The sequence below is a fragment of the Xenopus laevis genome, chromosome 4S, assembly GCF_017654675.1.
Source record: "Xenopus laevis strain J_2021 chromosome 4S, Xenopus_laevis_v10.1, whole genome shotgun sequence".
NCBI classification, from domain to species: Eukaryota; Metazoa; Chordata; class Amphibia; order Anura; family Pipidae; genus Xenopus; species Xenopus laevis.
The window spans coordinates 6857954-6929202 of NC_054378.1; the positions used below are offsets into that span (position 1 = coordinate 6857954).

General features: G+C 41.8%; 4 protein-coding genes and 1 long non-coding RNA gene across 10 annotated transcripts in view; 2 read left to right on the plus strand and 3 right to left on the minus strand.

The window, feature by feature from the left end:
- The first annotated feature begins 692 nt into the window (after positions 1-692).
- On the plus strand, positions 693-22108 carry incenp.S (inner centromere protein S homeolog). 2 transcript variants are annotated; one of them, NM_001137571.1, is given in 19 exon segments: positions 764-850; positions 6641-6785; positions 8583-8693; positions 9953-10722; positions 11922-11970; positions 12051-12087; positions 13048-13177; positions 14026-14065; positions 14151-14265; positions 14354-14500; positions 16455-16460; positions 17403-17512; positions 18013-18133; positions 18266-18388; positions 18476-18630; positions 19633-19744; positions 19929-20078; positions 21457-21613; positions 21705-22108. In NM_001137571.1, coding segments are annotated over 18 exon segments (2679 nt in total). In that variant the 5' UTR covers positions 764-850; positions 6641-6648; the 3' UTR covers positions 21914-22108.
- Positions 22109-24241: 2133 nt separating this feature from the next.
- Positions 24242-33965, minus strand: sdhaf2.S (succinate dehydrogenase complex assembly factor 2 S homeolog). The gene is made up of 4 exons (XM_018260115.2): positions 33808-33965; positions 27645-27829; positions 25566-25675; positions 24242-24465 (listed from the first exon to the last, which is right to left on the minus strand). The coding sequence occupies exons 1-4, from the start codon at positions 33841-33843 to the stop codon at positions 24335-24337; spliced, it is 462 nt and encodes a 153-aa protein (XP_018115604.1). The 5' UTR covers positions 33844-33965; the 3' UTR covers positions 24242-24334.
- Positions 33966-33970: 5 nt separating this feature from the next.
- cpsf7.S (cleavage and polyadenylation specific factor 7 S homeolog) lies at positions 33971-55006 on the plus strand. 4 transcript variants are annotated; one of them, XM_018259783.2, is made up of 9 exons: positions 33971-34216; positions 44438-44656; positions 46127-46230; positions 46318-46463; positions 47987-48428; positions 50200-50315; positions 50439-50586; positions 52663-52842; positions 53896-55006. In XM_018259783.2, exons 1-8 carry the CDS (start codon positions 34130-34132, stop codon positions 52793-52795), a joined length of 1395 nt encoding a protein of 464 aa, XP_018115272.1. In that variant the 5' UTR covers positions 33971-34129; the 3' UTR covers positions 52796-52842; positions 53896-55006.
- Positions 55007-56722: 1716 nt separating this feature from the next.
- On the minus strand, positions 56723-59733 carry LOC121393167. Its single transcript, XR_005960786.1, has 2 exons — positions 59529-59733; positions 56723-56987 (listed from the first exon to the last, which is right to left on the minus strand). It is a non-coding gene; the product is annotated as an uncharacterized LOC121393167 (long non-coding RNA).
- A 7924-nt stretch (positions 59734-67657) lies between these two features.
- Positions 67658-71249, minus strand: part of LOC121393168 (interferon-induced transmembrane protein 5-like) — a 7833-nt gene continuing 4241 nt past the window's right edge. Inside the window, exons 1-3 of one of the 2 annotated variants that reach the window (XM_041560883.1) lie at positions 70446-71249; positions 70026-70222; positions 67658-68060 (exon numbers count right to left, since the gene is read on the minus strand). The exon at positions 70446-71249 is cut by the window's right edge and continues 269 nt beyond it. In XM_041560883.1, the coding sequence (XP_041416817.1) occupies positions 67845-68060; positions 70026-70214 (405 nt within the window). In that variant the 5' untranslated portion in view covers positions 70215-70222; positions 70446-71249 and the 3' untranslated portion in view covers positions 67658-67844. The remainder of the gene's footprint in view (positions 68061-70025; positions 70223-70445) is intronic. The other variant, XM_041560884.1, reaches the window with a different exon arrangement.

Genomic DNA, 71249 nt, shown 5'->3' on the forward strand with positions numbered 1-71249 from the left:
TTTTGCAGTGATCTCACTGGTTTGTCTGGGGTTAATGGAGTGCTCACTGGTTATTTTTGCAGTGATCACACTGGTTTGTCTGGGGTTAATGGAGTGCTCACTGGTTATTTTTGCAGTGATCTCCCTGGTTTGTCTGGGGTTAATGGAGTGCTCACTGGTTATTTTTGCAGTGATCTCACTGGCACTAGGTGCAGCACTTAACTTTGTTCCTCATTCTCAATAGAGGGTCGGTAAAGACTCACTTGTGTTGGATCTGTAACCCCCGCAGATGTGATGGTTCCTTTTTACGCAGTTGAATTTTGAAAGCAATTACTTTTATTATTACTTTCCCTTTAGCCTGCGGAGCTGACAATCTAAGGTCCTCATAGGGTCGCTTTTATAAAAAGCCTGTGTCTTTTAGAACAAGAAGCTTTGTCAGTCCCTTTTATACACAGAAGCCTCTGCACATTTAAACCCCTAATTAAAGCAATTACAGAAGCTTCTTTTAAATATAATAAAATTTGTGTTGGGGGGCTGAAAACTTCACCCCAAAAGCCCCATTTATTACTAATCCGCCTCTGTTTATTAACCAGAATTCACAATTGCACTAGTCCTCCACTACCATAGAGAGACTTCCCTTCCTCGGGCAGCCCCGCCCCTTAAGGTGTCAAGCTAACCAATCAATGAGCGATTCCGGATTCGCAATCCCCTCCTACTGACATCACAGCCTCTCAGCTACGGCCGTTTGGTTTTTGAAACATTTGAAGCCTTTGAGCGGGAGAGGAAGGAAGTGTCTTGTTTTGACGGGGTGGGAAAATCATAATAACAGCGGCGGGTCACAAAGCAGCGCGCGTTACGGGACTCGGAATCGGTAAGTGTCAACTGTATCCGTGCGCGTGGGACGCTTCTCGTAGGCTGCTGTGAGCTGAGGGCCGGGATGAGCCTGATCTCCGCTGTTAGTGATTCCTAAGTGCCGGCTGCTGCTGCTGCTGTGACGTACAACCCTTTAAACTCACAAGCTTCGCGGCTGGACTGGTTTGTTCCTCGTCAGCACCAGTTGTTCTCTCCTGTATTCAATATAAACCTCCTATTTGCTACAAATAATTACACACGATCCCAGGCTTCTCTCCTCCTTACCTGCTGCTCATACCATTTGTCCTAAACTGGGGGAAACTGCCTGTAGTGGTTTCCTCCCCATTGTTGCTGTATATGACCTGGTTTAAATGGCTGGTGCTGTCCCCCCTCCTTTTGGTTTAAATGGCTGGTGCTGTCCCCCTCCTTTTGGTTTAAATGGCCGGTGCTGCCCCCCCTCTTTTGGTTTAAATGGCCGGTGCTGTCCCCCTCCTTTTGGTTTAAATGGCCGGTGCTGTCCCCCCTACTTTTGGTTTAAATGGCCGGTGCTGCCCCCCTCTTTTGGTTTAAATGGCCGGTGCTGTCCCCCTCCTTTTGGTTTAAATGGCCGGTGCTGTCCCCCCTCCTTTTGGTTTAAATGGCCGGTGCTGTCCCCCCTACTTTTGGTTTAAATGACCGGTGCTGCCCCCCCCTCTTTTGGTTTAAATGGCCGGTGCTGTCCCCCTCCTTTTGGTTTAAATGGCCGGTGCTGTCCCCCCTCCTTTTGGTTTAAATGGCCGGTGCTGTCCCCCCTCCTTTTGGTTTAAATGGCCGGTGCTGTCCCCCCTACTTTTGGTTTAAATGGCCGGTGCTGTCCCCCCCTCCTTTTGGTTTAAATGGCCGGTGCTGTCCCCCCCTCCTTTTGGTTTAAATGGCCGGTGCTGTCCCCCCTCCTTTTGGTTTAAATGGCCGGTGCTGTCCCCCCTCCTTTTGGTTTAAATGGCCGGTGCTGTCCCCCTCCTTTTGGTTTAAATGGCCGGTGCTGTCCCCCTCCTTTTGGTTTAAAAGGCCGGTGCAGTCCCCCCTCCTTTTGGTTTAAATGGCCGGTGCAGTCCCCCCTCCTTTTGGTTTAAATGGCCGGTGCTGTCCCCCCTCCTTTTGGTTTAAATGGCCGGTGCTGTCCCCCCTCCTTTTGGTTTAAATGGCCGGTGCTGTCCCCCCTCCTTTTGGTTTAAATGGCCGGTGCTGTCCCCCCTCCTTTTGGTTTAAAAGGCCGGTGCAGTCCCCCCTCCTTTTGGTTTAAAAGGCCGGTGCTGTCCCCCCTCCTTTTGGATTAAATTAGGGATGCACCCAATCCACTATTTTGGATTTGCCCGAATTCCTTCGGGCGAATACAGAACCGAATCCTAATTTGCATATGCAAAAGGTGGGAAGGGGAAAACATTTTTTACTTCCTTGTTTTGTGACAAAAAGTCACGCAAATGCAAATTAGAATTTGGATTAAGTTCGGCCGGGCAGGAGGATTTATCCAAATCCTGCCGAAAAAGGCCGAATCCTTGATTCGGTACATCCCTAGTTTAAATGGCTGGGGCTGCCCCAGTAACTTATTTGCCATCTATTTGCCTAGATCAGGAGTCCTCCACCTCCATCTGTGAGCCACATTCAAATGTCAAAAGTATCGAGGAGCCGCATGAGAAAATTAACTGTGACTTTTGTTTTTATGCCTCCAAAACTCGCCTATATGTGTATCTATAGGATCCGTTATACGGAATGATTGGGACTTGTTTTTTTGTACCTTATGTCTACTAAACATTAAACAATAGGAATCTTTTGCCATCAATATGGATTTATTCACTTCATTACCATCAAGTACAATATATTCTCTTATAAAGAGAAAAAATCTTTTTTTTTTTTAAAAAAAACAAACAAATTATGGACCCGTTGCAGGTGGCCTTCCTATAATTGAACTTTCTGGATATCTGGTTTACGTAATTGCTCTAATTTTCTTTAAATATCACTGACATTCATCATTTCTGTCAGTCTTTGCTTCGGTGGAGCTTACAATCTAAGGCAGTGATCCCCAACCAGTAGCTCGTGAGTAACATGTTACTCTCCAACCCCTTGGATGTTGCTCCCAGTGGCCTCAAAGCAGGAGCTTATTTTTGAATTCCAGGCTTGGAGGCAAGTTTTAGTTGCATAAAAACCAGGTGTATTGTCAAACAGAGTCTCAATGTCCCCCCCTCCTTTTGGTTTAAATGGCCGGTGCTGTCCCCCCCTCCTTTTGGTTTAAATGGCCGGTGCTGTCCCCCCCTCCTTTTGGTTTAAATGGCCGGTGCTGTCCCCCCCTCCTTTTGGTTTAAATGGCCGGTGCTGTCCCCCCCTCCTTTTGGTTTAAATGGCCGGTGCTGTCCCCCCTCCTTTTGGTTTAAATGGCCGGTGCTGTCCCCCTCCTTTTGGTTTAAATGGCCGGTGCTGTCCCCCTCCTTTTGGTTTAAAAGGCCGGTGCAGTCCCCCCTCCTTTTGGTTTAAATGGCCGGTGCAGTCCCCCCTCCTTTTGGTTTAAATGGCCGGTGCTGTCCCCCCTCCTTTTGGTTTAAATGGCCGGTGCTGTCCCCCCTCCTTTTGGTTTAAATGGCCGGTGCTGTCCCCCCTCCTTTTGGTTTAAATGGCCGGTGCTGTCCCCCCTCCTTTTGGTTTAAAAGGCCGGTGCAGTCCCCCCTCCTTTTGGTTTAAAAGGCCGGTGCAGTCCCCCCTCCTTTTGGTTTAAAAGGCCGGTGCAGTCCCCCCTCCTTTTGGTTTAAAAGGCCGGTGCTGTCCCCCCTCCTTTTGGATTAAATTAGGGATGCACCCAATCCACTATTTTGGATTTGCCCCGAATTCCTTCGGGCGAATACAGAACCGAATCCTAATTTGCATATGCAAAAGGTGGGAAGGGGAAAACATTTTTTACTTCCTTGTTTTGTGACAAAAAGTCACGCAAATGCAAATTAGAATTTGGATTAAGTTCGGCCGGGCAGGAGGATTTATCCAAATCCTGCCGAAAAAGGCCGAATCCTTGATTCGGTACATCCCTAGTTTAAATGGCTGGGGCTGCCCCAGTAACTTATTTGCCATCTATTTGCCTAGATCAGGAGTCCTCCACCTCCATCTGTGAGCCACATTCAAATGTCAAAAGTATCGAGGAGCCGCATGAGAAAATTAACTGTGACTTTTGTTTTTATGCCTCCAAAACTCGCCTATATGTGTATCTATAGGATCCGTTATACGGAATGATTGGGACTTGTTTTTTTGTACCTTATGTCTACTAAACATTAAACAATAGGAATCTTTTGCCATCAATATGGATTTATTCACTTCATTACCATCAAGTACAATATATTCTCTTATAAAGAGAAAAAATCTTTTTTTTTTTTAAAAAAAACAAACAAATTATGGACCCGTTGCAGGTGGCCTTCCTATAATTGAACTTTCTGGATATCTGGTTTACGTAATTGCTCTAATTTTCTTTAAATATCACTGACATTCATCATTTCTGTCAGTCTTTGCTTCGGTGGAGCTTACAATCTAAGGCAGTGATCCCCAACCAGTAGCTCGTGAGTAACATGTTACTCTCCAACCCCTTGGATGTTGCTCCCAGTGGCCTCAAAGCAGGAGCTTATTTTTGAATTCCAGGCTTGGAGGCAAGTTTTAGTTGCATAAAAACCAGGTGTATTGTCAAACAGAGTCTCAATGTCCCCCCCTCCTTTTGGTTTAAATGGCCGGTGCTGTCCCCCCTCCTTTTGGTTTAAATGGCCGGTGCTGTCCCCCCCTCCTTTTGGTTTAAATGGCCGGTGCTGTCCCCCCCTCCTTTTGGTTTAAATGGCCGGTGCTGTCCCCCCCTCCTTTTGGTTTAAATGGCCGGTGCTGTCCCCCCTCCTTTTGGTTTAAATGGCCGGTGCTGTCCCCCTCCTTTTGGTTTAAATGGCCGGTGCTGTCCCCCTCCTTTTGGTTTAAAAGGCCGGTGCAGTCCCCCCTCCTTTTGGTTTAAATGGCCGGTGCAGTCCCCCCTCCTTTTGGTTTAAATGGCCGGTGCTGTCCCCCTCCTTTTGGTTTAAATGGCCGGTGCTGTCCCCCCTCCTTTTGGTTTAAATGGCCGGTGCTGTCCCCCCTCCTTTTGGTTTAAATGGCCGGTGCTGTCCCCCCTCCTTTTGGTTTAAAAGGCCGGTGCAGTCCCCCCCTCCTTTTGGTTTAAAAGGCCGGTGCAGTCCCCCCTCCTTTTGGTTTAAAAGGCCGGTGCAGTCCCCCTCCTTTTGGTTTAAAAGGCCGGTGCTGTCCCCCCTCCTTTTGGATTAAATTAGGGATGCACCCAATCCACTATTTTGGATTTGCCCGAATTCCTTCGGGCGAATACAGAACCGAATCCTAATTTGCATATGCAAAAGGTGGGAAGGGGAAAACATTTTTTACTTCCTTGTTTTGTGACAAAAAGTCACGCAAATGCAAATTAGAATTTGGATTAAGTTCGGCCGGGCAGGAGGATTTATCCAAATCCTGCCGAAAAAGGCCGAATCCTTGATTCGGTACATCCCTAGTTTAAATGGCTGGGGCTGCCCCAGTAACTTATTTGCCATCTATTTGCCTAGATCAGGAGTCCTCCACCTCCATCTGTGAGCCACATTCAAATGTCAAAAGTATCGAGGAGCCGCATGAGAAAATTAACTGTGACTTTTGTTTTTATGCCTCCAAAACTCGCCTATATGTGTATCTATAGGATCCGTTATACGGAATGATTGGGACTTGTTTTTTTGTACCTTATGTCTACTAAACATTAAACAATAGGAATCTTTTGCCATCAATATGGATTTATTCACTTCATTACCATCAAGTACAATATATTCTCTTATAAAGAGAAAAAATCTTTTTTTTTTTTAAAAAAAACAAACAAATTATGGACCCGTTGCAGGTGACCTTCCTATAATTGAACTTTCTGGATATCTGGTTTACGTAATTGCTCTAATTTTCTTTAAATATCACTGACATTCATCATTTCTGTCAGTCTTTGCTTCGGTGGAGCTTACAATCTAAGGCAGTGATCCCCAACCAGTAGCTCGTGAGTAACATGTTGCTCTCCGACCCCTTGGATGTTGCTCCCAGTGGCCTCAAAGCAGGAGCTTATTTTTGAATTCCAGGCTTGGAGGCAAGTTTTAGTTGCATAAAAACCAGGTGTACTGTCACACAGAGCCTCAATGTAGGTTGACAATCCACATAGGGGCTACTAAATGGCCAATCACAGCCCTTATTTGGCACCCCAAGAACATTTCTCATGCTAGTGTTGCTCCCCAACTCCTTTTACTTCTCAATGTTGCTCACGGGTTCTAAAGGTTGGGGATCCCTGATCTAAGGTCTTTGTAATGTATTGTCGGCAATATAGGTTTGCTTATGCTATTGTCTGCCTTTTAGCAATGTACAGTCATTATATTATCATCGTGTGATATATATTTTCGGCATGTATATCTTTAGTTTTTATCTTATTGGTTGGCTGCCAAAGGGTTATGTGACTGATGCTGGAAGCATCTCTGGACGCTGTTTTTTGTCCGCTCGTGTAGAATTCTGACCGCTAACGAGGAGTGTCACTGGCAATGCGTTTCCTAATTCTGTTTACAAGAAGTGGCCGCTGGCAGAAACTAGGGCATGTTTTTATTCCAGGCTCCTAAATTATGTGATGTGATTGAATACATTTTGTTATGTTTGACCCCCTGAGCATAAGTTGTAAGTTGATTTTGTAAAAAGCTTCTTGTTTGTCAACATTGCATTTTTATTTGCTATTATTGAACCCTTCTTTATTTCCCAGGCTCCACCATGAACGATGCAGAGTGCCTGTCCCACCTGTTGCAGGTGTGCTCCCGCAAGACCGAGGAGTTTGTTCGGACTCTCGACACCAAGCACATGGTTTGGCTTCTGGAGATTGAAGAGGAGGCAAGAAAGATGTTCAGCAGGTGAGTTTTGGATGAACTATAACAAAAAACCAACTATAGTTAAAGGGGTCGTTCACCTTCAAACAACTAGTTGGTTTCAGATAGAGCATCAGAAATAACACATTTTTCCAATGACTTTCTATTTTCTACGTGTGACCGTTTTTCTAATATTGAAGTGTAAAGTGTCATTTTTCACTTTCTAAAGCAGCTCTGGGAGGGGGGGTCGCCGACCCTGTGAACTGTTCTAAATTGATACATCTAATTGATACATTTCTTATCTTTGTCCCTGCTGAGCAGAATCTCTGAGTTTCATTACAGGCAGAATTGATACAATGGTTGCTAATATTCCAGAGATGCTGCTGACAAATGTATCAACTGATTGTATCAAAACTAAATATTGCAAAATTGTCAAAGTTTAGAGTCCGCACCTGAATTACTGAGCTGCCAGAGACAGGAACATTACAATTTAAAGGGGAACTCTGGCTTCCAAACCAAAGAGGCCACATAACACAGAAACCTCTAATATACCCATCACAGTTACCTGTTTCTTCAAAAAGTCTGAATAAATGGCATTTTCTATGCTGAAATCCAGCTGTTTAACAGTTCTTCTCTTTCTGCATCATTTGAAATCCTGGCAGGGAAGGTGGGACTAAACACTGATGTTACAAATTGTAACAACTACTCCCCAGCTTACAGACAGCATGCAGGAACTACATAACCCACAATGCATTGCACTATGATGTTCTGTTCCTTATTGAAATCACATGTGCAGGGAATTGTGGGGTTTGGAGCATGCAGGCTGAGGACAGATGGCTGTTGATACAAAGTAACAGTAGTCAGACAACTCAGCAAAGTAGTCAGACAGATCAGCAGGGGGCTAGGCTTAGGGTAGAGTCCTGCACGTAACCAGTTTCTTAAACTGAACCCGCATACTTACCCACTACCCGACTCGCAAGTACCTAATCTGCAACCTGCTGACCATCAAGAAACAGGAAGTGCTGTCATTGTAAACCGGACGTGACATCATTAGAAGTTGGTGTGATCATAAAAAAAATGGAGTAAAACTCGCTATTGACAAGACCCTCAACCCGGAGAAACGATGACCCGTGTCTATACCCGCTCCCAAAACTTTTGCCCGCAAGGTACCCGACCGCTGCAGGACTCTAGCTTAGGGAACTGTCAGAAACCATGATTCTGCATATTTTTAAATTGATGTATATTGCAAAGTTGCTTGAAATTATGTTTACTTTTCAAAAAACAAAAAAAAAAACCAGAAGAAATAAATAATGGAAAGTAAATAAAAAAAAGTCCATTTTTGGGGAACAATCTGAAAACGACTGAACTGATAAGAGTGTTAGTGGACGGTGAACAACCCCTTTAATTCTAGGATGCACCGAATCCACTATTTTGGATTCGGCCGAATCCTTGGTGAAAGATTCGGCCAAATATTGAACCTAATCCAAAGCCTAATTTGCATATGAAAATCAGTGAGGGGGAGGGAGAGAGCAGCGCGCTTTTACTTCCTTGTTTTGTGATGAATCTACTAGAAAATCGTGCAATTATTAAATAAACCCACTAGGCTGGTTTGCCTTCTCGCCGACTAGAATCTAAATCACTGGCGGGATGGCACTCTGAATGCTTAATTTTCCAAAGTCGCCCGAAGTTTCCTCGTGTTCTAGCTGGCGGGAAGGCAGTTCGGGGAGATTAGGCACCCTGAAGAAGAGGCGATTTGTTGCCGGACAACTAATCTCCCCAAATATCCACGTGTGTCTCTTTTGATCCTTGATCCTAGTATCGCCATTCTTCTTTCTCCCTTAGTGACTTCAATGCTGAACCTGAGCTGATGCCAAAGACTCCATCTCAAAAGAGGCGCAGGAAGAAAAGGACCTCGATTCTACCAGATGAGAATCGGGATCCCAGTGGGCGCAGGTTCGAGTTCATTGCTTAAAGGATTTGCTTTCTGTTGTAATGGATGTGTGGGAATTAAAATGGTTCTAATGTGATACTGATACTTACTTAAATGTTGCCAGCATTAAATCAGAACATGGGCAGACTTACTACAAAATATCCTTATCTCAATTTAAACCAACTGATTTTGGGAGTTGCAGTTCTGCTACTGCTATATTAACATGCATTGACATTTGCTTTTAAATAAGAAACAAGGTCAGATTTTCTGTAGATGCCAGCAATGTTTGCCTGCCCATCTTAAAGGAAAACTATACCCCCCAAAATGAACACTTAAGTAACAGATTTATATCAAATTAAGTGGCATATTAAAGAATCTTATCAAACTGGAATATATATTTAAATAAATATTGCCATTTTACATCTCTTTCCTTAAACCACCATTTTCGTGATGGTCTGTGTGCTGCCTCAGAGATCACCTGACCAGAAATACTGCAGCTCTAACTGTAACAGGAAGAGATCACCTGACCAGAAATACTGCAGCTCTAACTGTAACAGGAAGAAGTGTGGAAGCAAAAAATAGAACTCTCTCTGTTAATTGGCTCATGTAGCCTAACATGTATGGTTTGTTTATGTGCACAGTGAATCGTAGGATCCCAGGGGGCGGCCCTTGTTTTTAAAATGGCTATTTTCTATTAAGGATTACCCAATATCACATACTACTAAAAAAGTATATTATTATGAAAAGCGTTTATTTACGTGAAGCAGGGTTTTACATATGAGGTGTTTTATGCAATATCTTTTTATAGAGACCTACATTGTTCGGGGGGAGGTATAGTTTTCCTTTAAAGGATCAGTAACATCATTTTTTTTAATTAAAAAAATTCATTAGTGTAGAACGAAAAAAAAGACATATTAAACTTTAAAATTGCAAAGCCTTTATTAAGAAATAACTTACCGAAACTCTGCTTGCACTCCTCTTCAGAAAAGGCGACAGGGCGACAATCTATCATGCAGTGTTCAATTTCTCCTCCCTGGCTATCTCCTATAAGGAAAGCAGGGAGGAGAAATCAAGCGCCGCACGATTGATCGCCGGATCGCCTTTTTTGAAGAGAAGCACAAGCGGAGTTTCAGTAAGTTATTTCTAAATAAAGACTTGGTGATTTTAAAGTTTAATATGTCTTTGTGGGTTTTTTTTCGTTCTATACTAATGAATTTTGTAATAAAAAAAAAAATCTATGTTACTGATCCTTTAATGAATCTTGCCTTTTGACTTGACACAGGATATCTCGTAGACGAAGCAGTGCCAATTGGAGCAGTTCTGTACGCAGGCTTTCGGTCAGAAATCAGAATAAAGTAAATGACGATTCTATCCAGGAAAATCCAGCACAACCAAAACGGATGACCCGGGCTAGGGCCCAAGCTAGCATTATGTGCCCGCCTGCAGTAGAGCAGGCTTTGCCTGAGTCGCCATCACAGCTCTGTCAAAAAAGTGTCCAGGTTAAGATCAGTGAACACGAGCGCAGAAGTGCAGAGCAGAAGCTCAGAGAGTCGGATATAGAAGATTCGGAGATGAAGACTGATGTACAACCCATCCCAGAGATTACAAAGGATCATATCTCAGAAATCATGAACGCTGCAGGACCACCGCCAATTCCTGACATTCCAGCAGTCCCTGTTACTCCTGAAAACAAAAGCAGAGCTGCAGGCAAACTTAAGATTTCTGGCAGCTCCACGCCAATACAGACTGCTGCAGTGGTGGACCTGACCTGTGAGTCTCCACGACCTGCTAACGAGCTGGTAAACGAGCAACCACTGAACCTCTCGAATGAAAGTGCAACGCCTACAGGATCAAAATCCGACCGTCGTTCAGTGCGTCGTAGCCTGGTGGTCAGAAAATCAAGCAGCCGCCGAGCCTCGCTTGTCAGTCAGTTCTCTCTAGTCAGTAAGCGGGAAAGCATGACTCGTGAAGCTGTGCGTAAATCCATACGGCAATCCATTTCAAAGAAGAAAGCCACAATGGAGACCTCTTCTACATCAAGCCAGAGGAGCTGTAAGTCTAAATGAAAATTTAATATAAGCTTCAGCATACTGAAATAAGAAGCTTTCTAAATACAATCTGTTAAAAGTTTCTGAAATAATCAAGTTTATCTTCACTATTCCTCTGTTTCTCTTTATTCTGTCTTCATGTGGCAGTTGGGTGTCAGATATTCATTGACAGTTAGATCCATTATATCTTAAGGGGGGGCTCCTTTTGCCTAGAAGATTTATCACCACACATCGTGTCTCTCTACGTACAGAATTTGTGCAAAAGGCAGTTTTGTTTCTACCGGAATCCGTTATTTGAGTGAGCTCTAAAACATCTGATCGGAAAGGAGCCCCCCTATAAGATATATTGGATCTAACTGTCAATGAATATCTGACACACAACTGCTGCATGAAGAGAGAATGAAGAGAAACAGATGCTGAGAGAGGAATAGTGAAGATAAACTTGATTATTTCAGAAACAATGCAGAATATTTAATTGATTGTATTTAGAAAGTTTATATCATGCTAAATAAACCATGATGGGTGCTTTTTTCCTCAATATTTTGTTGGAAATTCTATATTAAAGGATAAGTATTAAGGGATACATGTACTTCTAATATGAATGAATGAATTTTGTTACAACAGCGCCACCTGCTGGTCAGTTTCTGACCAGTCTTACCACCAAGTAGTCAAGGAAGTTGTCAGGAGAAAGAAAGAGGCTGCTCTGATGTTCTTCTGCTTAGGAATAAAATTAGGAACCTTTCTCACATCTTTCCTAAGCAGAAGAACATCAGCCTCTTTCTTTCTCCTGACAAATTCCTTGACTACTTGGTGGTCAGACTGTTGGGAAACTGACCAGCAGGTGGCGCTGTTGTAACAAAATTCATTCATATTAACAGCCCATGTATCCCTTAATATCTTGAAATGAAAATTAAATAATGAATGTACATTACAAAAGTGCCCCCTCATCAATTTACATTCACTTATTTTAAAGGTTTACTTATCCTTTAAGATGTGTTCTAGGCTAGTTTGATTTTATTCATCTTTACTCCAATATGTATGTATATGAGCTTATTGTGTTAGCTTTGCTTATTCCTCTATTTTCGCACCCCAATGACCTTCTAACCTTAAATCTGTACTGAGGGTTGTAAGTAAGAGGGTTGTAACTTGTGTTATATTAACTAAAGAGATGCCTGTTATCTTTCTGCTGCTTGTTTTCTGCAGGTCACAGCTCTATTGAAATGGTTGATGATGAGATCACTATCAAAATCAGGTAAGGAACACGTGATAAATCTCAAGTCGGTTTCATACAGCAAGAATCCTGGTATTTATTTCTATTCACTTCTCTTGCAGACCTGAAACTGCCCCAAGTGAGACGGTATCAGAAGAAGTAAGTACAGATATCAAGTAGTGCTTAAAGGCATGTAAAGGCAAAAAATATCCCATTTTTACTTTCTTTAATGAAACAGAAACCTATCTCCAATATACATTAATTAAAAAATGTCTACCGTTTTTATAAAAAACTTGACAGTATGCAGTGAAATTCCCCCTTCATTTACTGCTGTGGATAGGAATTGTCAGACGGTCCCTAACTGCTCTGCAGGGAAACAATCATACTTATGAACAGCAGGGGGAGCCCCAGTCTTACTTCCCAGCCCTGCAGAACTCAAGCAGCTTTGTTTGTTTCCCTGTAGAGCAGTTGGCGACTGTGTAGAGATTTTTATTGGATTTTATTTTTGCCTTTACATCCCCTTTACTGTTTCCAACTCCAGCTGCAGGGACAAAGATCATGGAGCCAGATTTAAACAGATAAACTGGGATTCTATTTGGAGGATTATTTTGCTGCAGCCAATGGTTCTGCAGAGTTGGAGAAAGTTTATATTAAACAATACAAAAACTATAAAATCCACATTAGATCACATGACAACACAGGACCCAGTGCAGTCTGTATATTCTGATTATTAATCAGTCTTGCTGTATTGGCTTCTGGCAGATATTATTTGACTTGTGCTGTTTTGATCATTTTCGACAATCCCTAAGCAGCCCAGACCACACTGAGCATGTGCACAGTCTTGGTCTTGCAAAGATGTATAACAAAGTTACAAGATGGTGACCCCCTGTGGCCAACTTTGAAAGCATAAATCATTTGTTTGATTAGGCTTGTGGTGCAGTAAGTTCATGTTTATGTTTAGTATACAAAATACAGCATTTCTAGCCTTATTTTATTTTAGACTTTAGTTCCCCATACCCAGCCACAATATGGATGATGCCACTCCTTTACTAGAAATCGTTCCAGTAATGAGCTGTTTACTTGTACATCAAAGGATTTACCTTAAACTTTTTTCATTAGGCTCCTGCAGCAGAAAGCCCTAGGAGCTCCCTTCGATCACGTGCCTTTAAAAAAATTGCTATAAGTAACTTGTCTGAGTCTGAAGAGCCTCCAAGAAGAGTGACGAGGCAGATGGTGGCAGTGGATGCAGGTGAGGTTGGAAAAGGTTTTCTTCTGTCTGCTTGCTGTGAAGAAGGCATGAGCGTATGGCAGTCTATGTTCATATACCATTTTATGTACATTTATTTAATGTAATGAATTCCTAAGTAAAGTAGAGAATCGGATACTTAAAGGGGGAACTATTGTGAAAATGAAAATGTAAAATGTTTCCTCATACTGAAATAAGAAACTTTCTAAATACAATCAATTAAAAATTCTGCATTGTTTCTGAAATAATCAAGTTTATCTTCACTATCCCTCTCTCAGCATCTGTTTCTCTTCATTCTGTCTTCATGCGGCAGTTGGGTGTCAGATTCACTGACAGTTAGATCCAATATATCTTATAGGGGGGCTCCTTTCCTAGCAGATGTATTAGAGCTCACTCAAATAGCTATTGCAGTACAAACAAAATCTAACAAACTGCCTTTTGCACAAATTCTGCATGTAGAGGGACATGATGTCTGGTGAATTTAATAGTGATCTCTCATACATCTGCTTGGCAAAAGGAGCCCCCCCTATAAGATATATTGGATCTAACTGTCAATTAGTATCTGACAACCAACTTCTGCATGAAGAGATAAAGGAAAGTTAGTGAAAAAAGTCTTAATTTCTGGGGAACAATCTGAAAACAACTGAACTGAAAAAAGTTTTTGGAAGGTCAACTGTGAAACTGTACCGGCATAAGTAGTGGAGTTAAGTGGCAGTTATGGGTACTTTGCAATTGCGTTACCATTATTAAAAACTACTGTTTTACTCTTTATCCAGAACTTTTGTAAAATGTAAGGCCTTTGAGAGAGGGTTTTCTAACTCTGTCCCACTAATCACGTTATACTTTTACAGAACCCACACCAGAGACTGCTGACGATGCTCAGAATAATAGGTAGGTTCTCACCACATCGGCTACTCTTATCTTTATTACTGGGCACATATGTATTCTACTAATACTTTAATTCTATCCTTAATAGAAGAAAGAGTTACAAGCGAGCAGTGGATGAATTGTCCGATGATGAGAGGCCATCTGAAGGAGAGTGTTCACCTCCCAGAAAGAAGACCCCATCCCCTCCATGTCCCCCAAGCAAGGTACTGTCCTAGTGATTATACTGAAACGTATGTTCCACTGGCTAAATCAGATGTCTAGTAAATCCAACAATTTTGTTTTTTATTGCAGATTGTAAAGCCCCCTCCACACATGAAATCTTTTCTGCACACAGTGCAAAAGAACCAGTTTCTTATGATGACACCAGGCTCTATAGGAAAAAACATAACGCTGAAATCCTTCATCAAACGCAATACACCCCTCAAACCTGACCCCAAGGTAAGAGAATGGAGCCCACTTGTGTGCCGTAAACGGAGCAATGGAGTGCAAAGCCCTCTGGAATTATGGGAAAAAATTCAATGTGTGTGTATGAGAGCATGTAAGGTAGTAGTTTCCACATAGATAGTGGAGGTTCGGGGCTTGGAGCAGTGGAATGCCTCTTAAAGGAAAACTAAAGCCTAACTAAAGATTTAGCTAGAAATGTTGTACATGATGTTTTGTGCTTCTGTACCAGCCCAAGACAACCACAGCCCTTTAGCAGTAAAGATCTGTGTCTCCAAAGATGCCCCAGTAGCTCCCCATCTTCTTTTCTGCTGACTCACTGCACATGCTCTGTGCTGCTGTCACTTACTGAGCTTAGGGAGCCACTCACAATATACAGTACACATAGAATAGAAATGTCACAATATAAGGCTGATTAGTAATTAATACAGATAATTACTAAATGGCAGCACAGAAACCAGTGCAATTAGCATCAGAATTTCAGCAAACCTGTAGCATCAGCTTATATTACAGCCAGGGAAGCTCGTTTTCTGCTGGATAATTAGTGACGAGCCCTAAGCTTAGCTTCTCAACAGCCAATCAGAGCCCACTGAGCATGTGAGTGTCACAGACACTTTCCAAGATGGTGACCCCCTGTGACAAGTTTGAAGTCCTGGATCATTGCTGCTATTGACAAGCTGAAACTTTAGCCTCGTGCAATAAGTTCACTATATAAAATATGGATTTTTAGCCACATTCATTTTTAGCGTTTAGTTCTCCTTTAAAGGGGAACTATCGCAAAAATGAATATAAGCTTCAGCATACTGAAATAAGAAGTTTTCCAAATATAATGAATTAATAATTCTGTACTGTTTCTGAAACTATCAAGTTTATCTTCACTATTCCTCTCTCAGCATCTGTTTCTCTTCATTCTCTCTTCATGCAGCAGTTGGGTGTCAGATATTCATTGACAGTTAGATCCAATATATCTTATGGGGGGGCTCCTTTTGCCTAGAACAGTGATCCCCAACCAGTAGCTCGTGAGTAACATGTTGCTCTCCAACCCCTTGGATGTTGCTCCCAGTGGCCTCAAAGCAGGTGCTTATTTTTGAATTCCAGGCTTGGAAGTAAGTTTTAATTGCATAAAACCAAGTATAGTGCCAAGTAGAGCCTCCAGTAAGCTGCCAGTCCACATAGGGGCTACCAAATGGCCAACCACAGCCCTTATTTGGCACCCCAAGGGACTTTTTCATGCTTGTGTTGCTCCCCCAACTCTTTTTACATTTGAATGTGGCTCACTGGTAAAAAAAAAAAAAAAGTTGGTTGGCCTAGAAGATGTATTCGAGCTCAATCTGTTAAAATCACCAGACATCATGTGTCTCTCTACTTGCAGAATTGTTCTTTTTTGTTAGATTTTGTTTGTACTGGGATCAGTTATTTGAGTGAGCTCTAACACATCTGCTAGGAAAGGAGCCCCCTATAAGATATATTGGATCTAACTGTCAGTGAATATCTGACACCCAACTGCTGCATGAAGAGAGAATGAAGAGAAACAGATGCTGAGAGAGCGATAGTGATGATAAACTTTTCAGAAATAATGCAGAATATTTAATTGATTGTATTTAGAAAACGTCTTAATTCACTATACTGAAGCTGATATTAAATTTTCATTTTTGCGACCGTTCCCCTTTAAGGAGAGATTCAGATGCACCTGAAACCCAATTTGATATTTCGATTTTAAAGATCTAATACTTTTCAAGTGATGAGTTTTAGCATTGCCCCAGCATAGTTTACCCCCTGTGTTATACGGGCACCTTTCAACAAGAGGTTATAGTCGCCCTAGAACTGTGCTGAGAATTCTGATCTAAATTCTTTGGCCTAAAACTTTTTTTGTTGTTAAAGTATATGGAGTGTTTTAAGCAGCTTGTATTATATTTAGTATTTTTTTTTCTCTTTTCTTTCCTAATTGAAGTCTGAAGTAAGTAATTTCTGATTTCTTTAGATGTCACTGGTGTTGGGTACAGGGTGGAGTTGCACCTTTTAACAGGGTTGTTCACCTTTGAGTTAACTGTTAGTATGATGTAGAGAGGGATATTCTGAGACAATTTGCAATTGGTCTTTATTTTTTATTATTTCAGGTAGGGGTGCACCGAATCCACTATTTTGGAAATAGAAATAGATTTTGGAAAGATTTGGCCGAATACCGAACCGAATCCAAACCCTAATTTGCATATGCAAATTAGGCGTTGGAAGGGGAAAACATTTTTTACTTGTTTTCTGAAAAAAGTCACGTCTTTTCCCTCACAGCCCCTAATTTGCATATGCAAATTAGGATTCAAATTGGCTGGGCAGAAGGATTTGTTGGAATCCGAATCCTGCTGAAAAAGACCGAATCCTGGATTCGGTACATCCCTAATTTAAGGTTTTTAAGTTATTTAACTTTTTATTCAGCAGCAATCCGGTTTGCCATTTCAGCAATCTGGTTGCTAGGGTCCAAATTACCCTAGCAACCATGCATTGATTTGAATAAGAGACTGAAATACGAATAGGAGAGGCCTGAATAGAAAGAGGAGTAATAAAAAGAAGCAGTAACCATTCAGCATCAACGATGCCCATTTTTAAAGCTGGAAAGAGCCAGAAGACAAAGGCAAATAATTAAAACTATAGAAAGTAAAAAATTCAAACCAATTGAAAAGTTGATTAGAATTAGCCATTCTATAACATACTAAAAGTTAACTTAAAGGTGAACCACCCCTTGAGGATCTGGAATTACTTTCTTGGTGTCACAACTAAAACAATACAGTGCTTTCTGGGCAGTGTGTAAAGGACCCCCTTGTATTCATAACCATTTTACTGAGTATTTCAGCTTGAAAACTCAGATGAAAGTAGCCTGGTTCTCACTGTTGCATGTCTATCCCAGGAGAAGGAGCGACAGCGTCTGGATGCGTTGCGCAAAAAGGAAGAGGCAGAGCTTCAGCGCAAGCAGAAAATCGAGGAGGGCAAGAAACGCAAACAGGAAGAGCTGAAACTGTAAGTGCTCCTGATAAGGTATGAAGATCCAAATTACGGAAAGACCAGATATCTGGAAGCCCCAGGTCCTAAGCATTCTGGATAACCGTTCTCATACCTGCACACCATATTGCTTGTGAGGATAAAAAAATTCCTATTTGGAGGCAATTCTAATAGATACTGCTGCAGATTTATTTGCATAAAATCTGCATCATGCAGAAAAGAAAGTGATATTCTTGTGCTGAGTAAAGCTGAGTGCAGTAGAGTAATCACCAGGCTGGTGTGTTTTTAAAGAAGAAACAAATCCGTTTCTCCTTTAAAGACCCATGTCCTACAGAAACAGTAACCATCAGGCCTGTGAACCTTCATCTGGGTGACAAAAGGCAGACGTATATTTTCTGCTTCCATGGGGGGGGGGGTGTATTTACTTATACATTAATAAAATCTTTAAACTGTAAAGAAACTACTACAGAATATTGTTCTGCAAATCCAATTAGAAATTTGTGTTTTTCCATAAACAGGCGCAGGGAGGATCGGTTACGCAAAGTCCTACAGGCACGAGAGCGAGTGGAGCAACTAGAGGAAGAAAAGAAAAAGAAATTTGAGCAGAAGTTTGCACAGATTGACGAGAAGAGTGAGAAGGTAAAATCTCTTCTGAGATGCAGAAGGCGTTGAGCATTATAGTTGTACTCTAGGCAGATCTGCTGTATTTTGCCATTTTATCTACAATGTCTGCAGTGTTTAGAACACTTACAAATCTGGGTTTGTTTGCAGGTGCGAGAGGACCGAATGGCAGAGGAGAAGGCAAAGAAAAAAACGATGGTGAAAAAACAGGAGGAAGTTGAATGCAGGAGGAAACAGGAGGAAGAGGCACGGAAACTAAAAGCCAAACAAATGGTTAGTTTACCCTTCGAATGCACCAAAATAACAGGAAAGTTCCCGGATGAAGGAGCCTGTAATCATTTCTGCTCTGCCATTATACAGGAGGAGGAGGAGCGGAGACATCAAGAACTTCTGCAAAAGAAACGAGAAGAGGAAGAGATGGAAAGGCAAAAGAAAATGGCAGAGGCAAAGAGAGTCGCTGAGCAAGAGAGAGAAAGGCAGCTGTTTGCTGAAAAGGAGCGACTGAGAGCAGAAAGGTATATTCTACATGTCTATGGCAAACATATATACATTTATAGTGTATCTGACAACTATTGTGTGATGTTTGGCAGTACGTCTTCTCTTGAATTATATAAACAAACGTTTTCTCTAATTGTAATATTCCGTGACTTGGGTTTCACTTGGATATGAGCCACAAAAGTCATTTGAAACCACTTTTTTTTTTTTTAAAGGAGACATAGGATAAATGAAAACCCCATAATTCTGTAGGCAATAATGTATAATATATGGTGGCGTTTTTACTTTTGGCTGTAAATTCATTATGGATGCATCAAATCCAGGATTTGGTTAGGGATTCAGCCTTTTTCAGCAGGATTCGGTCAAATCCTTCTGGCCGGCCAAACAGAATTTGAATTTGCATATGCAAATTAGGGGCGGGAAATCGCATGACTTTTTGTAAAGTAAAAAATGTTTACCCTTTCCCACCCCTAGTTTGCATATGATAATTTAATTTGCATATGCAAATTAGGGTCAGGTATTCGGCCAAATTGGATTCAGCCATAAATAGTGGATTCGGTGCATCCCTAAAATTCATATTTTGTCTTCAAAAATGGTCCCTTTATTGGCGTTCAAATGAGGGGTGGGCGTGTTCTAAAGGTGCCAGAAGCACAATAGGAGGGGGACAGCCAATCACAGCCCTGCAATCACACAATCAAAGGCATGTTTCAGTTCCCTGTCAGGTCAGCCTAGCTGCTGATTGGTTCCTGTCCTACAGTGCAGTGAACTGAGTGCCGCCGGCTCCCCTGCTCAGCCTGGGAATTAAGGGAGAGCAGGAAGCGAAGGGAGGGATTATTAGGGTTTTTGCAGAGATATCCAATAAATCTGCCTGAAACATTTAAAGAACATTTCTTCTATATTTAAGAGTTTAATGCACTGGTACATTCTTGTTTTTGAAGTATCTGTTCAGTCTATAGGACGCTAAAACTTAATGGTAAGCTTGGCCCTCTCTTATGACTGATTACAAAACTGTTGTGCTGCAGAGAAAGGGAAAGAATAGAAAGAGAAAAGACCCTGCAGCTACAGAGAGAGCTGGAAAGAGCAGCACAGGAGAAAGAGCAGCAGAGACGAGAGGCAGAAGAGCGCAAGAAGAGGGTGAGTATCGAATAATATTTGAATCTTTCCTATTCTGTGACCAGTAGAAAGCCTATTGTGTCTGCTCAGTTATGTGCTGTACGATGAGATCTTTAAAGGGTACAAGACATCTGATGGGTCTCTAGTGGATTTAGAAACACATAAGCAATTTGGTACCAAGCACCATCCTTATTCTGTGATGCAGGAGCAGCAGCAACGCCTGGAACAAGAGAGGTTGGAGAGGCTGCGCACGGAGCAGGAAGTGAAGAGACTTCAGGAAGAGCAGCAGAGAAAAGCCAAGGAACAAGCGGCAGCAGCAGCAGCTCCAGGGATGAATGTTACTGTAGACATGCAGGTGTGTGTGATCATATACTGATCCCACTTATAATACTGACATAGAAATATATGGCCAGTCTTTCTGATGCTGCACGTTAACTGCGAAACCAAAATATCAGAAGCAAATCCATTCATAGTAAGTTAGGTTGAAAAAAGACACACGTCCATCAAGTTCAATCTTTCAACTCTATTTTAACCTGCCTAACTGCCAGTTGATCCAGAGGAAGACAAATGCAATGGGACCAGTCCCTGGATCAACTTGTACTATGAGCTATCTCCCATATCCCTGTATTCCCTCGCTTGCTAAACACCATCCAACTACTTCTTAAAGGAACAGTTCAGTATAAAAATAAAATCTGGGTAAATAGGCTGTGCAAAATAAATAATGTTTCTAATCTAGTTAGTTAGCCAAAAATGTAATGTATAAAGGCTGGAGTGACTGGACGCCTAACATAATAGCCAGAACACTACTTCCTGCTTTTCAGCTCTCTTGCTTTCCACTGATTGGTTACCAGGCAGTAACCAATCAAAGATCTGAGCGAAGGCCACATGGATCATAACTGCTTTTGAATCTGAGCTGAATGCTGAGGATCAATTGCAAACTCACTGAATAGTTATGTCCCATGTGGCCCCCCTTATAGTCACTGACTAACTCAGTGTTAGAGAGCTGAAAAGCAGGAAGTAGTGTTCTGGCTATTATGTTACACATCCACTCACTCCAGCCTTTATACATTACATTTTTGTCTGACTATATTAGATACATTTTTTATGTTGCACGGCCTATCTATTTACCCTGTTTTTATTTGTACACTGAACTGTTCCTTTAAAGGAGTGGTTCACCTTTATGTTAACTTTTAGTATGTTGTAGAATTGCTAATTCTAAGCAACTTTTCAATTGGGCTTCATTGTTTATTTTCTATAGTTTTTTTTTTTTTTTAAAAAAAACAAATGCTCTAAGGCTACACATTTATTGTTGTTGCTACTTTTTATTACTCATCTTTGTATACAGGCCTCTCCTATGGTCTCTTATTCAGATCAATGCATGGTTGCTAGGGGAATTTGGACTCTTAGCAACCAGATGGCTGGAACTGCAAACTGTAAAGCTGCTGAATAAAAAGCGAAATAACTCAAATTATAAAAAATGAAAAGCAATTACAAATTGTCTCAGATTATCACTCTCTACATCATACTAAAAGTTAACTCAAAGGTGAACAACCCCTTCTTATACCTATCTAATGTATCGGCCTGTACCACTGATTCAGGGAGAGAATTCCACATCTTCACAGCTCTCACTGTAACAAACCCCTTCCCAATATTTAGGAGGAACCTTGGGTATCTCTGTACAGGGGTCCTATTTCACGGACCCTTTCAGCTCACTATTTTCCCTTTTTCTCTAGAACTCGCCCGCATGTGAATCTTATGAGATGACTCCTAAGAGCTACAAGGTTCCATCTGTTAAAGCCAATGCAGACAATTATGGAATGGATTTAAACAGCGACGACTCCACCGATGACGAGAGTCAGCCAAGAAAACCCATTCCAGCCTGGGCTTCTGGTAAGTAGTCTGGTCTATATGAAACGACTTCTGTTTTGTTCGACCAATCACCGCAGCCCATCCAATTACAACTGTGTTTTCTCACCCACAGGTAACCTACTTGCTCAGGCTGTTAGTCAGCAATACTATAAACCCATAGATGCGGACCATATGTATGGCACCATTGACAGCCCAAAACTGGAGGAACTGTTTAACAAGAGCAAACCTCGCTATTTTAAGCGCACCAGCTCTGCTGTATGGCACTCCCCTCCACTTAGCAACAGACACCATCTTGCAGTGGGTTACGGCCTCAAATACTGAGACGAAGGAAAGCAGACTTTACTCGTACTATCAAGAGTACTATCAAGACTACTACACGCTGCTTCCCCCATCCCATCTAATGTCTGTCCTATGTAAATTTCTTTTTGTTGTTTTAACTGGCTTATCTTTATTTGTATTGTAGAGACTTGTCATTTTTAAAAATAAAGGTTATATAAGGGAGCGTTCATTTTACCATAACTGCTTCAAAGACAGATTTATCCATCAAATATGGATGCATGTAAATAATGCAAGAAGCTATTGGAATATGATTATACAAGTGGTGGCACCGATAGTAACATTGTTTACATCTGTAAAGAGAATACGTGAGCGGCCATTTATCATCTTTGTATGTGTTTACTTTCTTTAAAGGGCGTGTAAAGGCAAAAAAAAGAGAAAATCCCATTTTTACTTTCTTTAATGAAAAGAAACCTATCTCCAATATACTTTAATTAAAATGTGTGCCGTTTTTATAAGAAACCTGACTGTATGCAGTGAAATTCTCCCTTCATTTACTGCTGTGGATAGGAATTGTCAGACGGTCCCTAACTGCTCTGCAGGGAAACAATCATACTTATGAACAGCAGGGGGAGCCCCCGCCTTACTTCCCAGCCATGCAGAACTCAAGCAGCTTTGTTTGTTTCCCTGTAGAGCAGTCGGCGACTGTGTAGAGATTTGTATTGGATTTTATTTTTGCCTTTACATCCCCTTTACTGTTTCCAACTCCAGCTGCAGGGACAAAGATCATGGAGCCAGATTTAAACAGATAAACTGGGATTCTATTTGGAGGATTATTTTGCTGCAGCCACTGGTTCTGCAGAGATGGAGAAAGTTTGTATTAAACAATACAAAAACTATAAAATCCATATTAGATCACATGACAACACAGGACCCAGTGCAGTCTGTATATTCTGATTATTAATCAGTCTTGCTGTATCGGCTTCTGGCAGATATTATTTGACTTGTGCTGTTTTGATAATTTTTGACGATCCCTAAGCAGCCCAGACCACACTGAGCATGTGCACAGTCTTGGTCTTGCAAAGATGTATAACAAAGTTACAAGATGGTGACCCCCTGTGGCCAACTTTGAAAGTGTAAATCATTTGTTTGATTAGACTTGTGGTGCAATCAGTTTGTTTAGTATACAAAATACTATTCTGTTCTATTTTAGACTTTACTTCCCCTTTAATTAAACTGAATAGGATTGTTTTGCTTCCAATAAGGATTAATTATATCTTAGTTGGGATCAAGTGCAAGGTACTGTTTTATCACAGAAGGAAAATGTTTTACAAAATTTTAATTATTTGAGTAAAATTGAGTCTACGGGAGAAGGCCTTTCCAAGCTTTCAGGATAACGGATCCCATACCTTAATCCTACAATTAATACGTGTCAATCACATTAGAAACTATGAAATCTAGTTGTTGTGGTGTTACAAACTTAATATGCCCAGTCTTCCCAGTTTGCCAACTTAGTAAAGCTAACTAAAGAAGTAGGTAGAAATGTTGTACATGATGTTTTGTGCTTCTGTACCAGCCCAAGGCAACCACAGCCCTTTAGCATTAAAGATCTGTGTCTCCAAAGATGCCCCAGTAGCTCCCCATCTTCTTTTCTGCTGATTCACTGCACTGTCTCCAAAGATGCCCCAGTAGCTCCCCATCTTCTTTTCTGCTGATTCACTGCACTGTCTCCAAAGATGCCCCAGTAGCTCCCCATCTTCTTTTCTGCTGATTCACTGCACTGTCTCCAAAGATGCCCCAGTAGCTCCCCATCTTCTTTTCTGCTGATTCACTGCACTGTCTCCAAAGATGCCCCAGTAGCTCCCCATCTTCTTTTCTGCTGATTCACTGCACATGCTCTGTGCTGCTGTCACTTACTGAGCTTAGGGACCCACTCACAATATACAGTACAATGTCACAATATAACCAGCTCTGGGACATGTGCACGCATATGTATATTTCATGAGATTATGATTCTTAGTTTTTCACTCAAAATAGGGATGCATGCATCCAGGATTCGGCCTTTTTCAGCAGGATTCGGCCGAATCCTTCTGGCCGGCCGAACCAAATTCTAATTTTAATATGCAAATTAGGGGAGGGAAATTGCTGGACTTTTTGTCACAAGGAAGTAAATGTTTTCCATTGCCACCCCTAATTTGCATATGCAAGTTAGGATTCGGTTCGTATTCAGCGGAATCTTTCGCGAATGATCCGGGGGTTCGGCCGAATCCAAAATAGTGGATCCCTAACTCAAAATGAAGCAAGATATATACAGTCTCTTTGCATTTTTTTCTCATAAATTGTTAGAAACAGAGGCAATGTGCAAATGCTAAATTGTAATTGATCCCGTTTTGAGCTGATATAGTTTATTATATGCCACAGACAATCACGTACAACTCAATGTATACATTGTATGCCCCATATTGGTTACTGAGCATCTTTAAAGAGGTACTCCAGGTCAGGCTGCCGTAGACGCTGTTCCATGTCCTTGTTCTTGGCAAATTCTTTCAACAAATCCATGACTTCATTATTAAACTCTTCAGGTGGGTCCTGGGCTCCTGCAAGAAAATAACAGAATTCAGAACAGACGGTGAGAGAATTCCCAGTCAAGCCTATGGTTTATGCAAATATGAGTTGGGACTAGGGATGCACCGAATCCACTTTTTTGGATTCGGCCGAACCCCCGCATCCTTAGTGAAAGATTCGGCCGAATACCGAACCCGAATTTGCATATGCAAATTAGGGGTGGTAAGGGGAGAACATTTTTTACTTCCTTGTTTTCTGACAAAGTCATGCAATTTCCCTCCCGCCCCTAATTTGCATATACAAATTAGGATTAGGATTCGGGTTCGGCTGGGCAGAAGGATTCGGCCGAATCCTGCTGAAAAAGGCCGAATCCTGGATTCGGTGCATCCCTAGTTGGGACATAGGGGCAAATTTACTAAAGGGCGAAGGGACTAACGCGGGCGAAGGTTTACCAGCATGACGTCATTTCAGTACTTCGCCATTTACTAATGGTCGCTGTTGTAACTTCGCTAGCAAACGAGATACCCTAACGCTCCCTAAATCCTGGCGAATTTGCGCTCTGGCGAATGGACGTAACTACGCAAATTCACTAAAATGCGGATTTTACTGAACTTTACCTCTTGTGCCAGAGTGCAATAGAGTAGATAGGAGTTCCTAAAAAAACACTAACGTCTTTTCCTTTTTTCAGGGTGATAGGCTGCAAAAGAGCGTAAATTATTTTTGGGGTAACCGGCTTCCCCCCTACATAACATGTCACAAACTATACACTGGGCTCGTGTGGAGGGCAATATAACAACTTTATTTTATTAAGGTTCCCAGGACTTGTGTAGTGTAATGTATTTGCTGCAACATATACGTCCATTCAACTTTAACTTCCCGCCGTATGCGAATTAGGCAACGCTAGCGCAACTTTGCTTCGCTTGCTGCAGTAACACTAGCGCAACTTCGCCAGTGTTCGGTGCCCTGGACGCAACTTCAGATTTTAGTGAATTTGCGTTGTCCTGGCGAAGTGTTGCGATGTGAACGAAGCCGGCCCTGGCAAATTTTCGTAGGTTAGTGAATTTGCCCTATAGAGAGAGAGTAGTATATAAAGCTTGAAATAATGTACAAAAGCTTAGGTTAAATGCCATACCTGTGGCCCAGTAATATATGTCCCAGTCATTGCTTGGCATATTAATCAGACGATCATATTGTGACAGTTGTGTGTCCGTCATGGAGCTGAGATATTTCTTGGCAAATAGGCTACAAGTTGTTAGCGGAAGTAATAACGAGAATAATGATTAATTTGTGGCTTTGGTATAATAAAATGTGTTGCACACGACATCAAGAATAGGACAAACCTGTAAAGATATTAAGGGATACATGTGCTGTTAATATGAATGAATTGTGTTACAACAGCGCCACCTGCTGGTCAGTTTCCCACCAGTCTGACCAGCAAGTAGTCAAGGAAGTTGTCAGGAGAAAGAAAGAGGCTGATGTTCTTCTGCTTAGGAAAAAAATTAGAAACCTTTCTCACATCTTTCCTAAGCAGAAGAACATCAGAGCAGCCTCTTTCTTTCTCCTGACAACTTCCTTGACTACTTGGTGGTCAGAAACTGACCAGCAGGTGGCGCTGTTGTAACAAAACTCATTCATATTAACAGCACATGTATCCCTTAATATCTTGGAATAAAAAATAATGAATGTAAATGACAAAAGTGCTTAGAATAGCACCATCATCCTTCAACATCAGAACATCAGAGCAGCCTCTTTATTTCTCCTGACAACTTCCTTGTCTATATATAGTTTATATAATACACAGAAGCCATGAATATCCTGTAAATTATATCCTTATAAACGGTGAGTTCTGATGTCATCAGTTATAAACGGTGAGTTCTGATGTAATTTTTGTCACATGACTCATTGAAATTTGTGTATTATAATAAATAAAGTACCCCCAGTTGTAAAATATGAGGATATTAGAAGTTACCTCGGAGTTCCATGACCTGTATAAAAACACTCGGCCTTCGGCCTCGTGTTTTTATATGGTCATGAAACTCCTCGGTAACTTATAATATCCTTATGTTTTACAAAAGGGGGTACTTTATTCACTATATAATACACAAAAGCCATGAATATCTTGTAAATTATATCCTTATAAACGGTGAGTTCTGATGTCATCAGTTATAATGATGTCATTTCTGTCACATGACTCACTGAAACTTGTGTATTATAATAAATAAAGTACCCCCAGTTGCAAAATATGAGGATATTAGAAGTCACCTCGGAGTTCCATGACCTGTATAAAAACACTCGGCCTTGAGTTTTTATATGGTCATGAAACTCCTCGGTAACTTATAATATCCTTATATTTTACAAGAGGGGGTACTTTATTTACTATATAAACAAGCTGCTGTGTAGCCATGGGGAAGCCATTCAAGCACAGGATACACAGTAGATAACAGATAAGTACTACTATAGTTTATATAAACAAGCTGCTGTGTAGCCATGGGGAAGCCATTCAAGCACAGGATACACAGTAGATAACGGATAAGTACTACTATAGTTTATATAAACAAGCTGCTGTGTAGCCATGGGGGCAGCCATTCAAGCACAGGATACACAGTAGATAACTGATAAGTACTACTATAGTTTATATAAACAAGCTGCTGTGTAGCCATGGGGGCAGCCATTCAAGCACAGGATACACAGTAGATAACAGATAAGTACTACTATAGTTTATATAAACAAGCTGCTGTGTAGCCATGGGGGCAGCCATTCAAGCACAGGATACACAGTAGATAAAAATAAGTACTACTATAGTTTATATAAACAAGCTGCTGTGTAGCCATGGGGGCAGCCATTCAAGCACAGGATACACAGTAGATAACAGATAAGTACTACTATAGTTTATATAAACAAGCTGCTGTGTAGACATGGGGGCAGCCATTCAAGCACAGGATAACAGTAGATAACAGATAAGTACTACTATAGTTTATATAAACAAGCTGCTGTGTAGCCATGGGGGCAGCCATTCAATACATTTTGATTGGTTTAATTTCAAGTTCATGAGAATTTTTAAAAACCGTCCCTAAGTGTTTGTCTCCTAAACATGTGTTTGGGGGCAGCACATATAGGGCTAAAAAACTTTCAACAAATAACTATAATTTTAAGTATAGGCAGCATGTCTGGAACCCGGTTTAGGATGATTCTAGGGAGATACATATGATACCTGAGCAGTATGCAGTTTTCTAGCATGCCCCTCTTCCGGCTCTCATACACCAATCTTGCTCTCTTGATTTGCTGAGTCTCATTACGACGTTCCTCCCAAGGAGGCAGCTGGATTTCTGAGTCGTATGTCCCTGTGGCATCTGTAACTTGTCCCCGACGCACAGCTAAGGAACTCAAGAGACACCGCTAAGGAAATAATAATAATAATTTATTAGCTGTGAGCACATGAAATTGGAACAAACATCACCCCAACATGACACAACTCTAGCTTACCTAGTACCTCAGTCATACCATAAGGGTCAGGGCACACAGGCAGATTCGGGGAGATTAGTCGCCCCCGGCAACAAATCTCCACTTCTTAGGGGCGACAATCTCCCCGAAATTGGTTCCACGCATGACTCTAGCCTAAAGTATTTCTAATATTTTTACTGTCTAACTATCTAGGTGATAGTGATCCCCAACCAGTAGCCCGTGAGTAACATGTTGCTCCCCAACCTCTTGGATGTTGCTCTCGGGGTCCTCAAAGCAGGTGTTTATTTTTGATTTCCAACCTTGAAAGTAAGTTTTAATTGAATAAAAACTAATTATAGTCCCAAGTAGAGTCTCCTGTAGGCTGACAGTCCACATAGGGGCTACCAAACAGCCAATCACAGCCCTTATTTGGCACCCCAAGGGACTTTCTCATGCTTGTGTTGCTCCCCAACTCTTTTTACATTTGAATGTGGCTCACGAGTTAAAAAGGATACACAGCAGATAAGTACTACTATAGTTTATATAAACAAGCAGCTTGTTTAAATAGACTATAGTAGTACTTATCTGTTATCTACTGTGTATCCTGTGCTTGAATGGCTGCCCCCATGGCTACACAGCAGCTTGTTTATATAAACTATAGTAGTACTTATCTGTTATCTACTGTGTATCCTGTGCTTGAATGGCTGCCCCCATGGCTACACAGCAGCTTGTTTATATAAACTATAGTAGTACTTATCTGTTATCTACTGTGTATCCTGTGCTTGAATGGCTGCCCCCATGGCTACACAGCGGCTTGTTTATATAAACTATAGTAGTACTTATCAGTTATCTACTGTGTATCCTGTGCTTGAATGGCTGCCCCCATGGCTACACAGCGGCTTGTTTATATAAACTATAGTAGTACTTATCTGTTATCTACTGTGTATCCTGTGCTTGAATGGCTGCCCCCATGGCTACACAGCAGCTTGTTTATATAACTATAGTAGTACTTATCTGTTATCTACTGTGTATCCTGTGCTTGAATGGCTGCCCCCATGGCTACACAGCAGCTTGTTTATATAAACTATAGTAGTACTTATCTGTTATCTACTGTGTATCCTGTGCTTGAATGGCTGCCCCCATGGCTACACAGCAGCTTGTTTATATAAACTATAGTAGTACTTATCTGTTATCTACTGTGTATCCTGTGCTTGAATGGCTGCATCCATGGCTACACAGTAGCTTGTTTATATAAACTATAGTAGTACTTATCTGTTATCTACTGTGTATCCTGTGCTTGAATGGCTGCCCCCATGGCTACACAGCGGCTTGTTTATATAAACTATAGTAGTACTTATCAGTTATCTACTGTGTATCCTGTGCTTGAATGGCTGCCCCCATGGCTACACAGCGGCTTGTTTATATAAACTATAGTAGTACTTATCTGTTATCTACTGTGTATCCTGTGCTTGAATGGCTGCCCCCATGGCTACACAGCGGCTTGTTTATATAAACTATAGTAGTACTTATCTGTTATCTACTGTGTATCCTGTGCTTGAATGGCTGCCCCCATGGCTACACAGCAGCTTGTTTATATAACTATAGTAGTACTTATCTGTTATCTACTGTGTATCCTGTGCTTGAATGGCTGCCCCCATGGCTACACAGCGGCTTGTTTATATAAACTATAGTAGTACTTATCTGTTATCTACTGTGTATCCTGTGCTTGAATGGCTGCCCCCATGGCTACACAGCAGCTTGTTTATATAAACTATAGTAGTACTTATCTGTTATCTACTGTGTATCCTGTGCTTGAATGGCTGCCCCCATGGCTACACAGCAGCTTGTTTATATAAACTATAGTAGTACTTATCTGTTATCTACTGTGTATCCTGTGCTTGAATGGCTGCCCCCATGGCTACACAGCAGCTTGTTTATATAAACTATAGTAGTACTTATCTGTTATCTACTGTGTATTCCTGTGCTGAATGGCTGCCCCCATGGCTACACATCAGCTTGTTTATATAAACTATAGTTAGTACTTATCTGTTATCTACTGTGTATCCTGTGCTTGAATGGCTTGCCCCCATGGCTTACACAGCAGCTTGTTTATATAAACTATAGTAGTACTTATCTGTTATCTACTGTGTATCCTGTGCTTGAATGGCTGCCCCCATGGCTACACAGCAGCTTGTTTATATAAACTATAGTAGTACTTATCTGTTATCTACTGTGTATCCTGTGCTTGAATGGCTGCCCCCATGGCTACACATCAGCTTGTTTATATAAACTATAGTAGTACTTATCTGTTATCTACTGTGTATCCTGTGCTTGAATGGCTGCCCCCATGGCTACACAGCAGCTTGTTTATATAAACTATAGTAGTACTTATCTGTTATCTACTGTGTATCCTGTGCTTGAATGGCTGCCCCCATGGCTACACATCAGCTTGTTTATATAAACTATAGTAGTACTTATCTGTTATCTACTGTGTATCCTGTGCTTGAATGGCTGCCCCCATGGCTACACAGCAGCTTGTTTATATAAACTATAGTAGTACTTATCTGTTATCTACTGTGTATCCTGTGCTTGAATGGCTGCCCCGTGACTACACAGCAGCTTGTTTATATAAACTATAGTAGTACTTATCTGTTATCTACTGTGTATCCTGTGCTTGAATGGCTGCCCCCATGGCTACACATCAGCTTGTTTATATAAACTATAGTAGTACTTATCTGTTATCTACTGTGTATCCTGTGCTTGAATGGCTGCCCCCATGGCTACACAGCGGCTTGTTTATATAAACTATAGTAGTACTTATCAGTTATCTACTGTGTATCCTGTGCTTGAATGGCTGCCCCCATGGCTACACAGCGGCTTGTTTATATAAACTATAGTAGTACTTATCTGTTATCTACTGTGTATCCTGTGCTTGAATGGCTGCCCCCATGGCTACACAGCAGCTTGTTTATATAACTATAGTAGTACTTATCTGTTATCTACTGTGTATCCTGTGCTTGAATGGCTGCCCCCATGGCTACACAGCAGCTTGTTTATATAAACTATAGTAGTACTTATCTGTTATCTACTGTGTATCCTGTGCTTGAATGGCTGCCCCCATGGCTACACAGCAGCTTGTTTATATAAACTATAGTAGTACTTATCTGTTATCTACTGTGTATCCTGTGCTTGAATGGCTGCCCCCATGGCTACACATCAGCTTGTTTATATAAACTATAGTAGTACTTATCTGTTATCTACTGTGTATCCTGTGCTTGAATGGCTGCCCCCATGGCTACACAGCAGCTTGTTTATATAAACTATAGTAGTACTTATCTGTTATCTACTGTGTATCCTGTGCTTGAATGGCTGCCCCCATGGCTACACAGCAGCTTGTTTATATAAACTATAGTAGTACTTATCTGTTATCTACTGTGTATCCTGTGCTTGAATGGCTGCCCCCATGGCTACACATCAGCTTGTTTATATAAACTATAGTAGTACTTATCTGTTATCTACTGTGTATCCTGTGCTTGAATGGCTGCCCCCATGGCTACACATCAGCTTGTTTATATAAACTATAGTAGTACTTATCTGTTATCTACTGTGTATCCTGTGCTTGAATGGCTGCCCCCATGGCTACACAGCAGCTTGTTTATATAAACTATAGTAGTACTTATCTGTTATCTACTGTGTATCCTGTGCTTGAATGGCTGCCCCCATGGCTACACAGCAGCTTGTTTATATAAACTATAGTAGTACTTATCTGTTATCTACTGTGTATCCTGTGCTTGAATGGCTGCCCCCATGGCTACACAGCAGCTTGTTTATATAAACTATAGTAGTACTTATCTGTTATCTACTGTGTATCCTGTGCTTGAATGGCTGCCCCCATGGCTACACATCAGCTTGTTTATATAAACTATAGTAGTACTTATCTGTTATCTACTGTGTATCCTGTGCTTGAATGGCTGCCCCCATGGCTACACAGCAGCTTGTTTATATAAACTATAGTAGTACTTATCTGTTATCTACTGTGTATCCTGTGCTTGAATGGCTGCCCCCATGGCTACACAGCAGCTTGTTTATATAAACTATAGTAGTACTTATCTGTTATCTACTGTGTATCCTGTGCTTGAATGGCTGCCCCCATGGCTACACATCAGCTTGTTTATATAAACTATAGTAGTACTTATCTGTTATCTACTGTGTATCCTGTGCTTGAATGGCTGCCCCCATGGCTACACAGCAGCTTGTTTATATAAACTATAGTAGTACTTATCTGTTATCTACTGTGTATCCTGTGCTTGAATGGCTGCCCCCATGGCTACACATCAGCTTGTTTATATAAACTATAGTAGTACTTATCTGTTATCTACTGTGTATCCTGTGCTTGAATGGCTGCCCCCATGGCTACACAGCAGCTTGTTTATATAAACTATAGTAGTACTTATCTGTTATCTACTGTGTATCCTGTGCTTGAATGGCTGCCCCGTGACTACACAGCAGCTTGTTTATATAAACTATAGTAGTACTTATCTGTTATCTACTGTGTATCCTGTGCTTGAATGGCTGCCCCCATGGCTACACATCAGCTTGTTTATATAAACTATAGTAGTACTTATCTGTTATCTACTGTGTATCCTGTGCTTGAATGGCTGCCCCCATGGCTACACAGCGGCTTGTTTATATAAACTATAGTAGTACTTATCAGTTATCTACTGTGTATCCTGTGCTTGAATGGCTGCCCCCATGGCTACACAGCGGCTTGTTTATATAAACTATAGTAGTACTTATCTGTTATCTACTGTGTATCCTGTGCTTGAATGGCTGCCCCCATGGCTACACAGCAGCTTGTTTATATAACTATAGTAGTACTTATCTGTTATCTACTGTGTATCCTGTGCTTGAATGGCTGCCCCCATGGCTACACAGCAGCTTGTTTATATAAACTATAGTAGTACTTATCTGTTATCTACTGTGTATCCTGTGCTTGAATGGCTGCCCCCATGGCTACACAGCAGCTTGTTTATATAAACTATAGTAGTACTTATCTGTTATCTACTGTGTATCCTGTGCTTGAATGGCTGCCCCCATGGCTACACATCAGCTTGTTTATATAAACTATAGTAGTACTTATCTGTTATCTACTGTGTATCCTGTGCTTGAATGGCTGCCCCCATGGCTACACAGCAGCTTGTTTATATAAACTATAGTAGTACTTATCTGTTATCTACTGTGTATCCTGTGCTTGAATGGCTGCCCCCATGGCTACACAGCAGCTTGTTTATATAAACTATAGTAGTACTTATCTGTTATCTACTGTGTATCCTGTGCTTGAATGGCTGCCCCCATGGCTACACATCAGCTTGTTTATATAAACTATAGTAGTACTTATCTGTTATCTACTGTGTATCCTGTGCTTGAATGGCTGCCCCCATGGCTACACAGCAGCTTGTTTATATAAACTATAGTAGTACTTATCTGTTATCTACTGTGTATCCTGTGCTTGAATGGCTGCCCCCATGGCTACACATCAGCTTGTTTATATAAACTATAGTAGTACTTATCTGTTATCTACTGTGTATCCTGTGCTTGAATGGCTGCCCCCATGGCTACACAGCAGCTTGTTTATATAAACTATAGTAGTACTTATCTGTTATCTACTGTGTATCCTGTGCTTGAATGGCTGCCCCATGGCTACACAGCAGCTTGTTTATATAAACTATAAGCTTTGTTTCAAAAGCAAGCACATCAGTTTGACCATCTAGAGGCCATTGGAACATATAAGAGACCTCTGAGTGGGAACTGGAACCCATACGTGTAAAGAGCACTGAGCTGGAGACCAGAGAGCATGCTGGGGGCTGTAGTTCAAGCACCGCTAGAAAGACATCTGCCTACAAGTGTAACCCTCTGTCCCCACAGCTTCTCACCACCGGGGCTCTCCTCAGCATCACCGCCGCAAACATCTTGCTGATCAAACAGACTGAGTCAATACCCTTGTCCACTTCCGGCGGCCGACCTTCTGTACCGGAACTTTGTTCCCTGACGCCAATCTCACGCGGCGGAACTTCCGGCTTGCGCGGGATTCTGGGAGCGCAGCGTATTCCAGAGCGCAGGGATATCACCGGGCCCGACTACATTGAGGCGAAACGTAACCCGAACAAAGAAAACGGACGCGGAGAAAAAAGTGGAGGGAGGGGGGGAAGCGCTGTACGAACTGAGCATTCTCGCTCGGGGACATCCGGGCCGGGGATGGCGGACGGGGCCGATCTGATTGATATTTACGCCGAGGAGGAGTTCATCCAGGTGGGGGAGACCCGGAGCGGCTCAAAGAGAAATGTACATATATTTATCTCTGTCCTATCCCTATAGATAGATATTTATACGCACGTTGGTTGCTGCTTTGATTGGCTACAGGCCTGGAAAGATCCCTGGGCCCTGCATTCCCCTCCCCCAGTGCATGGGGATTATATTTCATTCATTTCTCCTTTACTAATGTCTCAGCTGTGATATTGATCCTTATGCAGAGACTCCCCCATATCTAGGGACAAATACAAGTTGCCCAGCTCCGCCCCTCCCCCTTTTCTTTGTATTATTTATATACAGTCCCCTCTGGCTCCTGTATTATTATTTATTATTATATGTAAACTTCATTGTTCTCATCCATTAAAATCAATCTGCTGCTCCAACCTTGTCTTGCCTGGCTCTGACGCTTTAAAATAGCTCTGTTTATTTCTGCTTTGCTTAAAGGGATACTGTCATGGGAATTAATTTTTTTCCAAAATGAATCAGGTAATAGTGCTGCTCCAGCAGAATTCTGCACTGAAATCCATTTCTCAAGAGAGCAAACAGATTTTTTTTATTCAATTTTGAAATCTGACATGGGGCTAGACATATTGTCAATTTCCCAGCTGCCCCAAGTCATGTGATTGTGCTCTGATAAACTTCAATCACTCTTTACTGCTGTACTGCAAGTTGGAGTGATATCACCCCCTCCCTTTCCCCCCCAGCAGCCAAACAATAGAACAATGGGAAGGTAACCAGATAGCAGCTCCCTAACACAAGATAACAGCTGCCTGGTAGATCTAAGAACAACACTGAATAGTAAAATCCAGGTCCCACTGAGATACATTCAGTTACATTGAGAAGGAAAACAGCAGCCTGCCAGAAAGCATTTCTCTCCTAAAGTGCAGGAACAAGTCACATGACCAGGGGCAGCTGGGAAACTTACAATATGTCTAGCCCCATGTCAGATTTCAAAATTGAATATAAAAAAATCTGTTTGCTCTTTTGAGAAATAGATTTCAGTGCAGAATTCTGCTGGAGTAGCACTATTAACTGATTGATTTTCAATCCGATGACAGGATCCCTTTAAAAGGGGATGTTCACTTTTAAATGAACTGTTAGTATGATGTAGAGAGGGATATTCTGAGATCATTTGCAATTGGTCTTCATTTTTTATTATTTGTGGTTTTTGAGTTGTTTAGCAGCTCTCCAGTTTGCAGTTTCAGCCATCTGGTTGGTTGCCACCTTTTGTGGAAAATAAATACCGGCCTTCCTATATATTCATCTTTTTTCCCTATTAATAACATTGGGATCAACCTGCATTTTTACTGGCCAGCTCGCAACCCTACTGCTTGGATCCAAATTACCCTAGCAACCATGCATTGATTTTAAAGGAGAAGGAAACTACAGAGGCAGTTAATTGCCAAACAATTAGTCAGAATAGTGCAAGCTATAACACTATACTTATTCTGCAGAATACTTTAATATACATGAATAAACAGTTCTCGACACTGTCTCTGTTTGTTTAGGATAGCAGCTGCCATGTTAGCTTGGGTTGACATCACTTCCTGCCTGAGTCTCTCCCTGCTCACTCATAGCTCTGGGCTCAGATTACAGCAGGGAGGGGAGGGGGAGAGGAGCAAACTGAGCATGCTCAAGCCCTAGCCCTGGAGGTTTAAGCTGAAAACAGGAAGTCTGATACAGAAGCCCATGAGTACACAATAGAAGGAAAGAAATGTGCTGTTTCTTTTGACAGAGGACTCAGAGCAGCATTACTTTGAGGGTTTACTGGTGTATTTATATAGACCTTTCTGATAAAGCTTACATAGTTTCAGCCTTTCCTTCTCCTTTAATAAGAGACTGGAATATGAATTGCAGAGGGTCTGAGTAGAAAGATAAGCAATAAAAAGTAGCAATAATAATACATTTGTAGCCTTGCAGAGCATTTTTTTAAATAGGGTCGGTGACCCCTTATTTGAAAGCAGGAAAGAGTCGGAAGAAGAAAGCAAATAATTCAAAAACTATAAAAGAAATAAAATAAAGTCCAATTGAAAAGTTGATTATAATTGGCCATTCTATAACATACTAAAAGTTAACTTAAAGGTGAACCACTCCTTTAAAGGGGGAACTTCACCCAATAACGGCCAGTTTAGAATAATGGGGGGAAAAAACAGTTTTCTAATTTACATGTAACATAACAATGTTTCTAAAGTCAGCTGTCAATGTAATTCTAGGAACGGTATCTGGCAGGCTGTTTATGCTCTCTGCACTGCTGGTTCTGACTCTTTAACCAATTTAGCAGAAGCCAGCTGATTAAAGGAGGATGCAGCCCTAAAGTTAAAAAACCCCTACCCTACATAGACCCCCTCCCTCCTCCCCCCCAAGCCTAAGTGTTACACCGGGCAAATGCCCCTAACGTTTACTTACGACTTGTTGCAGATTCAGGCATCGGAGTTCTGAAACTAGTTGCTTTCAGATAGATCACCAGAAATAACTTTTTCCACTGAGTTTCTATTGTGTCACCGTTTTTCTAATATTTAAGTGTAAAGTGTCATTTTCACCTTCTACAGCAGCTCTGGAAAGGGGGAGTCGCCGACCCTGCAAACTGTTTTAAATTCATACATTAAGTTGATACATTTCTTATCTTTGTACCTGCTGAGCAGAATCGCTGGGTTTTATTACAGGCAGCTGTTGGGGCAGAGACACGCGTGGAGAAGATTAGTCCGGCGACAAACTGCCTCTTCTTCAGGCGACTAATCTCCCCAAACTGGCCTTGCGAGGAAACTTTGGGCGACTTCAGGAAAACAAAACGCTCTAGGTGCCATACCGCCAGCGATTTGCATTCTGCCGGCGGAAAGGCAGTTTGAAGAGATTAGTCGCCCGAAGAAGAGCCGATTTGTCGCCGGGAGTCTAAATCTCCCCGAATCTGATCGTGTGTCTCTGCCTTTAGAATTGATACAATAGTTGCTAATACTCCAGAGATGCTGCTGAGAAATATTCAACTAAATGTTGCAAAATTGTCACAGTTCATAGTCTGCACCTGAATTACTGAGCTGCCGGACTCCAGAGACGACATTAAACTTTAAACTTAGATTTTGGAAAAACTGTAAAAAATAAATACAGTGATGGAAAGTAATTGTAAAAAGTCTTTATTTCTCGGGAACAATCTCAAAACATTTGAACTGAAAAAAGTGTTTGGATGGTGAACGACCCATTTAAAGGAACAGTAACAGCAAAAAATGAAAGGGTTTTGGAATAATGAAAATATAATGCACTGGTGTGTTTGCTTGTATAAACAAACTGCTGTAGTCACGAGGGCAGCCATTCAAAGCTGAAAAAAGGAGAAGAGGTACAGGATTCACAGCGGATAACAGATAAGCTCTGTAGTATACAATGGGATTCTTCTGAATGTATCTCTTATCTACTGTGTATCCTGTGCTTGAATGGCTGCCCCCATAGCTACACAGCAGCTTGTTTATATAAACTATAGTAGTACTTATCTGTTATCTACTGTGTATCCTGTGCTTGAATGGCTGCCCCCATGGCTACACAGCAGCTTGTTTATATAAACTATAGTAGTACTTATCTGTTATCTACTGTGTATCCTGCGCTTGAATGGCTGCCCCCATGGCTACACAGCAGCTTGTTTATATAAACTATAGTAGTACTTATCTGTTATCTACTGTGTATCCTGTGCTTGAATGGCTGCCCCCATGGCTACACAGCAGCTTGTTTATATAAACTATAGTAGTACTTATCTGTTATCTACTGTATATCCTGTGCTTGAATAGCTGCCCCCATGGCTACACAGCAGCTTGTTTATATAAACTATAGTAGTACTTATCTGTTATCTACTGTGTATCCTGTGCTTGAATAGCTGCCCCCATGGCTACACAGCAGCTTGTTTATATAAACTATAGTAGTACTTATCTGTTATCTACCCTGTATCCTGTGCTTGAATGGCTGCCCCCATGGCTACACAGCAGCTTGTTTATATAAACTATAGTAGTACTTATCTGTTATCTACCGTGTATCCTGTGCTTCTATGGCTGCCCCCATGGCTACACAGCAGCTTGTTTATATAAACTATAGTAGTACTTATCTGTTATCTACCGTGTATCCTGTGCTTCTATGGCTGCCCCCATGGCTACACAGCAGCTTGTTTATATAAAGCATAGTTGTATTTCTGAAGCAGGGCAACAGTATTTTATATGGTCATTCCTTTAAAACACTTTCATGTGTTGGGGTTACTGTTCCTTTAAAACATGAACATGTAGCTTTTTAACTTTCAGGCGCAAAGTTGGCATCAGGTCTAGTAACCCATAGCAACCAGTCAGCATATATCAGTTACTGCTGCACTGTTTGAAAGCAAATGGCTAATTGTTGTTATGGGTTACTAGACCTGATGCCAACTTAGTGCCTGCTGTTATCCAGTTATTTTTTTGGCTGCTAGGAGCGGGATGTGGGATCAATCAAAGTACCTTTTGTTTTGTTTTGTCTCGTAATGATTTCTGTAGGTATCAATCAAGCTCTCTGTTGTTTGCTATAAAGTGATGGAACAATTGGCAGAATCATAATATATATTCGGTCGAATCCCTCTGCCTGGCCGAACCGAATCCATATCCAAATTTGCATATGCAAATTAGGGGTGGGGAGGGAAATTGCTTGACTTTTTGTCACAGAGCAAGTAAAAAATGTTTTCCCCTTCACACCCCTAATTTGAATATGCAAATTCAGTTCGGCCGACATATATATATATATATATATATATATATATATATATATATATATATATATATATATATATATATATATATATATATATATATATAGTGCGTGTATGTATTGGGTCCATTATCCAAAAACCCATTCTTCAGAAAGCTCTGAATTTCCAGATTGCGTCTCCCATAGACTCCATTTTATCCATTTTAGCTGAAGAGGAAATTGACAAACTGGCACACAGGGGTAGTGCTGGCAGGGCAAACCCTTACTAGTTTATTTATTCACAGTAATACCCCTTTGCTTGACAAAGTGGTCTTACCCTGAAACATTGCACCTCACAATAAACTATGAAGGACTTGCCCTGCCAGCACTACCCCTGTGTGCCAGTGATTTGCTTCTTTATTCTCTATAATTGTAACCTGAGCTTTGTATTCCTGGATTTCAGGCTAAAGTATCCAGCGCATGCAAGCAGTATAGCAGCTCCAGTAACAGTAGAGCCAGTATTACCGGAGAGCTGTCTATCTAGATTCTTTCTGCAGCCAACGTGGAAACATTTGGGAAAGTGATATGTGCACAGTCTGCAGTGATCATCCCCATAGCCTGTCAGTGCAGCTTGGACTTGTTTTATTGGCAGCGTTTAATGAACTCAAAGGAAACCTTTTCTAGATCAAGATAAAGATGCCCTTTTAGGCACCACTGGCAAAAAACTCCACCTCTCGCTATTTGATAACAAACGCTGTCCTTGTATAGTCGAGGCACATCAGTGCAAAGGTTAAAGGACCAGTAACATCAAAAAAACATTTTAAACATTCGTTAGAATACATACAACCTCATTTTCTGCTGGATAATTAGTGACGAGCCCTAAGCTTAGCTTCTCAACAGCCAATCAGAGCCCACTGAGCATGTGAGTGTCACAGACACTTTCCAAGATGGTGACCCCCTGTGACAAGTTTGAAGTCCTGGATCATTGCTGCTATTGACAAGCTGAAACTTTAGCCTCGTGCAATAAGTTCACTATATAAAATAGGACATTTTTAGCCACATTCATTTTTAGGGTTTAGTTCTCCTTTAAGGCAACCCCGCTTCTCTACCTAGTATTGCTATTAAGTCTAGAGTTAGCACAGTCCAGAATGATGGCTGCCAGGGAAAAGGGAGAGTGAAGTTAGACGTGAGTCTGTATCGGGGGTAAGGAATTTTAATCATTGCAGTTTAAGGTGTAGTTGGATGCATGCTTATAACTAACTTGTAACTAACTCATTTCTAGTGTGATTAATAATATATAATATCACCTCGCTACTGAATCTTATATGTACATATACATACATAAATATATATATTACATATACAGGTATGGGACCTGTTATCCAGAATGCTCGGGACCTAGGGATTTCCGGATAACTGATCTTTCCGTAATTTGGATCTTCATACCTTAAAGGGATACTGTCATGGGAAAAAAAATTTTTTTCAAAATGCATCAGTTAATAGTGCTACTCCAGCAGAATTCTGCACTGAAATCCATTTCTCAAAAGAGCAAACAGATTTTTTTATATTCAATTTTGAAATCTGACATGGGGCTAGACATTTTGTCAATTTCCCAGCTGCCCCATGTCATGTGACTTGTGCCTGCACTTCAGGAGAGAAATGCTTTCTGGCAGGCTGCTGTTTTTCCTTCTCAATGTAACTGAATGTGTCCCAGTGGGACATGGGTTTTTACTATTGAGTGTTGTTCTTAGATCTACCAGGCAGCTGTTATCTTGTGTTAGGGAGCTGTTATCTGGTTACCTTCCCATTGTTCTTTTGTTTGGCTGCTGGGGGGGAAAGGGAGGGGGTGATATCACTCCAACTTGCAGTACAGCAGTAAAGAGTGATTGAAGTTTATCAGAGCACAAGTCACATGACATGGGGCAGCTGGGAAATTGACAAAATGTCTAGCCCCATGTCAGATTTCAAAATTGAATATAAAAAAATCTGTTTGCTCTTTTGAGAAATGGATTTCAGTGCAGAATTCTGCTGGAGTAGCACTATTAACTGATGCATTTTGAAAAAAATTTTTTTTCCCATGACAGTATCCCTTTAAGTCTACTAGAAAATCACTTAAATATTAAATAAACCCAAGAGGCTGGTTTTGCTTCCAATAAAGATAAATTATATCTTAGTTGGGATCAAGTACAAACTCCTGTTTTATAATTACACAGGAAAAGGAAATACTTTTTAAAAATTTGGATTATTTGGATAAAATGTGGGAGACGTGTTTTCCTTAATGGGTTTCCGGGTAAGGGATCCTATACCTGTACATGTGTTTTTCCTAATTTTATTGGTACTTGTTTATATGTTTTAGTATATATATATACTCACAATTACAGTGCTCCAACGTTTCGGCCCCTCTTGGGACCTTTTTCAAGGATAATATACAATGTGCAAATAAAACTTTATATAGTGCTCACAATACAAAATGGCGCCAAAGTGACCTCCCATTCCTTGTGACATATTGACCAATGGTGTGTCTTCTAATTGTCATACAATCATTTTGCGCATCTGTTAAAAATTTGTTAAGAAGTGTGTTAAGAAATTTTCACTTAAAATGGTTTTCTTTTTCTAAAAAAAATTTTTAAAACCTGTACAAAATATATAACAGGTTTCTTAAAGGGATACTGTCATGGGAAAAATTTTTTTTTCAAAATGAATCAGTTAATAGTGCTGCTCCAGCAGAATTCTGCACTGAAATCCATTTCTCAAAAGATCAAACTGATTTTTTTTATATTCAATTTTGAAATCTGACATGGGGCTAGACATTTTGTCAATTTCCCAGCTGCCCCAAGTCATGTGACTTGTGCTCTGATAAACTTCAATCACTCTTTACTGCTGTACTGCAAGTTGGAGTGATATCACCCCCTCCCTTTTCCCCCCCAGCAGCCAAACAAAAGAACAATGGGAAGGTAACCAGATAGCAGCTCCCTAACACAAGATAACAGCTGCCTGGTAGATCTAAGAACAACACTCAATAGTAAAAACCCATGTCTCACTGAGACACATTCAGTTACATTGAGTAGGAAAAACAGCAGCCTGCCAGAAAGCATTTCTCTCCTAAAGTGGAGGCACAAGTCACATGACTTGGGGCAGCTGGGAAATTGACAATATGTCTAGCCCCATGTCAGATTTCAAAATTGAATATAAAAAAATCAGTTTGCTCTTTTGAGAAATGGATTTCAGTGCAGAATTCTGCTGGAGCAGCACTATTAACTGATGTTAAATGTTTTTCGATGACAGGATCCCTTTAAGTATATGTGCAATATACTATGTGACCAGTAGATGTCCCCATCAGTTCAATAAAAACGACTCATAAAAGCGCTGCAGGTTTCAACCTACGAAATAAGAAGCATAACAAGTTACTAGAACATTTATATCTGCAAATTGCAACATATGTTTCTCATCATTTAGAACTATATCCTCTTTTCCATTTATTCTTGTTACTTATGTATCTATTCAATCTGCTGTCTCAACTGGATGTTTTTTTTCAAAAGATAAATACTCTCAGGATGTTTTAAATGAAGAAGCAATTGTTTGCTGTTTGCCCATTTAGACCTTTTGGTGCCACACAATCGAATTAGTGTATCCAAAAGGCCACTCTCTGTAATAGAGCTCATTTTCTACATCTCCCCCTCTTGGTCTAGGTTTGACCACATCAATGAGCGTAATACACGTGAATGTCGATGCATCATGTTTACAATCAGCCCAGTGCTTTGCCACCGGTTATATCTTGTTTCTTTTTACCTTCTTTGGTTATGTTTTTTCTATACAGATCAAGGGCAGCTCGAATACTTGTGCATCCCAATCCTCTCCTTCAATTGTCTTAAGGTGGCCATACACGGAGAGATCCGCTGGTTTGGTGATGTCGCCAAACGAGCGGATCTCCCCTATATTCCCACCTTGAGGTGGGCAATATCGGGCTGATCCGATTGTGGGCCCTAGGGCCCAACGATCGGATCCTAATGGTGGCTTTACGGGCGGTCAGATCGCGGGACCGAATCAACGAACAGATGCGGCCGCTATCCGAGGGGATTAGTGGGCCAGATCTCGATCGGGGAAGCCCGTCAGGGGGGTCCCATACACGGGCCAATAAGCTGTGGACTCGATCTGTCGGCAGTGTTTATCGGCCCGTGTATGGCCACCTGTACAGTTTTCCCCGCAGTCAGTGGCGTAACTAGATGTTACTGGGCCCCGCAGCAAAATAATTTTAGGGCTCCCAAAATATCCAGTGGTTTCCTTGTATTAACAATATATATTAAAATTCCTAATTAATTAGAGCCTTATGGGGCCCCCTATGCCTCTTGGGCCCCCCTGCAGCCGCAGGGTCTGCTTCCTCTGTAGTTACGCCCCTGCCCGCAGTATATCAACCCACACGGGCACTGGATGATATATACAACCATCATCGTTTCGCATGTCCTCCTGTGCTTAACCCTATGTCTCTTTCCAGTATGCAGCGCCGATTCAGACTAAGTAGCCTCCTGAGGCGGCTCCTGCAATGCCGCCCCCCCTCACCAACTTACGTGTCGGGAGGGGAGGCAGAAACACTATTGCGGAGAGCGCAATTGCGCTCTCTTGCAATAGTACAGCCGAATTTCCGGTTCAAAAAATGGAAATTCAGCTCTTAAAGGTGCAGGAGCGGCTTTTTGCCGCCCCTGGAATCCTTTCAGGCTCAGCTCGCCTCATTGGCGGCGCACCCCTGCCAGTATGCAGGTGCGTAAAATGTGTTCCTAGCATAAGACTGCTGCCCCTTTACACAGCCTTTACACTTGAATACCCCAGGCTTTGGACTTAAGACATTTTCTTGTACTTTTATAACATATTTGTCTACAGGGTCTGATGGGCTCAATTGTTCTTTAAGATTCCTCGCTCTGGAATAACCAAATTTAGGACGTTTTGGGACTTTCCTCATTAGCTGTTCATCTGTTGTTATAATATCCCAATTTTTAAGGACACTTTGCCTTACACTCTCACTGTTAGTGTTATACCTACTTATATAGTACTTTTCCTGATTATATTCATTTTTATTTAAACCATTTTTTACATCTTTCTCTCTCATTACCTCTATGCGATCTGCATGTTCCGCCCATCTGATGGTATCCTCAATCAATTGACGTGGGCAACCCCTTCCAAAAATCTTTTACCCATCACTTGCAAGTCTCGTTTTCTCCTGACTATTTCGCTATCTGTACGAATTATCCGTAGCATCTGTGATTTGGGCAGTGAATTCAGCTGATGCTTAGGGTGGTGGCTTTATATATATATATATATATATATATATAAGTGTGTGTCTCTCTCTCTCTCTCTCTCTCTCTCTCTCTCTATCTCTCTCTATCTCTCTCTATATCTCTATATATATATATATATATATCAGTCATATTATTAACCGGCACTCACTATCAATCGATCAAGTCCCGGGTGCTCATTTGGGGTAGTCTCTAAAAAAGAAGTGCTCCTGATTACATATATATATATATATATATTTGGTATTGTAATTTAATTTCTGAATTGGTGCTACATCTCTCATAGGAGTCGGAGTTTGCTGCTGAGCAGGTAGACCTGTATGACGATGTGTTGGCTGTGCCGGCAATTTCTTCCCTGTACACTGATGGCAACAGAAACATCAGCTCCCTGGAAGCACCATCTCCCATACAGAGCACCTCTCCTAAGTCATACAACAAGACTTCTGAAATCCTGTACCTCGGTGGGCGCAACAGGGTGTCCATGTACATTGGGAACTTCTCGTGGGTAAGTGATGGGCAGGGTGAGGGTGTTTTTTTATCAATAAGCCTATGTGCTCCTCAAACCTTCCTGATCTACCGTATATACACACACATGCAGATAAACTGCCGACTTGATCTAAATGAGCTGAATTTGCAGATTAAAACTGCCTGTAGTTGGGCACCTTAACTGTAACAGATAGAAGGGCCATATCCTAGGACCTTACATTCAGTCCCCATATGTTTCCTGGTATCCGCTCATATATTTATTATCAGTGTAGTCTTTTTTTTTCTTCTCTGTTCTCTCTCTGTTTCAACAATGTTCTTTTTAATCACTGCAGGCCAAAACATCACTACTTTATTTAGATGGGCCCTTACCAGTGCTTTGTAAAGGGGAAGAATGACCTTCCTCAGGGCTTTAGCACACGGGCAGGTTCCGGGAAATTTAGTCGCCTGGCAATGCACTCGCGGCCATTCAGTTTCCAAAGTTGCCTCACGAGGAAACTTCGGAATCGCCACGAGTGCATTGCCGCAGGCGATTTTTTCATTTTAGCAGGGGGAAGGCAGTTTGGGGAGATTGCCCCGAAGAAGAAGCAGTTAGTCGATTAATCTTCCCGTGTGCTAAAGCCCTTAAAGGAAGGTCTTAAAGGACCAGTAACATTTTTTCTTAAAAAATTCATTTGTATAGATCTAAAAATAAAAACCACCAACACAAATTAAACTTTAAAATCGCAAAGTCTTTATTAAGAAATAACTTGCAGAATCTCCACTTGCGCTCCTCTTCAGAAAGGGATAGGATGATCCATTGTGCGGTGCTCGATTTCTCCTCCCTGCCTTCCTTAAAGGAAATAGCCAGGGAGGAGAAATTGAGCGCCGCAAGATGGATCGTCGCCATGTTCCCTTTTCTAAAAAAGGGGCGCAAGCGGAGTGGATAAGTTATTTCTTAATAAATACTTAATTTTAAAAGTTTAATTTGTGTTGGTGTTTTTTTTTCCGATCTATACAAACAAATTATTTTTTGTAAAACAAAATTTGATGTTACTGGTCCTTTAATTGGTGATATTCGAGCCCGCCCGACACCCGTAGGTTTACCCGTGGGTCGGGCTGGTTCAGGCTGGTTCAGGCTGACCTCACACCCCCATTTGCCACCTTACACTACCAGCTTCTGGTTTTATAGCCACTTGCCCCACCCCTTTTGTGATGTCATCAGCGGGGGCAAGTTTTGCAGGTCTATAAAAGGAACCCGGAAGTCAGGTGCTGGTGGAGGGAGGGTGGGTTGGGTACGGGTCAGGTAAAACCCGAATTAACCCTGGAATTAAAAAAGAAATAATGAATGAATATAAATTAGAAAAGTGCTTAGAATGGCACTCTCATCAATTTTACGTTCACTTATTTCAAAGGTTTATTTATCCTTTAATGCTTATTCTCTTTTGCCAGATATTGCTCTCCAGTCCATTGCATCCGATTCAATATTTTAATTATTTTTTTTTTACTGCAGTGGACAACAGATCAGCAGCTGCTCACTCTGATCCGTTCCCTGGGCATCAAAGATCATGTGGAAATAAAATTTGCAGAGAATAGAGCTAATGGCCAGTCCAAAGGGTAAGGAGCAGCGGAAATTGAAAGCTATTGTGGTGCCTTGTGATTACGTTCCTAAACTTACTGTTTGTGTTGCTGTTGACTCGGCAGGTTTGCAGAGGTCACTCTCTCCTCTGAATCCTCCATGAATCTTATACTCGAGCATTTGCCTCAGAAGAAGCTGAATGGGAAGAAGCTGGATGTGCGACCAGCCAATCGGCAGAACTTGTCCTTCTTTGAAGCACTTTCACGCAAGAGTAAGACAATAAACAAGGCCCAGACCCCATCCCTACAATATGATATACAGGAGACCTCAAAAACACATAGGGACAGCCAGAGCAATTGTACAGTTATGGGATCTGTTATCTGGAAATCCGTAATCCAGAAAGTATTTTCTCTGTAATAATAAAACAGTAGCTTGTACTTGATCCCAACTAAGATATAATCAATTCTTATTGGAAGCAAAGCCAGCCTATTGGGTTTATTTAATGTTTACATGATTTTCTAGTAGTCTTAAGGTATGAAGATCCAAATTACAGAGAGATCCGTTATCTGGAAAACCCCAGGCCCGAGCATTCTGGATTGCAGGTCCCATACCTGTACTTACTGTGACATTTACCACAAACAACTTATGCCCCAAAGAATTTAGGCCAGGAACCGTCCAAGTCCCAAGGGGGGAGGGTCTATCCTGAAGGATTATGTGGCTTTCTTTAAAGGGTAAGTAAACCTTTAAAATAAGTAAATATAAAATTGATGACAGTGCTATTCTAAGAAATTTTGGAGTGTACATTTATTATTTATTTTATTATTCCAAGATATTAAGGGATACATTTGCTGTTAATATGAATGAATTTCGTTACAACAGCGCCACCTGCTGGTCAGTTTCCCACCAGTCTGACCACCAAGTAGTCAAGGAAGTTGTCAGGAGAAAGAAAGCGGCTGCTCTGATGTTCTTTTAGATAGAAAAGATGTGAGAAAGGTTTCTAATGTTTATTCCTAAGCAGAAATAAGCCTCTTTCTTTCTCCAACTTCCTTGACTACTTGGTGGTCAGACTGGTGGGAAAATGACCAGCAGGTGGCGCTGTTGTAACAAAATTCATTCATATTAACAGTACATGTATCCCTTAATATCTTGGAATAAAAACAAAATAAATAACTGATGTACATGTACAAAAGTGCTTAGAATAGCACTCTCGTCAATTTTAAATTCACTTGTTTTTAAGGTTTACTTATCCTTTAAAGGTGGCCATACACAGGGATGTCGCCAAATATGTGGATCTCTCCCCGATATGCCCACATTGAGGTGGGCGATATTGGGCTGATCCGATCATGGGCTCTAGGGCCCAACGATCCGATCATAATGCTGCCAATATGGGCGGTCAGATCGCGGGACCGCATCAATGAACAGATGTGGCCGCGATCCTACAGGATTTTTATACCCTACCCGATCGGCATCTGATCAACTTTCGGCCAGATATCGACCGGGGAAGCCCGCCGAATGGCCCCACACACTGGCCAATAAGCTGCTGACTCTGCCTGTCTGCAGCTTTTATCAGCCCGTGTATGGGGTCCTTTGATGTAGGACTCTAATTGGCTCACCTCTATTTTTGTTTACCTGCACCCATGCACCAAGTTATTGGCACTGGTTCATAAAGACCCACAGATTTCACAGTGCACAATAGAATGTACCTGTGAGGGGTGAGCAAAGTAGTACTTCCCCTTTAATCATTAGTTTCTATTTTATGTTCCCGTTCACAACCTACTTTTCTTGTCTCCTCAGAGATTCCACCCCGAGCAAATTCAAAGAGCTCTTCAGATTTGACAGACGGGTCTTCCACACTAGGCGAGCCTGCCATGTTGTCACCTCCAGCCGAGGCTCCAAAAAGGATCATGCCGTTGCTCTCCAACACCTCCTATTGTGAAGCTCCTTCTCGCATCCCTGTCATGACCCTTCAACATCCCACTATGACTCTTCCTCCTCCTCCTCCTCAGTCTCCCACATTGCATGCTGCTTACCGGCCACCCCCTATTCCCCCTCTACACTATACCCATTTAATGCCTCCACCTCCCAGGCTGCTGCCGCCTCCATTAGGCATGCCTCCACCTGGCAGTGTACCACCTTCCCTCCATCTAAACCCTGCCTTCTTTCCCCCTCCCAATTCTGTCCTTTGTCCCCCGCCGGAACCATTCAAGATGATTCCCCACCCCTATATACATAGCCGGTGAGTAATGCTAAAATGATTGGTAGAGTTAAGTGCGGGGCCGATTTTTAATTTTATTATTGTATTGTATTTCCTGGGCATGCAAGGTAATTCTGTTTATATTAGCAACTGTAAAAATTAGGGATGCTCCGAATCCAGTATTCGGTTTGGGATTCAGCCTTTTTCAGCAGGATTCTGCCGAATCCTTCTGCCCGGCCGAACGGAATCCTAACTTGCATATGCAAATTAGGGGCGGGGAGGGAAAACGCGTGACTTTTTATCACAAATCAAGGAAGTAAAAAATGTTTTCCCCTGCCCATTCAGGATTCGGTTCGGTATTCGGCCGAATCTTTCACAAAGGATTCGGGGGTTCGGCCGAATCCAAAATAGTGGATTCGGTGCATCCCTAGTAAAAATATAAAAACGGCTATGTTTAAACCGATATATTGAACATCTAATTAACTATTAATTATAGTGATTGTTCCCCTTAAGGGCAGAGACACACGGGGGGATTAGTCGCCCGGTGACAAATTGCCTCTTCTTCTGGCGACTAATGTCCCCGAACTGCCTCCCCGCTGGCTAGAATCTCTGAGTGCTTTGCTTTCTAAATTTCCTCGTGAGGCAACTTTGGGCGACTACGGAAAACGAAGTGCTTCAAGTGCCATCCCAACAGCACTTTAGATTCTAGCGGCGGGGTGGCAGTTCGGGGAGATTAGTCGCACGAAGAAGTGATTTGCTGCCGGGCGACTAAATCTCCCTGAATCTTCTCGTCTGTCTCTGCCCTAAATATACATAAATATGTAGCAAGTCATATAATGTCACTATTTATAGCTGCTTACACATGTTGCAACTGACTGTGCTAAGTTGGGGTACACACTTGCATAATAAGCTAGTGCCTGACCTAAATTTGCACATATGTCTGGATAGGTTGATTTGTCCTTCAATCCTTAAAGGAATTCTGTCATGATTTTTATGATATAGTTTTTATTTCTAAATGACAGTTTACACTGCAAATAATTCACTCTACAATATAAAATTTTATTCCTGAACCAGCAAGTGTATTTAGTTGTAATATTGGTGTGTAGGTGCATCTCAGCTCATTTTGCCTGGTCATGTGATTTCAGAAAGAGCCAGCACTTTAGGATGGAACTGCTTTCTGGCAGGCTGTTGTTTCTCCTACTCAATGTAACTGTATGTGTCTCAGTGGGACCTGGATTTTACTATTGAGCGTTGTTCTTATATCTATCAGGCAGCTGTTATCTTGTGTTAGGGAGCTGTTATCTGGTTACCTTCCCATTGTTCTGTTGTTTGGCTGCTGGGGGGGGGAAGGGAGGGGGTGATATCACTCTAACTTGCAGTACAGCAGTAAAGAGTGACTGAAGTTTATCAGAGCACAAGTCACATGACTGGGGGCAGCTGGAAAACTGACAATATGTCTAGCCCCATGTCAGATTTCAAAATTAAATATTAAAAAATCTGTTTGCTCTTTTGAGAAATGGATTCAGTGCAGAATTCCGCTGTAGCAGCGCTATTAACTGATTCATTTTGGGAAAAAAAGCATTTTTCCCATGACCGTATCCCTTTAATAACCTGCATAACGAGCGAGTGCCCCCATTAGATCATTATGGGCATGCGTGTGCCCGAGCATGGCCGCCCACCCCTGGTCAGTGTAGGGGGAGAATCACTTCTGGTGAGGGGAAAACAAATTCCCTTTAAAGTGGCCATGAGATTAAAAAAAGTGTGTGAAATGTTGAGCTACATACGTTGTGTTTGTGTTTACGTTGACTTGTAGAGACCCGAAAGGTCCGTATCCTCCAGTAAGTGACGCAGAGTTTGAAGAGTTAATGAACAGAAACCGTGCAATCTCTAGGAGCGCGCTCTCGAACGCTGTATGCGGGGCAACTTCAGGTAACCCAACCAGCTGCAGTTCTTCAGGGCGACTTTAGGCAACTCAGTCTTTTGTTTTTTCTGCATCATGGGAAAAGCTGTGTTAGCTAATATTCTCCACAATGCTTTCAATTCTTCTCGCAGGGGATTATGCAAACGCCATCAAAACTCTAGAAACAGCCATTGCTGTGATTAAGGAGTCTCGTGTGGCCAATGACGATCGCTGCCGGGTCCTGCTTGCCTCCCTCAAAGACTGTTTGCATGGGATTCAGGACAAAGCCAACTCTTCCAGGTACCAAAGATGAAAGCAGCAGAGCTTCACAGGAAGAATTCTCCTGAAAGGGGAACTATCGTGAAAATTGAATATATGGGATGCACCGACGGATTCCAGGATTCGGCCGAATCCTTGCGCCTGGCCAAACCAAATCTGAAACCTAATTTGCAAATGTAAATTAGGGGCGGAGAGGGAAATCTTCACCAAGGATTCGGCCGGATCCTTCACCAAGGATTCGGCCGGATCCTTCACCAGGGATTCGGCCGGATCCTTCACCAGGGATTCGGCCGGATCCTTCACCAGTGATTCGGCCTGATCCTTCACCAGGGATGCGGCCGGATCCTTCACCAGGGATGCGGCCGGATCCTTCACCAGGGATTCGGCCTGATCCTTCACCAGGGATGCGGCCGGATCCTTCACCAGGGATGCGGCCGGATCCTTCACCAGGGATGCGGCCGGATCCTTCACCAGGGATGCGGCCGGATCCTTCACCAGGGATGCGGCCGGATCCTTCACCAGGGATTCGGCCGGATCCTTCACCAGGGAGTCGGCCGGATCCTTCACCAGGGATTCGGCCGGATCCTTCACCAGGGATTCGGCCGGATCCTTCACCAGGGATTCGGCCGGATCCTTCACCAGGGATTCGGCCGGATCCTTCACCAGGGATTCGGCCGGATCGTTCACCAGGGATTCGGCCGGATCCTTCACCAGGGATTCGGCCGGATCGTTCACCAGGGATTCGGCCGGATCGTTCACCAGGGATTCGGCCGGATCCTTCACCAGGGATTCGGCCGGATCCTTCACCAGGGATTCGGCCGGATCCTTCACCAGGGATTCGGCCGGATCCTTCACCAGGGATTCGGCCGGATCCTTCACCAGGGATTCGGCCGGATCCTTCACCAGGGATTCGGCCGGATCCCAAATAATGCATTCAGTGCATTCCTAATATAAGCTTCAGCATACTGAAATAAGAAGCTTTCTAAATAAAATCAATTAAAAATTCTGCACTGTTTCTGAAATAATCAAGTTTATCTTCACTATTCCTATCTCAGCATCTGTTTCTCGTATTAGAGCTCACTCTATTAAAATAACCAGACTTCACGTCTCTCTACATGCAGGATTTGTGTTATTTTATTTGTACTGGAATCAGTTATTTGAATGATCTCTTATACATCTGCTAGGAAAGGAAGCCCTTATAAGACAGAATGAAGAGAAACGGATGCCGAGAGAGGAATTCTTATTATTACAATACTTCTTGTTTCAGTATGAGGAAGCTTATATTAAACTTTCATTTTCACGATAGTTCCCTTTTAAAGGGGAAGTAAAGTCTAAAATAGAATAATGCTTTATTTTGTATACTAAACATGAATTGTTGGCCACAGGGGGTCACCATCTTGTTACTTTGTTATATATCTTTGCAAGACTAAGACTGTGCACATGCTCAGTGTGGTCTGGGCTGCTTAGGGATCGTCATAAATGATCAAAACAGCACAAGTCAAATAATATCTGCCAGAAGCCGATACAGCAAGACTGATTAATAATCAGAATATACAGACTGCACTGGGTCCTGTGTTGTCATGTCATCTAATGTGGATTTTATAGTTTTTGTATTGTTTAATACAAACTTTCTCCAACTCTGCAGCAAAATAATCCTCCAAATAGAATCCCAGTTTATCTGTTTAAATCTGGCTCCATGATCTTTGTCCCTGCAGCTGGAGTTGGAAACATTAAAACGGACGTAAAGGCAAAAATAAAATCCAATACAAATCTCTACACAGTCGCCGACTGCTCTACAGGGAAACAAACAAAGCTGCTTGAGTTCTGCATGGCTGGGAAGTAAGGCGGGGGCTCCCCCTGCTGTTCATAAGTATGATTGTTTCCCTGCAGAGCAGTTAGGGACCGTCTGACCATTCCTATCCACAGCAGTAAATGAAGGGAGAATGTCACTGCATACAGTCAGTACACATTTTTAATAGTATATTGGATATAGGTTTCTTTTTCATGAAAGATATAAAAAATGGGATTTTATTTTTTTGCCTTTACATGCCCTTTAAGAATTATCTTGAGCTTTAATTTTCTGCCTGTCCACTGTAGGAAGAGACACCGCTCCAGAGACAGATCTCCTAGCCGATCAAGGGAAGGCAGCAGCCGGCGTCACAGAGACTCGCACGACCGATCGGATGAATATTACCAAGAGCGACATCGCGACAAGGATCGACACCGCTGAAAGGTGACCCAAAGTTTGGAAGGGATTAATCATCATTTTTACTACAGGTATGGGACCTGTTATCCAGAATGCTCAGGACCTGGGGTTTTTTCCGGATAACATCTTTCCATAATTTTTTGTACCGTAAAGGAAAACTTTACCCCTCAAACAATGTAGGTCTCTATAAAAAGATATAAAAACAGCTCATATGTAAAACCCTGCTTCATGTAAATAAACCATTTTCATCATAAATATACTATTTTAGTAGTATGTGCCATTGGGTAATCATAAATAGAAAATTGCCATTTTAAAAAATAAGGTCCGCCCCCTTGGATCGTGCGATTCTCGGTGCACACAAACAAACCATACATGTTAGGTCACATGAGCCAATAAACAGACAGAGTTGTGTCTTTTGCTTCCACACTTCTTCCTGTTACAGTTAGAGCTGCAGTATTTCTGGTCAGGTGATCTCTTCCTGTTACAGTTAGAGCTGCAGTATTTCTGGTCAGGTGATCTCTTCCTGTTACAGTTAGAGCTGCAGTATTTCTGGTCAGGTGATCTCTTCCTGTTACAGTTAGAGCTGCAGTATTTCTGGTCAGGTGATCTCTTCCTGTTACAGTTAGAGCTGCAGTATTTCTGGTCAGGTGATCTCTTCCTGTTACAGTTAGAGCTGCAGTATTTCTGGTCAGGTGATCTCTGAGGCAGCACACAGACCATCACAAAATGGTGGTTCAAGAGATGTAAAAGGGCAAGATTTACTTAAATATATATATTATATCGGTATGACAAGATTATTTAATATGCCACTTAATTTGATATAAACGGTCTGTTTCTTAAATATTCATTTTGGGGGGATCGTTTTCCTTTTAATCTGCTAGAAAATCATATAAACATGAAATAAACCCAATAGACTGGTTTTGCCTCCAATAAGGATTAATTATATCTTAGTTGGGATCAAGTACAAGCGACTGTTTTATTATTACAGAGAAAACAGAAACACATTTTTAAGTCTACGGGAGACGTCCTTTACGTAATTCGGAGCTTTCTGGATAACTGGCTTCCGGATACCGGTACATTGAATGTGACCCACTCCAGCATTTCTCTTTGTGTTTCTGTTCCAGGTCTCCATGATGCCACACGCATTTGTTTTTTTTTTTTAAACTAAAGGACTAACGTTGCGTCCTTGTGACCTAATGAAGCTCGCCACTCATCTCCTATTTCATTAGTGACTTCTCCCTTTGTTACTCATGGGATTTTATTCCAGTTCTTGCAAGGACCAACCTGTCTCCTTCAATCACAGCTTTTTCCACCGGCGACCCCCTTGTCCATCAGACTTTTATCAAAGAGGCTGACTTTTCCCGTATCCTCAATCTGCATCTTCTTCCCTTCCAATCATGGAAACGTTGTCTACGACTTCCTTACAATAGCAGATTTTTTTCTTTGCGCTCTACAGTATTCTTTCTTTGCGTTGATTTGTTCCTCGCAGCTTCTAGCTGTAAGAGACGGTGGATTTGTTCAAGCTTCACTGTAAGACTCGGCACTGGGAGGAAATTCTCTAACTATATTGTATGTATCCAGTGTGCAGACTATTGCTGAGGGCATTGCTCAGAAACTGATACCACGTCGGAGAGTGTTTTGGGCAGACGTTAAAAAAGATTTTTCTCTACCTGTGCCCACCCTCTCTCCTATCATGTTCATTACACTGAGTTTGGTGGAAGGAGTTGCGGTAACCTGCTGCGCTGGGAAGGTCGGACAAATATTAGTTTGTTTTTTACCATATCCGAATGTTTCGTTTATTATATAGAGGGGCATTGTAATAGCCTAAGGGTCATGGCACACAGGGAGATTAGTCGCCCGGCAACAAATCTCCTCTTCTTCGGGGCGACTAATCTCCCCGACTGCCTTCCCGCCGGCTAAAATGTAAATCACCGGCGGGATGGCACGCGGCGTGATTCGTTTTCTGATGACGCCTCACGAGGAAACTTCAGACGACTTCGGAAAACGTTTTAGCCGGCGGGAAGGCAGTCCGGGGAGATTAGTCGCCCCGAAGAAGAGGAGATTTGTTGCCGGGCGGCCAATCTCCCCGAATCTGCCTGTGTGCCCTGACCCTAAGGGAAGCCCTGCGTGAAACCCCCTCTGGCGGGGAATTACCCCTCCCAACACCATCAGTTGCTCCTGTTCATTTTCCCTGCCTGGAAATTGTGGAATAAATTGATAATGTTGTTAAACTTTTACACGACTCATCTGGTTTTTGTATCTAACGGCTTCTATATTCAGGGATGTCCCAAATAGAAACTCACAGGCCCAGATGTGGTATTCCAAGGGTTATTTATGACCCTTTTAAAGAGAACTAACCCTCAAAAATGATTGAAGTGGCATATTTTATATAGTGAACTTATTGCACGAGGCTAAAGTGTCAGCTTGTCAATAGCAGCAATGATCCAGGACTTCAAACTTGTCACAGGGGGTCACCATCTTGGAAAGTGTCTGTGACACTCACATGCTCAGTGGGCTCTGATTGGCTGTTGAGAAGCTAAGCTTAGGGCTCGTCACTAATTATCCAGCAGAAAATGAGCTTCCCTGGCTGTAATATAAGCTGATGCTACAGGTTTGCTGATTATTCAATTCTGATGCTAATTGCACTGGTTTCTGTGCTGCCATGTAGTAATTATGTGTATTAATTACTAATCAGCCTTATATTGTGACATTTCTATTCTATGTGTACTGTATATTGTGAGTGGCTCCCTAAGCTCAGTAAGTGACAGCAGCACAGAGCATGTGCAGTGAATCAGCAGAAAAGAAGATGGGGAGCTACTGGGGCATCTTTGGAGACACAGATCTTTACTGCTAAAGGGCTGTGGTTGCCTTGGGCTGGTACAGTTTAGTGCTGATTTTATATGGCAGGAGTACAAAATTTGCTACTAATTCAAGGCTTCTGTTTGCAGTGGAAGAGAGCCATGAAGGAGTCTCTGTTTTTTTTCCTTATCCCCAGTTTCAGTCGGGAGTTGTGCCAGTGTAAAACTATATTTTCACTGTTGCCACTTTTTATTATTCATCTTTCTATTCAGGCCCTCTCCTATTCTTACTCCTATTCCTCCTATTGCTGGGGTAATTTGGACCCTAGCAACCAGATTACTGAAACAGCAAACTGAAGAGCTGCTGAATAAAAAGCTAAATAACTCAAAAACTACAAATAATAAAAAACTGTAACCTGACGTGGCCCCATATTGTGCAACTAACGTGGCCCTATATTGTGCAACTAACGTGGCCCTATATTGTGCAACTAACTTGGCCTTATATAGTGCAACTAACTTGGCCCCATATTGTGCAACTAACTTGTCCCCATATCGTGCAACTAGCTTTGCCCTATATTGTGCAACTAACTTGGCCCTATATTGTGCAACTAACTTGGCCCTATATTGTGCAACTAACTTGGCCCCATATTGTGCAACTAATGTGGCCCTATATTGTGCAACTAACTTGGCCCTATATTGTGCAACTAACTTGGCCCTATATTGTGCAACTAACTTGGCCCTATATTGTGCAACTAACTTGGCCCTATATTGTGCAACTAACTTGGCCCTATATTGTGCAACTAACTTGGCCCTATATTGTGCAACTAACTTGGCCCCATATTGTGCAACTAACTTGGCCCCATATTGTGCAACTAACTTGGCCCCATATTGTGCAACTAACTTGGCCCCATATTGTGCAACTAACGTGGCCCCATATTGTGCAACTAACGTGGCCCCATATTGTGCAACTAACTTGGCCCTATATTGTGCAACTAACTTGGCCCTATATTGTGCAACTAACTTGGCCCTATATTGTGCAACTAACTTGGCCCTATATTGTGCAACTAGTTCTGGTTATGCGGCTGCCATACAGGCTCCCGTAGTTTTGCTTTACTAGTATTATGCTCGGTAATAACACACCATTGCCACAATCTTTGGAGTTAAATGAATTTTACTAAGAAAGGGAGATAACATGCCAATGGAGCAACAGTTCCACGGAGATATATAGTCAAGGAGCACCCGTTGCAAAACCGGATCCACACTTTCTGACGGCGACTGGGTCCCAGGTAACACGGTCCCTACATCACAGCTTAACCAGGTTACTCAGGCTTTTGCTTATAATCATCCATGTGAGCCAGGATCCATCCAGATGGCACCAGGAATGACGCAAACAACGTAACCAAAGCAATGGTTTGTTCCTAAAAAGACACAAAGAGCCCATGAGATGCAGCAGCCGAAATGCACGGTTAATGTTACTGGCAAAAGAGTTAAAGGCTAAATGCAAATGAGTCAACAAGCTTAAAGGGGTAGTTCACCTTTAGGGTCAGGGCACACAGGCAGATTCGGGGAGATAAGTCGCCCAGCGACAAATCTCCTCTTCTTCGGGGCGACTAATCTCCTTCCTGCCAGCGGGATGCCACTCGGATCGATTCGTTTTCCGAAGTTGCTTCACGAGGAAACTTCAGGGGACTTCGGAAAACAAAGTGCTCCGAGTGCCATCCTGCATTTTTTACATTTTAGCCGGCGGGAAGGCAAGCACGCACCTGTTTTACCAGTTCAGTGCTATACTACATTATATTTTCATTACTTTAATACCCTTTCTTTTTTTGGTGTTACCGTTCCTTTAAGGAGGAGGAAGGAGGTATAAGGTATGCAAGGGCCCCATTGTGGGCCCTGGACATCACAGTCAAAAGCTGTGAATATGTCTTCACGACACTGTAAAATTGTATTGTACAGGTATGGGATCGTTATTCGGAAACCCGTTATCCAGAAAGTTACGAATTATATAATGCCTGTCTCCCATAGACTCCATTTTATCCAAATAGTAGTCAAGGAAGTTGTCAGGAGAAAGAAAGAGGCTGCTCTGATGTTCTTCTGCTTAGGAAAGATGTGACAAAGGTTTCTAATTTTATTCCTAAGCAGAAGAACATCAGAGCAGCCTCTTTCTTTCTCCTGACAACTTCCTTGACTACTTGGTGGTCAGACTGGTGGGAAACTGACCAGCAGGTGGCGCTGTTGTAACAAAATTCATTCCTATTAACAGCACATGTATCCCTTAATATCTTGAAATAAAAACAAAATTAAATAATGAATCTACATTGCAGAAGTTCTTAGAACAGCCCCCTCATCAATTTTACATTCACTTGTTTTAAAGGTTTACTTATCCTTTAAAGTCAAAGGCTTAGACAAAGGCTTCTTAGGACCTGTCCACCAATATTAAATTACTGGCTTTGTGCTGTGGGCCTCATTTCTGCCTGTTGGCTATAGCTCTGTAATCCTAAACCCGGAACTGCAGTTTTGAAACTACAACTCCCAGCAGGCTGCTTAGAATTCTGGAGCAGATGTCATGGGTGCAGCTGATGACAATTGAAGGGCACATAATTGATCCAGGCCTCGACTTGTTTTTGACCTAGACATTTGCTAAGGTCATTTGCTGTGGGGAGGAGAGCAGCGACACGCTATATTGCACTTCTGAGTTGGAAAAGCTTTTTTATATATTTTATGCCACCGAGGACGGGGCCCCAGATGTGCAATATCTAGAGTGGCTTCAGTAACCAATGAGCATTGAAAAGATCTGTATCTGTTTAAATTTTCTAAAGGGAAATGATCACGAAAATGAAAATTTAATATAAGCTTTTTCATACTGAAATAAGTAACTTTCTACACACCCCAGCAGGGGTGTGGGCCCTGGTCCAGTTGCACACCCTGCTCCCCCGGTAGTTACGCCACTGCTCTTCACCGGTCCCCGGGCCAAAAAAGGTTGGGGACCGCTGATATAGGGGGGTGGGCTTCCATTCCTAGCAGCTGTATAAGAGCTCACTCAAATAACTGATTCCAGTACAAACAAAATCTAACAAAATAACTGCCTATTGCACAAATTCTGCATGTAGAGAGACATGATGTCTGGTGATTTTAATAGACTGACCTCTAATACATCTTCTAGGCAAAAGGAGCCCCCCCCTATAAGATATATTGGATCATTCATCTGACACCCAACTGCTGAATGAAGGAGAAACAGATGCTGAGAGAGGAACAGTGAAGATAAACTTGATTATTTCAGAGATGGTACAGCTTTTGTAATTAGTTGTATTTAGAAAGTTTCTTATTTTAGTATGATGAAGCTAATCATACATTTTCAATTTAAGCGATAGTTCCCCTTTAAAGTCAGTGAATTTGCTCAGCGTGAAGCAGGTCTTTTAAGAGGGCTGTAAAAAGTTGCCGCGTTTGTATGTATTTGAGCAGTGACCTTCACAAGTGACTTATTTCTAACACCCTTCCTTGTCCTCATAAGGCAATAAACCGCCTCCCTACGGCACTGCCACCTGCTGCGCGCAACTGCCAAATTTGCATGTTTCTCGCCCGATTTGGATATATAATTCACAGGAAACGGCTTCTTGGTGCAAATTCTGATTATTTCTATCGATTAAGGTTCACACAGTGTACAATTGCCATTTACTGGTCTGGTGTTTTAGAGCTGGGACCAGAACCAGTGCGATTAACACGGCACACGCAGGTACAGTCATGTCTGTTTACTAACAAAACAATGGTCGCTTTTTAGTCTGGCAGTGAATGGGTGGGAGATTAATGTAGACATTTTATTATTTTTTGCCCTCACAAAAAAATATATATCGGCTCTATATTGTATTATATCATAATAAAACATAAAAATAAAACATAAAAAAACCCATAAAGGAATATAAAACATAATAAGAAGTATTAGTGGCCCCTCTATTACTCACTGCTGGGGTGAGGGCATCCTTGGCTGGTTTATGTCCTACGCCCGCCTTGCTCATCACATGGGGATTGACAGTCCGGCGCAGGAGGCCGATGGTGCGAGAAAACAGCGACATGATACTTGTCTGACTGTCAGCTTCTCTCTGTCAGGTGTAAAGTTCAAACTGCCGTCTCCCACTGGGAAAGGGAGTGGTTGGTTACACCTAGAACATGCTCATTGGTGGATGGCATTCCAGCACTTTAGAGGTTAACAGCAGATGCAGGGTTTAGCACGTACTTTAATCTATAGATATATATATATAAATATAGGCATGGGTGGTGCTAAGGCGAAAACAATAGGTCCTGATTATCCTTTAACTTTTGTCAACTCCCTCATAGATATCGATATGAGCTTGAGCACTAAGTGCAAAGTAACCTGCTGTTATTATTAATATAGAGACTGGGCAGTGATCATTTATACAGCGACTGGGCAGTGATTCTTCGTCTTTTATAGACGCTGCGCCTGCTAACCCCGCCTCTTTTGTGACGTCATTGGTGGGGCAGGTCAGCGCGGGTCTATAAATGAAACTCGGAAGTGTGGATGTGGGCCCATATCACTAGCAGAGAGCCCAGAATACATGGCAGGTGCACTTAGATACTTTTGTAACCATTTAAGATATGCAAAAAAAATAAAACAATTGTAACTATTTAAGACAAACAGGTCTCTTGAGGAAACCGAGACTCACATCTTGAAGGGTAATTCCACCTTTATTAGCAAAACTGGAATAACACAAAAAACCTGACCCTAAAACCCCCATAACCTGCCAAATTTCGTAAAATCGCCATGGTAATTAGGGGGCGTGGCCACAAATGCAGTGCTGCATGCAGCAAAACTCTTTCTATTTTCAAAATGCTGGGAGGTAATTTATTTAAGTAGAATAAAGCAGACCTTATTAAATTTGCCAATTCTTTTACACATACATTTACATCGGGTTTATTTTTCGGTGAATTGATTTTACACAGCATAATAAATAGGCCCCCTAATGTACCAAATGAATATTTATATATTCTCTGCTTCATCTGCAGCAATCATCATTTATTTTACTGCCTCAAAAAAACTACTATAAAAGAGGGGAGCTTTTATCTCATCCCTGAAAAAGATTTTTTTTTCTAAGGAGGAATTTAAATTCAAATTTAAAGCGAGTCTCCCATCTTGTGCCGCGTTCACTGGCGCTGAAAGGAAATCCAGGAACCATAAAATCAATCTTTTCTTTGTGTTGTTTTTAAATGTTTCAGTGGCTGCTGAGCGCCATGTGGTATTACTTAGCGAGGGAATATATAGCAATGGCAGCTTCTAATTAACTGGACCGAGAGCCCAGGTTTGATGTGTCTGGGCAGTGGCAGAACCGCAGCACGAGATTCCTTCTAAATGCAGATCTCACACGGACACTAAGGGGGTTATTTACTAAACTTCGAATGCCAAAAACCCTGAAAAATTTGTGGGTTTTTTTTAGTATAAAAATCAGAAATCTTAGTAAAAAAAAAAAAAAACACAAATGTTTCAGGATTTATTATACCCCGAGGATGGAAAAAGTCTGAATCCGAAAATCCGGCATCTCGGACCTGCCGAGGCTGCATTTGTCAATGGGAGAAGTTCCAAAGATTTTTTGATCTGCGCTGGGTTTTGTGCAATAATCCAAAGATTTTGCGGTTTTTGTTAAAAAATCACGTGGGAAAAAAATCTTACTATTTTTCAGTTTTTTTCCCGCAAACAAAATTTTTTTGGGTAAAAGTGTATTGATAAATAAGGCGAAAAAACCTGTGCGGATTTGGTTTGGAGTTTTTTTTCATTAACAATTGAGATAAATCCGGACTTTGATAAATGGGCCTCCCCGTAGCAATGTTACCACTTGTATAGAGACTGCTTCATGCCTCGCTTGCTATAGTGCCTGTTACTCCGTATAAAACAAGGAGTTTCACCTCAAAATGATATTTTTGTATGATGATGATGATGATGAAGACAATGTTATTGTAACTGCATATCCAAAGTGGTCTTTGTGTGTGGGTTTTGCTTGTTTATTACATATTGGGGCCTTGATTTAAACGAGACTAAACAGACTGTATGAGTCAGTCCTCTCCTAAGTGGTCTCTATGGGCTCCTCTTCTGATCCAATTGCTTGCCAAATAAGCTTAGGACTACACGGATGTTTTGGCTGGATTGGCGCGATGCGACAAAACGCCGGCGTCAAAATGCATGCGACAGAAATAAGGTAAGTGAAGGCATTTTGTCGCAGTACGTTGGATCGCACGAAAACGTTCGCGTAGTCCTACTCTAAAACTGCCAACTGCTTTCTAGGGGTTTGTGCAGCAAACATTACACCTGCCAGTGCACTCTAACTATAATGTCCATAGGCCTTGTACAGTGAATATATAGTGAATAAAGTACCCCCTCTTGTAAAATATAAGGATATTATAAGTTACCGAGGAGTTTTATGACCATATAAAAACACGAGGCCGAAGGCCGAGTGTTTTTATACAGGTCATGGAACTCCGAGGTAACTTCTAATATCCTCATATTTTACAACTAGGGGTACTTTATTTATTATAATACACAAATTTTAGTGAGTCATGTGACAGAAATGACATCACTACTCACCGTTTATAAGGATATAATTTACAGGATATTCATGGCTTTTGTGTATTATATAGTGAATAAAGTAGGCCCTCTTGTAAAATATGAGGATATTATAAGTTACCGAGGAGTTTCATGACCATATAAAAGTACGAGGCCGCAGGCCGGTGGTTTTATACAGGTCATGGAACTCCGAGGTAACTTCTAATATCCTCATATTTTACAACTGGGGGTACTTTATTTATTATAATACACAAATTTCAGTGAGTCATGTGACAGAAATGACATCAGAACTCACCGTTTATAAGGATATAATTTACAGGATATTCATAGCTTTTGTGTATTATATATAGTCTACACGGCGCATGCGCGAAAGTGAAGAAAATTACTGAATCGCCGGAAGAAGACCCGAATATTACCAAATATGGCCCCCGACGAGCTCCGCTGCGCTGACTCTGCAACAAGGAGTAATTACTGATTTAGGGGTATTTACCTGTGCGGGGGGGGGGGGCAGGGTGGGGGACTATGACGGGTAGGGGATAGGGGGTTTTTATTAGAAAGAGGGTTTAGTTCTCCTTCAAGGAGTCCCGGTTTTATTAGCTATTCTCTATGGGAGGGAGGTTTCCCCAACTGGCCAAAGATCTCATTACCAGCTCCTCCCATACAAGTAGCTTTTCTGTTCAATAAAAATAATAGATTCAGGGTGTTCCTGTATTTTGTATGTTTGCGCAGAATGTGACTCCAGAGGAAGCGGAAATAGAGGTTAATGTGGTGACAATGGGTTTGTGACCTGATACAACAGGAAAAAGTTGTAAATTAATGAGTCTGCGTGAGTGACGGTTACTACGGGTAGGACAGAGTCTAAGTGATTTACTATGGGTAGGACAGAGGTAACTTAAGTGCAAAGTGCAAACAGTTGCAGCCCCTTGAATCCGTGCAGAAAGTCACCAAACAAGATCTGGGACACTGTCAGTCTTGCAAATATACACGACTCATGGCAGGGCCAACGGATCTCATGTCGTGTAAATATGAATTAGTGACTGCACTTGAAGGAACAGTAACACCAAAACATGAAAGTGTTTTTAAAGTAATGAAAATACAATGTACTGTTGCCCTGCTCTGGTAAAACTGATGAGTCTGCTTCCGAAACACTACTATAGTTTATATAAACAAGCTGCTGTGTAGCCATGGGGGCAGCCATTCAAGCACAGGATACACAGTAGATAACAGATAAGTACTACTATAGTTTATATAAACAAGCTGCTGTGTAGCCATGGGGGCAGCCATTCAAGCACAGGGTACACAGTAGATAACTGATAAGTACTACTATAGTTTTTATAAACAAGCTGCTGTGTAGCCATGGGGGCAGCCATTCAAGCACCACTATACCCAGTAGATAACTGATAAGTACTACTATAGTTTATATAAACAAGCTGCTGTGTAGCCATGGGGGCAGCCATTCAAGCACAGGACACACAGTAGATAACAGATAAGTACTACTATAGTTTTTATAAACAAGCTGCTGTGTAGCCATGGGGGCAGCCATTCAAGCACAGGATACACAGTAGATAACAGATAAGTACTACTATAGTTCATATAAACAAGCTGCTGTGTAGCCATGGGGGCAGCCATTCAAGCACAGGATACACAGTAGATAACAGATAAGTACTACTATAGTTTATATAAACAAGCTGATGTGTAGCCATGGCGGCAGCCATTCAAGCACAGGATACACAGTAGATAACAGATAAGTACTACTATAGTTTATATAAACAAGCTGCTGTGTAGCCATGGGGGCAGCCATTCAAGCACAGGAAACACAGTAGATAACAGATAAGTACTACTATAGTTTATATAAACAAGCTGCTGTGTAGCCATGGGGGCAGCCATTCAAGCACAGGATACACAGTAGATAACAGATAAGTACTACTATAGTTTATATAAACAAGCTGCTGTGTAGCCATGGGGACAGCCATTCAAGCACAGGATACACAGTAGATAACAGATAAGTACTACTATAGTTTATATAAACAAGCTGCTGTGTAGCCATGGGGGCAGCCATTCAAGCACAGGATACACAGTAGATAACAGATAAGTACTACTATAGTTGATATAAACAAGCTGCTGTGTAACCATGGGGGCAGCCATTCAAGCACAGGAAACACAGTAGATAACAGATAAGTACTACTATAGTTTATAGAAACAAGCTGCTGTGTAATAGTGGCAGAAATTGAAAAAAGTCTATATGGCACAGGTTAAATAGTGGATAACAGATAACACCATTATGTTCTACAGAGCTTATCTGCTATCTGCAGTGTAACCTGAGCCTTTTCTCCTTTGAATGGCTGCCCCAATTGCTACACAGCAGCTTATTTAATAAATATAAACAACAGTAGCATTTCTGAAGCAAACACAGCAGTTTTACCAGAGAAGGGCGAAACTGCATTCTATTTTTATTACTCTAAAACACTTTTATTTTTTATGTTACTGTTCCTTTAAGTTACATCTGTCCTACCTATAGTAACCTTCAATCACTTAAAAAAAATCACAAATTTTTTGGAATTTATTACTCAGAGGGAAAGTTCAAATCAGAAAATCCGGCATTTCAGACTTGTCAAGGTTGCATATAAGTCAATGGGAGAAGTCCCAATGATTTATTGATGTGCGCTGGATTTCGTGAAATACCCCAAATATTTCAGAGTTTTCGGGCAAAAAAGCATAAGAAATCTGAGTTTTGGGGTGAAAAATCTGAAAAAATCGTTTCCCACAAAGCAAATTTTCTGGGAAAATGTAATAATAAATAAACTTAAAAAACCCAAGTGGATTTTGTAGTAGAAAATGTTGAGATAAAATCAGACTTTGATAAATAACCCCCTTAGACGGGGGTTATTTCGGCAGCATCAAAAGAAATGGACGCCGGTGCAGTTTCGCAAATGTTTCGCCGTTTCACGAATTTCACAGGAAATTTTTTGGTGAAGAGAAACAGGGCAAAGTTTGGCGATGTGTACTTTATTTTCCTGCCGTTTTTTTTACAAAGCATAGTAAATATGTCCCTAAAAGTTTACTTAAAGTAGAAGGAAAGGTTAAAACTAAGTGGGGGTAATTTATCAACACTGGGCAAATTTGCCCATGGGCAGTAACCCTTGGCAACCAATTAAATTGCTGCATTCATTGTTCTACTTGCAGCTGGCTTTAAATAGCTAATCACTGATTGGTTGCTATAGGTAACTGCCCTTGGGCAAATTTGCCCAGTGTTGATAAATGAGCCCCAGTAAGCCTTATCAGAAAGGTCTATGTAAATACACCAGTAAACCCTCAAAGTAATGCTGCTCTGAGTCCTCTGTCAAAAGAAACACCACATTTCTTTCCTTCTATTATGTACTCATGGGCTTCTGTATCAGACTTCATGTTTTATCTTAAACCTCCAGGGCTGGGGCTTGAGCATGCTCAGTTTGCTCATTTCCCTCTCTGCTGTAATCAGAGCCCAGGGCTATAAGTGAGCAGGGAGAGACTCAGAAAGGACATGATGTCACTCGCATTCCTTTCCTTCTATTGTGTACTCATGGGCTTCTGTATCAGACTTCCTGTTTTCAGTTTAAACCTCCAGGGCTAGGGCTTGAGCATGCTCAGTTTGCTCCTCTTCCCCCCCCCCTCCTGTAATCTAAGCCCAGAGCTATGAGTGAGGTGGGAAAGACTCAGGCAGGAGGTGATGTCACACGAAGCTAATATGGCAGCTGCTATCCTAAACAAAAAATGGTTTCTAGAGCTGTTTACTCAGCAGAATTCTGCAGAATAAATATAGCATTCTAGCTTGCACCATTGCAGCTGATCTATTGGCAGTAAAATGCCTTAGTAGCTTTCCTTCTCCTTTAAAGGTGTGTTTGACCTTGGCTCGTTTTACTTTGGCTTGGCTGAGCCCCAGGCATAACAGGACCCGGTGGGTGAAAAAAGTAGGCAAGAGTCCAATAAATATTATTTTATTGTGTAACACTTGTTAGATACTTTACACTGAGGATTTCTCACCTGCCTACAAACAAAACACATGGCAGAAGCAGATTACGTGGGATGCTAGGAACTGTAATTCAAGGGTGTCTGGTAGGGATGCACAGAATTCAGGATTCGCTTCGGGATTCAGCAGGATTCAGATTCGGTCGAATCGAATCCGAATCCTAATTTGCATATGCAGGAAGGGAAATCACATGACTTTTCATCACAAAACATTTTTTCCCACTTTTCCCTTATGCATATGCAAATTAGGCTTCGGAATCTTTCACCAAGGATTCGGCCGAATCCAGAATAGTGGATTTGGTGCCTCCGTGGTTTCAGGCACAGTAACTGGGGATTATGTCGCTCATGTCCTGACTAGGGTTTGCCACCTTTAATGAAAAAGATTACCGGCCAGTGGGGGGCAGGCACAAAAAGGGAGCGATCTGTGGTGCAAAAAGGGGGCGGATCTATGTGGCGTGCTGCAAAAGGGGCGGAGCAACATCACAGCGATGTCCACAGCGCTGGAAAAAGGGTAAGTTCTATGCTAATTGGGGGCAGGCCAAGGGCTTTTTTAATAGGTATTACAAATTACCGGCAACTGCCCCGGCCTTGGCAGGTGTTTTACTGGCTAGGCCGGTAAAATACCGGCCAGGGGGCAACTCTAGTCCAGACCAGGGGAGCAACTACAGAGGAAGCAGACCCAGTGGCTGTAGGGGGGCCCAGGAGGTATAGGGGCCCCACAAGGCTCTAATTCATATACAATTTCAATACATTTGGTAAAACAAATCAACCTCTAGACATTTTGGGAGCCTGAGAAATAATTTGCTGTGGGGCCCAGTAGTATCTAGTTACGCCACTGGTCCTGACCATGAGTCTCTGGGTGATGCATGTGCACCCTTTATTTGTAGGTGTGGGAGTCAGGGGTGATTGGGTTGGGTGTGGGGCAGCAAAAACAATTCCATAATTCAGCGGGATATAATCATTCTCCCAAAATTCACAGGTTAAAGGATAAGTAAACCTTTAAAATAAGTGAATGTAAAATTGATGAGGGGGCTATTTTAAGAAATTTTGCAATGTATATTCATTATTTTTTTTTTTTTTTATTCCAAGATATTAAGGGATACATGTGCTGTTAATATGAATGAATTGTGCTACAACAGCGCCACCTGCTGGTCATTTTCCCACCAGTCTGACCACCAAGTAGTCAAGGAAGTTGTCAGGAGAAAGAAAGAGGCTGATGTTCTTCTGCTTAGGAAAGATGTGAGAAAGGTTTCTAATTTTATTCCTAAGCAGAAGAACATCAGCCTCTTTCTTTCTCCTGACAACTTCCTTGACTACTTGGTGGTCAGACTGGTGAGAAAATGACCAGCAGGTGGCGCTGTTGTAACACAATTCATTCATATTAACAGCACATGTATCCCTTAATATCTTGGAATAAAAACAAAATAAATAATAAATGTACATTGCAAAATTTCTTAGAACAGCCTCCTCATCAATTTTACACTGACTTATTTTAAAGGTTCACTTATCCTTTAATACTATGAATGATATATATATATATATATATTATTTTCCAACTTTTTAAATGTATGTTTTTTTTGGCTGACTAACTGGGATTCGGGTGATACTAAACTTTTATTTTCACGGCCCGTCCATATTCAGCACACAGTGGCTTCTGCCTGATTAATTGTACACAGGCTGCCGGGGTGACATGGCTTCAGATTTACTTCTCGTCGTCATCACTGTCGCCTCTCAGCCCAAAGAAGTCTATTATGCCGCTCACTACCTGGGACAGGTGCACAATACCGATGATCAGTGCCGCCAAGAGCAGAGCAGGGACAGTGAAGTTCCACACCGTGGCCAGCATGTTATAGCAGTGCGCTTTCTTAGCGTATCGCCGCGCCGCCTGCTCGTTTCCTTGCACCTTCTGATCTCGTACCTGGAATGGAAAAAGTGGCAGAGAGAACTGTTTTAAAAGAGAGAAGGTCTTTATATTTTGCTCGGAGTTGCACACAGGGTTGGACTGGGGGGCCAGGGGCCCACCGGGGCTGCTGCTGCGCTCCCGACAAAGGGATGTCACGGCTAGTGTCGGACTGGGGCACCAGGGGCCCACCCAAAAACCTTAGACCAGGGGCCCACTCTCAGTACTATTATCCTTCCTCTCTTCACGTAACCTCTATTCTCCTAGTCTCTATTCTTTACATACTATAATCTATTATTCCATCAATTTAGCCTCTTTGTTCTCATAGAAATAAAGAATGACCATGAAATAGGGCAAATGTTTAGCAACATGAGGGCCCACTGGGCCCACTGGGAGTTTTCCTGGTATTCCGGTGGGCCAGTCCGACACTGGTCACGGCAGGAATAAGTCTCAGGATCTGGGTGCCAATCTGGGCTCCGGGTTTTTTCCCAGTGTGCTGCCAGCCCAGTCCAGCCCTGATTGTACAGCTAATTAAAGTAAAATTAAAAGAATTGGGCTATGAAGGTTACCCATTATATTTTCTACTTCTGTACCAGCCCAAGGCCACCACAACCCTATTAGCTGTACCTCTGAAGATGCCCACCTATTCTTTTCTGCTGATTCACAGCACATGCTCCGGCCTGCTGCCACTTATCTAAGCTTAGAGACCAACTCACAATATAAGAATAACAATACAGGTATGGGATCCGGTATCCGAAAACCCATTATCCAGAAATCATCGAATTACCGGAGTGCCGTCTCCCATTGACTCCATTTTATCCAAATAATACAAATGTTTACAAATGATTTCCTTTTTCACTGTAATAATAAAACAGTCTTCTTTGTATCCTGTACTTGATCCCAACGAAGATATAATTAATCCTTATTGGAAGCAAAACCAGCCTATTTGGGTTTATTTCATGTTTAAATGATTTTCTAGTAGACTTAAGGTATGAAGATCCAAATTCCGCAAAGATCTGTTATCCGGAATAGTCCCACGCATTCTGGATAACAGGTCCCCAGACTTTAGTTCTGGTGTAACAAGCTTGTAGCAGTAGTAAAAACACCACTAATCAAAGGGAAGAAGATAATAGTGGGTGCCTTTCTACTACATCCCTGCAGAGCAGCCCTATTGGACCACTAACCACCACAACATCATTAGCCATAAATGAAAGGAACCCATAAAGTCCAAGGGGCCCAACACTTAACAGCAATGTTGCCTTTGCATTATATATTGACATGTGGGCTTAGTTGGGACAGTTTTAGGGGAGGACTCCACTTGTATTTGTTTCCAGCCATGGGCCTTGGTGTTCATCTACCCATATCCTTCACTGTCCCATCACCAACCAGCTCTTACTGATCCACTCATTAAAGCATAAAGTTCTACCTTTATAAAGGTCCCCATGTTAAATGAATAAAAATAGAAAAATATATATATATATATATATATATATATATATATATATATATATATATATATATATATATATATAATTATATATAAATGAAAATAATGAATGTCCCTTAAAATATACAAAGTATTCTTATATGTTTCTGAGCTACGACCTTCTTACAACTACATTTTAGTTTACACATCCCTTAAAATATTTCTCCATTGGGGCCCTGATTTTAAATATCCAACTGTGATATTGTACACGAATGAAGAAAGTTTCAGAACCTTCTTAGACCCTTCTTAGGTTCTTAGCAACTAAGGATCTCTTGGCGATGTAGAACTACTAGAACTCCAAGCTGAAAGGGAGAACAAAAGTCTGTAGCTGTTGTTGTTGAATTCAATCTCAAAGTTGAAGTTGGAGCTGTCAGTGGGCTCCAGTGATCCTAAAACAATTGCCCTTTCTTCCCTATTCTACAACCAGCCTTATCAATAGTTGATGAGCTTATATCGTGTTCTGAGCCCTCCAAAATTCCCTGACCCCCTAGACTCACCTTGATAGAGTAGATCAGCGCAATGAAACCCAGGCAGAAGAGGTTCAAGTACAACGTGTTGCACAGAGACCAGATCAGGTGATCCCGAATTGGGGCCGGGGCTCCCATTGTAATAATAGTACTGGGAGAATCTGTTTTCTTTGGTTCCTTCTGAATGATCTCCTCCTCCCGTGGGTAATGGGTATCCATATTGCGTCCTGACCAAAAAAAAAGGGAATGGTTGGGGGCCAGTGTAGTGACAAAGGGAAATATATCAGGCAGTTACAGCTCATGGATAGGTGATAAGAATATGACAGATGAGGGTGGCAGTTAGGTGAGACTTAGAGAAAGAGATCTTTGAGTGATAGAAAGATACAGTTCTAGTAGGTAGAAGAGAGAGAGAGAGGCATATAGGTGGATGAGAGTGACATTGAGAGTTACCGTTCAGATACTGAAGTGCCAGGTCAAGTGACAGTTGGTGGGACTGAGTGATAGGTACTGTAGGTAGGTGATACGCTCAGTTCCTGTTCTTGCTGGTAGCAGATTTAGTGAGTGGAGAGGATCTGATTTCAGGAGCAGTGGGTGCAAAGGAAGATTGTCAGGTGTCCCCGCTCTATATAACCACTGACACAGACTGCCCAGCCCCCTCCCTTTCTATATTACAGGGTCCCGTTCTGCACATACTTATTGTGGTTCCCCACTCTTACTTTAAGCTCTTGGTTTGCTAAGCCCGTCTCACTTCATTTTATTTTAAGCAGTTTTTCTTATGTTTTTTTTTTTATGTAATGCTCTGTTGGTGGTCTCTGATTCTTACAATTCAAATAGAGTGTAAGCTCTGTTTAGACAGAGATGCTAATGTTGCCACCTTTCAATTGTTAGGACTGGAGTTAGGGCAGGGTCGGATGCGCTGCAACAAAACGCTGGCATCAGATCGCATGCGACAGAAATAAGGTCAGTGAATGCATTGTCGGATGGGGTCGCAGCATTGATCCGACGCAACACAACTGTCGGCCTCTGCATCCGACAGTCACGTCGCGTCGGATCATTTCCGTTGCATGTGATTTGACGTCTGCATTTTGATGGAGCATGCCGGATCGCGCCAAAAACGTCCATGTAGTCCTACTGTTAAAGGGTGGGGGAGTTAAAGTTGGGACCCCTGTCTGAAAGAGAAAAAATAATTCAGGGATATCTGTGACCGGCAACACTGCAGGCTGGAGTGCAACAACATTCTTGTTCTGTGTTTTA

Bases quoted from the DNA above. Each gene is read 5' to 3' on its own strand.
- cpsf7.S (XM_018259783.2), top strand. From the start codon at position 34,130: ATGGCGGACGGGGCCGATCTGATTGATATTTACGCCGAGGAGGAGTTC. The intron at 34,217-44,437 runs GTACATATATTT...CATCTCTCATAG, and splicing joins GGAGCGGCTCAAAGAGAAAT to GAGTCGGAGTTTGCTGCTGA. The intron at 46,231-46,317 runs GTAAGGAGCAGC...TTGACTCGGCAG, and splicing joins GCTAATGGCCAGTCCAAAGG to GTTTGCAGAGGTCACTCTCT.
- incenp.S (XM_018259497.2), top strand. From the start codon at position 6,649: ATGAACGATGCAGAGTGCCTGTCCCACCTGTTGCAGGTGTGCTCCCGC. The intron at 11,971-12,050 runs GTAAGGAACACG...CTTCTCTTGCAG, and splicing joins GAGATCACTATCAAAATCAG to ACCTGAAACTGCCCCAAGTG. The intron at 12,088-13,047 runs GTAAGTACAGAT...TTTTTTCATTAG, and splicing joins GTGAGACGGTATCAGAAGAA to GCTCCTGCAGCAGAAAGCCC.
- sdhaf2.S (XM_018260115.2), bottom strand. From the start codon at position 33,843: ATGTTTGCGGCGGTGATGCTGAGGAGAGCCCCGGTG. The intron at 27,830-33,807 runs GTGAGAAGCTGT...TTATTTCCTTAG, and splicing joins TGCTGAGGAGAGCCCCGGTG to CGGTGTCTCTTGAGTTCCTT. The intron at 24,466-25,565 runs GTATGGCATTTA...ATTTTCTTGCAG, and splicing joins CATATATTACTGGGCCACAG to GAGCCCAGGACCCACCTGAA.